This window comes from Oxyura jamaicensis, chromosome 5 (assembly GCF_011077185.1).
Source record: "Oxyura jamaicensis isolate SHBP4307 breed ruddy duck chromosome 5, BPBGC_Ojam_1.0, whole genome shotgun sequence".
Lineage (NCBI taxonomy): Eukaryota > Metazoa > Chordata > Aves > Anseriformes > Anatidae > Oxyura > Oxyura jamaicensis.
In genome coordinates, this window is record NC_048897.1 from 22112541 (window position 1) to 22184629 (window position 72089).

At 41.8% G+C, this 72089-nt stretch overlaps 2 protein-coding genes and 1 long non-coding RNA gene across 3 annotated transcripts; all 3 read right to left on the reverse strand.

Moving 5' to 3' along the window:
* Positions 1-455: 455 nt before the first annotated feature.
* Positions 456-37929, reverse strand: ITPKA (inositol-trisphosphate 3-kinase A). The gene is made up of 7 exons (XM_035327387.1): positions 37105-37929; positions 13495-13591; positions 11390-11603; positions 9469-9673; positions 4837-4938; positions 3719-3790; positions 456-3050 (listed from the first exon to the last, which is right to left on the reverse strand). The coding sequence occupies exons 1-7, from the start codon at positions 37606-37608 to the stop codon at positions 2847-2849; spliced, it is 1398 nt and encodes a 465-aa protein (XP_035183278.1). The 5' UTR covers positions 37609-37929; the 3' UTR covers positions 456-2846.
* An 11783-nt stretch (positions 37930-49712) lies between these two features.
* Positions 49713-57010, reverse strand: LOC118168275 (carbohydrate sulfotransferase 9-like). Its single transcript, XM_035328551.1, has 3 exons — positions 56897-57010; positions 54426-54573; positions 49713-53996 (listed from the first exon to the last, which is right to left on the reverse strand). The coding sequence occupies exons 2-3, from the start codon at positions 54517-54519 to the stop codon at positions 53146-53148; spliced, it is 945 nt and encodes a 314-aa protein (XP_035184442.1). The 5' UTR covers positions 54520-54573; positions 56897-57010; the 3' UTR covers positions 49713-53145.
* A 2646-nt stretch (positions 57011-59656) lies between these two features.
* Positions 59657-65173, reverse strand: LOC118168276. The gene is made up of 3 exons (XR_004751460.1): positions 64532-65173; positions 59958-60052; positions 59657-59728 (listed from the first exon to the last, which is right to left on the reverse strand). It is a non-coding gene; the product is annotated as an uncharacterized LOC118168276 (long non-coding RNA).
* Between the last annotated feature and the right edge of the window lie 6916 nt (positions 65174-72089).

The following is a 72089-nucleotide window of genomic DNA, read 5'->3' on the forward strand; positions in this document are numbered from 1 at the left end:
CTATTTAGCATCTAGAACAGGTTTCCAGAGCAGGGACTGCTATAGTAGAGGTTTTCTGTTTTCCTGACCTCTCCAATTACTGCACAGCAATAAAGCACTTCCCATGTTTTCCCCTAAGACTATATACTGCAAACCATCCTTTGAGGTGCTAACAGCAATCAGGTTTTTTTGGAGCTACTGGTACCACATTGCTTCTACTTCTCCTTTAAAACAGGACATTAATTTTATAAGTGTGTGTCAAAGTCTCAAGTAACATTTGAGCATCAACTAACTTTTACCTTCTACATCCTCCTCCCACACCCCACCCCCAAAAATAAGTTGCACTGGTACAAAAGGTTCATATACGTGATAACAAAAAAAAGAAAGAATTCAACTCCAAAGGGTAATTAGGCAGAACACTAATGAATTGTATCACCTTAACAGTCTCACGTCTAACATCTCTAGTTTATTTTTTCCCCCTCTCTGAAATTGCAGTCTTATAGACAAGGTCTCGTTATTAAAGTCCTCTCCTGTAAGACCCGTCCGTTTACCTCCTTTTCCCTTTAAGCACTGCTAACTGATGGTTTGTTTACCTGTTGGCTGCAGGAAAGGAGGAAGAATATTTTATTTTTTTAAATTAAGTGTATGAAAGTCATCACAGAGTGATTTGTGATCTCATAGCAATTTCAAAATAGGAGGCATCTGGAATGCTAATACGTGTGCTTGCTATAGAAGACTCACCACAACTTCAAAAAAAAATGCATAAACTCTTTGAAACAGCTAATAAAACTTGAAAAAGTGAAAAATTCATTAGCATACTATTGTGAAAATAAACTCGATAAGGGCTCTGGGAGGCCACAGAAGAAACCTGTATTTGCAATGAACTGCAAAAATTATCTGTTTCAAACAATTTCTGTTTAAGGATGCAACATCTCCATGCCTCGCTATTTCCTACAATATACCCACTTTATGCCCTCTAACTTTCAGGCCACAATCAAGATCGAGTTTTAATACTGCTGTTTTGTTTAGAGGTGATCAAAAAGCTATTAGAGCTCATCTCTTAGTACAGTAGTGTGTTCTCTCTCTTTTTTTTTTTTTTTTTTTTAGAAATTCTTTTAGGCCCTTCAATTTTAATTACAAATGTTATAGCTGCATTTCATTCCAGAGCTGGACTGTACAGGTGGTTTTTGTTGTGTTTTTTTTTTTTTTTTTTTTTATGCTCACAGTCATGGTTACTTGAAATAGCAGTTTCCCAAAGCATGGAGTTACCTTCATATATCCTAAAGTTCTTGGAATCGCATCTGAGCACAGGACACTGGCAAGAGCGAGCAATTTCTGATCACCAAACATTACCAGCTTAAGATGTTAAAAGGGAATTAATCAAATACTAATATAAGTCTTGTCCTTATTTTGGAAACTCCATTATTATATATTTATATTAAAACCTGGAATGTGAGTGAACAGGTGAATACTGATAGTATTTATACTGCTAGTATTTAAAAAACTGTTCAAGTGGCTAGAGGCAACCAACAGCAATGGTAGGTGAAGCCATTAAAAGAAAATGCATCATTTCAGTCTTTCTTGATTTTAATCTAAACACTGAGGTTGTGCCTGGGCCACAGTGAAATAAAAACTAAGCACAAGTGGCCCTGTGATTCCAGACAGGGATTAGGGGATGTGACGCATTGACATTCCTCCCCCCAAACTGCCCTGAGTTAACAGCTGATACCTGGGAGAAAGGATGCCTAGGAATTGTCATTAGTGTAATGCTGTGAATGCAGAAACATTACCTTCCCGATTGCTGCTCCAGTCTATACACTTACATGACAGCATCATACTTGGGAACAGGAACATGGCCAAGAAGTCACCTCTTTCATGTGCATTAGAAGACAGTCAAACAGCGATCTGAAGAGATCACAGTGGTTGCTGGCTACTAGTGCGTGCAGGTGTGTGCACATGTATTGGGGCTTTACCTTAAAAATAAACAAGCCTTGAAAAAAACCCTTAGTCCCCCGGTCTGTGTGCCAGAGTGTTATTACCGATTTTTCAGAACTGCAGTTCAGCCACAAAAGGCCAAACTTGCCAAGCTAGGCACTTTTCCAGCAGCCCACCCAGTCTGAAAGTCAAATGTTTTTGGAGACAACAGTCTGCTATTCTCTCCCTAGAGAATCTGTAATCTCCTGAGAGGCTACATAAAAAGCAAGGCTGTTCTTGGACAGAAGTGAATTGAGGCTAGGGTGGGGAGAGGACTAATCAACAGCAGTTACCACATCCAGCCACTACAAACTGTTGTCTCCCTTTGCTCCAGGTTTCTTCTGATTATCACCAATCTCCACCTTGTGCACACCTATAACACAATGCAGCAGCTGTTGTTGGTCCAACCTATAGTATACACAAGAGCAAGGAGACTTGGAATTAGGGAAAAAAACACTCCTGCTGGTTTCAAAATTATGCAGTTCCCTGAAAAAATGTTATTCCTGCCCTGAAACCCCAATCACTTGCTCTTGTTCACTAAGATGTAATCTGAAGTCCCATCTGTTTGCCAGAAATCAGAATCGTTCTGGTTTACCATACAGACCTCTTGTCTCATGCTGGTGTGATTCCTGAGTATGGAGACCTTGATTCTCTGAAGACCAGCCTGAAGTTAGGCTGGTGCAATACAGACCAATCTGGAGTTAGTTACTTAGGTTCACAGAGGGCTGATGCAAATGTCATTTTGATAACTAACTGCTGGGTTCTGGAAGCAGTTCCCTCTGCACTGTGATGACCTCAGGAGTTTGGAGGGAGTTAAAGAGGTTTCCTTCTGAGTTATTCCAGTAGAGCAGAAAGTTACAAAGCAGCCCTGTAAGTTTTGTGCCACTCTCAACTCATCTTTCAGTGATGCTCTCCAAGATGCGAATCAAATTGTCCAATCCCAACAAGTACCCATCCTCCCTGTTGCCTTCTTGCCAGGGGATCCTGTGATCCAGTGTCTGCCCATCAGGGAGAAGGGTGGTCTTTCCAAAATCAATCAGCCACACATTGGCATTCCCACTGCCATCATGTACAAAAAGTAGTGAGCTTCCAACGACCTGGAAGGCAGATGGAGATGACATGATTAAAAACACATCTTTACGTCCCCCTTGTCACTTATGCTTCCAAGAAGACAACCTCCTCAGGTGACCTTCTCACCCGGGACCCATCAGACTTTGGGGCTGCACTGCTTGTACATTGACAATTTGCATGCCCCATTTGCATAACAGAATTGATCAGTAACATAAACAGGTACCTGGGTGGCAAAAGGGACCCAGAAGACAGAGGGGAGAAAAGCAGCTTGCCAGCTCACTTGGCAGCAGATCTCAATTTGAGCGATTCAGCAAAAGCCAGTAACTACTTTCAACAAAGACCATGACCTATGATTAACAAAATTGCCTCCAATGACAAGTGGAAATCAACAAGGAAAAATAAAGCATTCCCACTGGAACACACTGAAATTAGAGAAACCACAGGAAACTGGCACTAATAAACCATTCCCGACAGTGGCCTAGAGCTCTAAGTGCTCTAAGATTTATTATTCCTCAACGGGTTTAGTCTTCTATATCGTTGTGATGGAGGCTTTGACGTATCTACTGTTAACACACATTAGTTTTCTTCTCCTACAAACTCCTTTCTACTAATGCAGGGGGCTATTCTGAAGTACATCTGAATGGTAAAATGAAGCAGCAATGCACATTCACACAGTATTACACTCACTGCGCACCTCATGTCGCTTGAAGAAGTCCGAGGATTCAAGAATGATATGAATTTCCTGCAGACGCTTGAGGTATTTTTTCTGGAAGAAGAGGAGAGAAAAATACATAAACAGTTAGGGAGAGAATGAATGAGGATACCCTGCTTATGAGAAACAATATAATGAAGAGATCACACTAATTTTAAGCTAGAAGTCCTTTAAAACAGAGCCATCATTTCAAAGTTGATCTGAAAATACACTTCAACAGGCTTCCATAATGGAAGATCAGAATAGAGTTCCTCTGCTGCATGCATTACACCAACTGTACTTATCTGTCTTGCTTTGGACACAGCAATATATCAGCTGGATGCAGAACAGACTTCTTTTTTTTTTTTAAAAAAAAAAGAAAGTTTCAAGCAATGAAAAATTTTCATTCTAGCATAGTAAGAAGAGAGACAAGGAGCTCCAAACATATTAGGGGGAAAAAAAATTCAATGCATAAAGCTCTAGCAAACATGTTTAATAGTGCCCTGTATTACCAAGCGTGCTGCTCCTGGAGAGCTAATCTTCCATCATAATGACATCTACATCACACCAAAACACTATGACAACCCTTGAATTTCTGAAGACAGGAGACACGTCATGCCATCTACAACATGCCTGCTGTGCTTCCCTTGAAAAAACATGAATTCCTGAATACATGAATTGCTCTTTGAGGCAAGCCTCACACATTGGAGCACTGCCAGCCACCAGTCTCACTTCCTGTCCCCATGCTCTGTTTTATCTCTTCTAAACTGAATTCCCAAGTCACAAGTTCTTCTAACTTGTTCTAACACCCCGATACTTGCTTGGAAAGCATTGTCCTTCTGATATATTTTACACTCAGGGTGGAGACTGGTGGCGAGCCACAAGCTAGCCTTTCCGACTTTTTGCTAGCATGAGGAACCCGAGGTTGGCATGGCAAGAGCTGCCAGAATGGGTCTCAGCCAACCACATCTCCATGTCCAGTCCATCTGCTCAGAGGGACTGAAAGTCCAACCATTTTCCTCTTTGGTAGTTTAATCCATCTTGCTTGTATCAAAGGAAGCATGGCCCTCAAGCAAGTTGAACTGATCAAAGATTAGTCCATCTGAAGAGTTCAGACTCACCAGAATAGTTGTGTTGCCCTCAATGAATTCCACAAAAACTTGGAGAACTTGCTCCTGTGTCTTTGTAGTTTTGAAGTTTGTGTTACATGTTCCATCTGCCTTCTGCACAAAAACACACAGACAATTTGTACTATACATATCACTCCTCTCATCAGTCAATCCTCTTGAACCATCAGCAGCAAAGCTCTCACTAACCAGATGAAAGTAAGTAGTCAAACAGGAAGAGAGAAGATAAAGCAAGCAAGAGGTGGAAGAGAAAAGACACAAAAGCTGATTGGATAAAATTAAATGGCACTTCATTTCCTGTTGAGTGCAGTTTAAAAAAAAAAAAAAAGGCAAAACCAAACAAGTCATGATATTACCAGCCTGCAGGAGGGTTTTCCTCACATCTCAGCAGTAGTAGTGCAAAGTTCAATGGGGCAAACCACAGTGACCTCTTTAGTTGTCTGCTCATCTAGATATCTAGCTTGGTGTAGCCAAACCCTGGCTGGGAGGTGTATGGGGACATTTTCAAACCCCGTTTTACTCATTTTTTTTTCCTCCTCCATTTAGTTGGTTTTTTGTTGTTGTTTTTGTTTTTCAGTGTAGAAACCAAAGAACGGTGGTTAAGACTTGGTTCCTTTGCACATTAATATGACCTAGAAGTCACAAAAATTGAAAGCTAGCTCCAGACAAGAACAACTCAAGATTCGCAATGGAAGCTGTGACACCAATGCTAGAAGTGATGAGGCAGGTGTGTGAATTTTGGCAAAGAACAGTGTGTGAGCATGCCTGTACCTGGCTGGGTCCTGGAGAAATTCAGAGTATTTTTATGCTAACAGTACAGCTCAATACAGAAGCATCCTGCTCCTGAAAAAAGAACCAAGTCTTTTTGTGTGCTGGCAGCAGCCAGTTTGTGCTTATGAGGCTACAAGTACCTACGAGCAGCACATGAATCAGAGACATCTGTCAACACAGACTATACGAGTATGCACTTCTCCAAGAACATGCCTTGTGTCAAAAGACACTAATACAAGCTCTAGGACACGCATGTAAAATACTATAATTATTGCAACTGGTAGCCCCTACCCACAAAAAGCCTGCAAAATTATCAAATTATATTCTTCTCTGTTGTATCAGTCCAATGAAATCCCTGGTAATTCCGTAATCACTCATAATCCCTCATAGTTTCCATAATACCATTATAGGAGTAAATTAATAGGTCATCAAAATATGTTCCTTTCTACATGTTAAGAGTTGCTGCACCAAAACTAGTTAAATTCAGCTGTGGTCTCAGCAGGTGAAATGCTACTTATTCCACAGCAGAACTGGGACCTCTAATACATACATTAAAAAAAATCCAATAGTACTAAATTTCCAGATTTATCATGCAAAGAATGAACTGACTGAATGGCAAAGCCATGCAGAACATCCTCCCACCTACCAGACATTTTAGCAGGAGAATAAACAGAATTTTATTCCAAGGCTGTGGGCCAGATACAAGTGTGGCATGTCAGCCTGATGAGATGTATAAGTTATGCAAGAGAAGTTCAGCAGGTAGGCAGTACAAGTTAGGAGCCATCTGATCTGATGTACAGTAATACTCAACAGAACATGGAAATTTGGAGGTTAGTCTGATGTCTCGTAGCTCTTCTCTGGAGTAAGGTTATTTTAAAAATAATCTCTCCGCATGCCCTAAATCCTAGAGCAAATTCTGGAAGAGCTGCTGTGTTTTCCCTTCTATTCCTGTGTTCTTTTTTTTTTTTTTAACTGGATATACTAGTTGCTTCTTTCCTTGTTTAGAAATATTTTTATGATTTTGTTGCTTTGAGTGGTTGGCAGGAAACATAATTGCAGCCTGTCTTTTCCTGCAGTAAACATAAATCCTGGCTTTGAACTGCACCATCCCTCATATTCTGTATGAGGTCCTTGCAACAGCTCTGGGTGTACACGACCCCCAGGAGGTGCTTGCTCAACTTGCTCCTTTGTCAGCTCCCGCACGTACATCCCTGCACGGCAGAGCATGGTGCTGCACAGTCCAGCTAGAGGCTGCTTGCAGCTCTTCTCCCCAGATGTGAGCGTGACAAGGCTGGCAGGACAGCAGGTCTGGCTGTGCAGATATCGCTACCTATTTTAGCCTGTGCGGTAATGCTCAGATTACTCTGCAGTCTTCCCTTAAAGGGCGCTGGGTTGAAGTTGTGACCTAAATAGATTTATCAAAGATTAATTAATCAAATCTGATGTCCTTCTGGGAAAATGGCTATCCTGGCTGACATCTAAAGGAATGATACCAAAGGGAGAAGTAATTTCCAAAACTGCACAGAGATTCACTGACAGAATGGGAAGCAAGCACTCCTGATTCCCAGCCCCATGCATCTCTGCTCCTCTCAAAGTTTACTGTTGTAGAGACAGTGTTAGCAATACCAAGCCTTCAGGCAGTCCATTTGAGAGGAAACCTGCATTCTGAACCTCATTTACAGGGAGCCACTTCACATACGGGCTTCTATACTTTTACCTTCTTTGATTCCGCTTCCTACCCCAGCAGCCACAACGCAGGAATATTCTTGAACAACCACACAACGTATCTACTGACCTAACTCCAGGAATTATCAGTGTACTCAGGGAGAACAAGCCCTTTTTCCCATGAACCAGTCAGCGGCAATACGGATCCTTACACACTTTCCTCTCGAAATGGGGACCTCCGCAGCAGAGCTTTGCTGCTCTGCAAATATACAGAACGGGATGTACAGTTCAGCTCCCGTGAAACAGTGCTGGGAGTAGTGACTAGCTGTGTTGCTTTAACAACTTCTGTTGCCACTTCTCCACATACAAAAATAGGAGAATGATGCCTACATCTCTCATGACAGCATAGAAAGACAGACGAAAAGGTAATGCACTGGAGTACTCCAAAGCACTTCTTGTGCTTAAAACAAGATTAAGTATTTGTGCCCTGTTTTACGCAGTTCCAGCATTGTCTTTACAGAGGGAAATACCATGCAGTCTGCGTGCCAAGTGCTCCTCCCCACCTCTGACAGACAGCCAAATCACAAAGAACAAGACAGGAGGTTTTACTGGAGCTCCCTTATACTCCCTTAGCTCAGTCACTCTTCAGAACTCAACATAAATCTCTAAATCTTCTACTCTGGTCAAAGATCTTCTGAACATATGTAAAAGGTCCTGAGATATCTGGGTTTCTGATTCCATTACAAGAGCATCGAAGGGCATAAGTGGTACAGGATTAAAATAGGTACCATGATACATCATTAGATGGCTGAAGGGTAAGACAGAAAGAATGTTGGCTGAACTAGAGCCAGATCATCTCCACCCAGACAGTTCCCGCATGAGAATGCCTGTGTCTAACAGTCAGGAGTGGGTGGCACAGTGTACAGGGGGCCAGCACAGCATGAGCTGGAAGCACTAGTTCCTGTATCACAGCAGGAGAACCTGTGAATGAGGAAGGGAGAAGACAACACAGGGAAGCAGAGAAGAAAGGGGTGGTTAAAGAGCCTCTGCTCTGCTCACAAGCCTCACCCTCTTCTATCCCTTTCTTTTTCCTATTTGCTTGAACAATGAAACAGAAGCAAAACTAATTCAAATTATCACTTACGACATCCAAACATACCTAAGTTAAACATACATGCTGACAATGTGCACAGCTGTGCTCTGATGACCGTCCTGAAATCACACAGGGTAACCCATGCTAACATCTTCACAGCCATTGGCATGGGCCTCAGCTAGCAAGCAGTCATCCAGGGTTGAGGCGGGCTGGGGCAGCCCTTGCCACGCTCCGTGCTGCTACAGGTATCCCACTATCAGAACCCAAGCACACTAGTTTCAGGCTAGCTGTGACAGACCTATGTAAGCAGAAGATACTTCTGTTACATCCAAGTAACTTCATGAGGTTGCTGATATTCTAAGTGTAGGTCCTAAGGGCTTCTGGACAGTTACCTGATATTGCCATGGGATACAACAAATACAAAGAATTAATGGGTCGGAAAGAAAATTGCTAAGGTTCTTCTGTGTCTGTAAGGTAGTACCCTAGGAATGGTCTAAGGACACATTTTCATCAATTAAAATAGCAGATGGATTTTGTTGACGGACAAATTTTATCTCTGGGTTGTTTTTTTTTGGCTTTATTTCAGCCTATCTATACTGGATATTGTCATGTACTTAAAAGTAAAAGGGGTTTCCTCTATCCTAAGAATATCTGGCTGATGTTTTAACATGCCTTGCAAATAAGCATAACTGGAACAAAGCCTCTTTACTGTGATTCACTTGGAATAAGTATGATAGTTTCTAGTCTAAAGAAAATATTACATGAGGAGAGGCAGTTACTTAATTAGTTCTGAATTCTTCCTTACAAGTTTGATTGTCGTTGTATATACATTGTGTACCTGAGTGGCTTTTTCTCACAACATCTCCGTGGTTGAGCCAAGCATGGCTGATACACACTTGATGCTCAACTTGCTTGACACTACACTGTTATAATTACAATTAATGCTTTAAAGCCACAAAACATTGAACTCTATGGATTCAATTAATGCATTTTTATGTAATCCTTTGGAAAACCCAGCTACTGATGCACACTCGTGTTTTAACTAATCAACATACCAAAGTTCAGTCACCAAGAACAGGGAAAAGGATAATTATTACCTTAATCCCTTCAATTCTGAAGCCCAAGTTGGCACTAGAGCTGATTGTTTCCCTCCACTGCATGTATCGGGGCTTGGTGACAGCATGCTGGGCATTCTCCTCAGCTGTGGGAGCAAGAGGATCCACTTCAATCATTTTCTTGTACATGTCCTTACGCAGCTTTGGTTTCTCACGGGCTTTAGTCAGCTCCTCTTCCAGGTATGTCCTGCAAAAACATCACATCCCAACAAAGCTGCAATGACTTTGAAGCCTTTCTTTTTATAGCTTATAATAAACTAGCCTCAGGAGAGGTCAGCCAGAAAAGTATTCTCATTATCCTAGTTTTGCCTGTAAGGAAACTAAAAAGCATGGGCTCACGACTGCACAGGCTTGTTTAGGGAAACTGTAGAGGGCATCCGGATTTCTGTCACTCACTTCTGTTCTAACTTTACCTTTACTTACTGTTACGTGCTGTTGTTATGTCCTGCTTACAGAATGGGAGAAAGCTGAAGCCTATTCTGCCATGACATACAACTGTATTTTCAGAGGACAGTTAAGAGAGATGACTTGCAATGAAATCAAAAGCAAAGAGGCCTGCTGAAGTCTTACTGTCTTCTCTCTCCTTGAGAAAAACTTTAGTTATGTTATTTTTTCATTAGGCCTCAGAAAGCAATTAAGGTTTTGCATAATGTATCAGACAGAAGGACAGAATCACTCTTCATATAGTAAAAAGTAAAGAATAAAGAAGATTATCTGAGGAACTGTAGCTCCAAACACAAAGAAGCAACTAAGGAAAGGAAGGCAAAGGGTGACAAAATTTCCACATTTTGCTGTTATCACTCAACCCCATTAACCTGGCAGCCATTACAAAGGCACTATCCATGTTCTCAGCGTTCAACGGACTCCTAAAGCTTGCCTCTCTCCACAAAGCTTGCACTTATGAAGTGCCTGGAGTGTACTTTCTTCACTATGGTGTAAAATAAACAGGGGTAGTGTTTAGGAGTTGCTGTCACCCATTATCTGAGTGTCAACTACTTTGAATACAATAATGTACTGCTGAGAAATCTTTCTCCTCTTTCTTCTGGATATACCAGCACTACACATTTCTACTCTAATTTAGTAGACAGCTCCCTTAAGGTTCTACATCTATTTGAAAAAGCTCGTCTGCACTCCTGTAAGTTTTTTGTTTATCTTAGTAACTGAGCATCTAACTTGGCACCCAAAAGATTACTATGTGACAGTTTCTACCACTCTATACTGTTACTTCAGGCTCTCAACAGATTCCTTCTCTATTTGTTATGCTTAGATAACATTTTTGAGGTTTTCTTCTCAATCATACATAAGGAAAAAAGAAAAGCTAAAGAAAGTGAGAATCTGGAGAACAAGATGATAACATCACGCAGATGTGAGAGCAAGGAACAACAGAGTCAGTACTGGGCAAATGATCAACACTTCTCTACCAAGAAGATCAGCATGACTGAAGACTCACTTAAGCTTTGGAAATGGACTCTCTCACTGGTATTCAGCCATTCACATTTGCAGACAGGAATTACTCTTGGTGTTTTTTTTTTGAATCACTGCATACACAAAGATTAAATGAACTGGCAGTGAGCAAATCATGTCATTTTTCACCATGTATTTTCAGCCCATTTTAGAGAAACCTCATCCCAAATCCCTATTGAAAATATCTTAATGTGAGTCATTTTTGAGTCTATAGATCACTCGGTTGCCAGCATCCAGGTACAATCAGGCACCATTGGGACATTACTCTCCTCAGGTTGTCCAAGACAATTGCCAAACCAACAGCAGGTTGTCTGGACTGAATCCCAGTGCTCCAAAAAAGTTACTAAACTTTTCCAGACAAAGCACAACCACATGCCCCCTTCCTTTACTTCCTTCAAATGCATTCAAGTTAGAAAGCAAATTCTCTTTCATGTCTCACCTGATCCCCATCTTACAGTCCATCACACACGGCCCTTCAAAATCAGTAAGCAGGTCATCCAACTGAATGTAGCTCTCTCCATCTCTCTCCACCACACCATGGAAGCAAGGGACGCATGAGCGTAGCGGGTCTTTCATCAGTCGCTCAAAACACTCCTTTTCATTCTCTGAGAAGCGTTTGAGAATCTTCCCACTGTCAGCTGCCTTGAAACTTCCTAAAAAGAAAATCAAACACATACTGAAAAGCCTGGCCTGCAAAAGGGAAAAACACCTTCCCCCACTACTCCAGCCTAATCTACCTCAGCAGCACGACACCAGATAAAGGTTTTACCTGAACAAAAAAGATAACATGCTTCTTGAAAAATAAAACACTGAGGACAAACACAGCCATTGGCAGTGAACGTCTGTTTGTATACATTCCCATATCAGAATTTATAGCTTTAAGGAATGCAGCTGCTCCTAGCCATTTTTTTTTTCTTTTCCTTTTTTTTCCTTCTCCATGCTAAACTCTTTGTTGGGATATCAAACACTGCTATACTCATTAAAACGCACAGGAAGAAGCCACAGGCCAGACTTCATTAATGCTCTGACAGGCTATTTTAAAGCTGCCTAACACTGACAGGGTAGGCTTTGTCCTTAATCCTTGCATATGATACACCTGCTGAGTGTGTACGTACAAAAGCGGTGTGGTCAGCAATCATTAAATAGCCTCCAACATGCCAGAAGCCAAGCAGTGCCCTTTCTACACACACGCTGTGACTGCACATGCGTGTACCCTCAGGCACTGCCTCTGCTCTGGGGAGCCCTACTAATCTGCAGGTAGAGCCTGCAGCGCAATTGTTTTTACAGCCCTGGGTCCGAATGGCATCCAGTACAAAGGACAGAGTCTGCATAGGCCGAGATTGGCAGTCATCACACTGCAGCTGCAGAAGGTGCTCTCCTGTCCTGCAGCCTGCCAATAACATCTGAGGAAAGTACACATTTCATTCGGAGGTACCTTTTATCTATACAACATAAAATAGGCCCCAAAGCAGGGGCCTCATTAAACCTGAGGCTAGCAACGCACTTTTATCACAGCAGGATCCTTCAGCCATTGCAAATTGGTTCCTTGCCATCAAATCCTAGAACTGGCACTGCCTCTGCGCAAGTGCTAGAGTGGTTATGGCCCACGTTTTACTTTAGAAAGAACTTGTCATATCAGAGAACAGCTGCAAAAACGATGGACTAAATGCAACCACAGAAAACTAACTAAAGCAAACTGGAGTGCTCTCTCTCCTAATCAGATTCTGGTAACTCCTCAACCCTCTTCTTCCACCCTACACAAGCCCCCAGATGGGTTATGATTACGTCCCCGTGTGCCATTCTACAGAGACCAAGCCAACCCCGTACACACCAACAGAAACTGCAATAAAGCTGGGTCATCTTGGCACTGTGTGATACAGGTTAGTCCCACCCACACCACTGTGCACGTGCAGCTACTCCATTTCTAGGACTAAATAAATCTCTCTGCACGGCGTTGAAATGCACCATATTAGTGCATTAGCATATAAAGAGGTGGTTCAGGTACTGCATTAAAGCACGATGCAGCGTAGGTGCCTGCCCACATGTGTACTAATAAACCCCGCACTAGCACTTTAGGAATAAGGGCTGCATAGGAATTAAATGAAGCATGAGAGACGCAAGCCTAATGACTTCTCTTTGGTTTCTTGTTTTTTTCTTTGTGTGTGTGTGTTTTTTTTTTTAAATCTTAACAATGAAACTAATCTTACATGAGGAATGCACTCATTAACTTCCACTGACGCAAAATTAGACTTGGCTGATTGAGCTGCTCTTTGCACACATACAACGAATAAGGACAAGACTCACTAGGCAAACACCTGGCCATCAAATCAGTTGTCACCATATTTGTTCTTCTCCCAAGGCCTTACATTCACATGGAAGGTTTGGGGTTGGTATTAGAATCCCTGTCCTTGTCAGGGCCGAGGCACATAAAGGCAAATACTGTAACCCTTCCTGCTAGGGAGCTAACATAGTGGGTACTTGTCAATAAAAATGATCCCATACCACATTACAGAGTCAAAACCAGTGAAGTTATATTCACCTCACCTGTATGCCCAGCCAGCTGTACCCATGAGTAGCGTTTCTTGAAGGGGCTGATCACTGGTAAGTTCACCATGGTTTTAATGGTATTCCATGCCTTTTTCTGGAATGCAAAAGAAAGAAATGTTAAATTGGGCAAAATCTGAAATCCTGACGTACCGTAAACCTACCACCTAGCTTCAAGCACACTGAATTGTTCCTCCATAATTTGTTAAGTGCTCAAAAGTGGAACCACAAAACAAACACTATGATCATCACTGGAAAAATATGCTCATAAAACCAGGAACAGACACGTAGTTAAATGTTACGTCCTACCATCCACAAGAAAGCTACTTGGAAGAAAAGGAAAAAAAATCACACCATGCTGCACGTCACACTCCTGTTCTGAGCCACACCTGACCCTCTCCATGTCTGAGTCATGCCGAGACCAGACGTTGAACCCACACTTACGCATGTTTAAGTTGCCATGAGACACGAACACGAGCAGTTTGCTGCTGTCAGCAATACTTCCTTTCCCAGAGGCCTTCAGCAACCCCTCACGACTAATGGCTTTCACCAAGGCAGTGAGTCTCACTGCGTTGGATCCATAGTAAACACATCTCCAATCAGGCTTGGAGCTCACTCAGTTCCCTTGTAGCACTCACTGCCAGCGAGCTGTAGAATCTATTCCAGGTCATAGATTTTGCTGCTCCCTCCCCTCTTTCCCAACCCTGTTACTTTTTAACGAAGCCGGGCATAGCTCTGGCCACCTTGGCTGTCCCACAGTGCAGCTGTCTGGCTAGCTCTCCAGGCAGACAGGGAAACAGAACAGCTGCTCACAAACAGCAGCTGAGTGCTCCATCACAATGGCAGAAAAGTGAAAATAGTAAAATTAGAAAGTGAAGAAGTCTCATGCTTGGGAAATGAAACTTGGGCAAGTATGAACCACAGCCCACTAGCATGTACATTACATGCTGAGGGACCCCAGAGCATGTTACAAACAACAAAGGCAGGCTCATCTCTGCTGGTGCTAGGACACAGTATTCCATGCAGTTGTAACGGTGTGCAGTAGTTGTGCAAAACAGTTTAGTGCTGATTTTTTTTGCGCTGAGATCAAGCAGAGCTGGCGGTTAGGCTGGATTTACAGAAGTGCTTATCAATGGCCTAAGCAGGCATTATCAAAACCAATGGGAGGCATTGATTTCACTAAAACCAAGTTTAGGTCACTGCTGAGCACCTGAAAAAAAAAAATCATCTACAAAACAAGTATGTCTTCTCTAGTAGGAATATCAATGTTATTCTTCAAGTACCTTATTTTTACTGTATTTTACACTGTATTTCTACAGCAGTGAAAGATGTGAAGTGAAATTGCAGGTAAAGAGAAACAGGCAAAATGTAGCTCTCCAGATCACATTTCAATTTGGTCACCCTTCCCCAAATTTGATCAATTACACCAGGTTTCTTATATGCTTCTGTCTAGCAGTGGTGGTCACCATGTGAGGGCAAAACCCTGTGAGGCCTTGAACACACCAAGAGGATATGTGAACTCACAGATGCAACTGATCTTTCTTTTAGGGATTTATTTTCATGTGAAAGTTTTAAGTTATTCTGCAATTTGACTTGACATAATAACGTAATCTCCATATGGGCATGTTTATTCTGAAATAAGATCCTGTTTAACTTAGCTTGGTTTTGAAAGCAGTTCAAGCTGAAATCACTGCTGGTCTGATACAAGTGTCCCGTGCAGCAGTAATGCTTTTCTAGACATACCGTGATAGTGAGAAAAACAAAAGAAAGTCCTGGATGCTTAAGAATCATGAATCACAGAAGACTTGGTTGCACTTACTGCAACTCCCCAGACAGCACTAGGGCTAGCTAAACTCTAGTTTAATACATCCCTTCTGCAATTTTTAATGACCCTGCAGGGGATTTCATATTCTGTATTATTTGCCTCAAGCCATTCCAAATTGCTACTGTGCACTGCTAACCAGCAGCTTAGCTCTATCACAGGGCTAACTGCTACACAGTGAGGATGAAAGCAGCTCTTGCACACCACTTGTGTCTCTAGCCTCTTTCTGGAAGAAAGAGCAATGTCCATACTGTTGTTCAAGTAGAAAAGATTAAAAATGACTTTTGTATAGTCTATTCACCAGATTTAGCTGATAGAAGCAGCCCTTCAGTCTACTCTGCTCAGTTTCTGCTCCAGACAGACAGGGCCCAAAGTTATTTACAGAACAACTGAAAGTGAACATCATTTGGAGTTGAAGTGATCCCTTTGAGTGTAAGTTCTGCCACAATTTAAGTTTTTAGAGACTTTAAGTTTTTAGAGACTCCAGTCCAAGTCCAATTTTCAGGATTGCATTGCTGTCTCCTCACGCCAGGATCAACAGCATTCTATATCCCTCCCGTAAAGATCCTATACTCATGACAATGTCCCACTCCTAACATACTCTGTCGTGTCTCCCAATGATTTGTCATGCTGCTCTACCCAGAAGTGATGAGAAGCACAGGTTTTCAAGGAATGCATGTCAGCTGTCAATGCACCACCACACTCTAGTGGCTTTCCCACCTCCTCCCTCCCACCTAGCCCTCAGAAGCTGCAGCTTTTATTTGCACTGTGGGTGTGAAGGAGAGACAATGGGCCAAATTCAACCCCAGCTCAAGTGGAATTTGACTGCTTAGGTTACAGCTGCCTTTGATGAATATGTTTAAGCCACTCACCCAATAAAAAATAAAGGAAAAAAATTGTCAGTGTTTGTTTTATTTACTTTTTTTTTTTTGAAATCTCTTCACAAACATTTTCCCCCTAAGACAGGGAAAGCACGAGGCTCAAGCTAGGAGGGAAAGAATCACATCCAGACCCACCTGGTGGAGCACACTGCCATGGACAGGGGTTCAGCAGACGCACTCTGCCCTGCTGCATCTTTCAGTCCCCAACCTCAAGCAGCTCAGGATGCAAATTGCTAGGATGCAAACAGGGCTGCATGCTGTTGGAGCACTGGCGTGAGTGGGAAGATGAAAACTTTGTGCGCCTGCTGTGGGAGGAATCTTTCTCACATCTATTTCTAAAGCAAGATATTTTCCTCTTTGTTAGCAATGGTATTATGTGCTTTTCAAATCACTCCTTCACGCTGCAATGGCAAATAGGACTAATTCCATTGCCCGTAATTATTTGCAGTCCAGATCTCCCTCAGGCCCCCTTTCTTTCTCCTAGATTCTTGCTCAGTCTTCCTCATGTTTTGTTCTGGCTGGATTTCTCTAAGCACTTTCTTCCAAATTCCCATTCAGTGTTTTATGCTATCTATATATACACAGGGAAAGTTCAGATATCTCTGTATCACAATTGCCAGAATCAGACACCCCTGACATCGCTGATCCTGTTTTATATGCCTCTTAAGGTCAATATACTCAAGAATTTTCCAACAGGAAAAAGAAAACCATTCCAAAGGGCGAACCCGAGAACTGTTAACATTGGTAGATTAAGCGCATAAATTACTCAATGTGAACTGTAGCTGACACATTACGTGTATCTATCTCCCTGAGCACTAGGAGGTGTGGGATGCTGAAGATGACAAAAGCTAGCTTTCTGCCAAGGGGTGTGTGACAGGCTGAGTTGCTAGAACAGTGTCTAGGCAGCGAAAGAGTAAAAACCCAGTGGAAGAGAATGGACGTTCCTGCAACAGAGCCACAAGGCATTCAAAGGATTGTGGCTTGGAATCTGCCACTGCTTTGTTATCAGAATTACTCTTTTGAATTTGAAGCAGAGCACTGAAGAAAACCACATTTCCATGCAGCAGGTGTGGTAGACGCTGTGTTAGCACTGCTGTGCGTGAACAAGATGCTGGGCAGATGAGGTATCTCCAGCCTATTCAACCCTCAATACAGGTAGCAGTTGCCATGATGGTTATCCTATTAAGGATCAGGAAAAATGAGCAGCAACTGAGAGCCACTGGTTCCTGGATGTGCAGCTTCCTCCAGGTCTGTTCTCATGATGAGAGCACAACTTCCTGTGCTACTGGTGTGCAGAAGCACAGCCATCATGATCCTGCCTCAATGCACCAGTAGGACACGGCTGAGCAAAACCCACTGCACTCACTGGGAGCACTTTCTTCTGCTCTTGGGGGGTTTGGCTCAGCCCTTACTGTGCACAAGAATTAATCTTTCCTGAAACCCTCCCAGTATTTCAGGACAAGGGCTATAACATCCTAACAGCCAAGCACGTTGAATAGGTATTCGGAGACCACTGAGAGTATTGTTTTGTTGTTGCTGTTTTAAGGGCTGCATAGAACAACTGACATCTTTCACTGAGTATATTCTACATCCCCCAGGGAGAAGAGATCTACTCTCATGCCTAAGGGTAACAGGGGACAGGACCTGAACCTTCTGTTGTTTGAGAGAAAAATAAAATTTCTCCCTTAACCTAAAGGAAAACCAGAAACAAAGATCTCAGCTCTGTGAGCAAATAATACATAACTACCCTCATGCAAGCACTGACAAGCAGGTAACGTAATTTAGGAATCTGCAGAACAGAGTCCAAATTAAGCAACTAGAATTATTACAAATGCCAAGTACATCTAAACTAGTTGGGGGGAGGGCAGGGAGAGAGGATAAGAAAACCTTTTTCTTAAGGGGGAAAAAGAATAATCAGTCCTAATAATCGTAGCACGTTATTTGAAACTATAGTGAGTTAAGACAAAAGTATACTTAAATAGCAAGTTAATAATGCCCTAAAAAGTTCATTTCTCCCTTATCAGCAGGGTGGAAGAGTAGTTTCTTTCCTGCACTGTTATATTCTCATGGGAATTCTGCTATACCATAATTAACAGTGACCCCTGGATCCTTTTTCCAGGACAATTTCAGTAGTTTCTTTATCCAAGATCCTGTTGTCTTTCTTCTCTGTGCTAGTACAAAGCCTACGCAAGACTACAAAGAGCTATTATGACAGGAAGAAACAAAAGGATAGTGAGAAATTTGTAATATTTTTTTTCCTTAAAAGGCTTTAAAGAAAGAGTACTTAATTGTCAGTCATCATAATCTACTGTTCTCTTAAAGTCTTTGCATCATTTAGGCTAAATTCTGCAGCTCTGGGACATGGGGGCTGAAATTTGATCTGTATTGCTGGTTGCCACTGCCTACTCAGTGTCTCACCAACTCCTAGAAGGAACAAAGTTCCTCCACAGGGACTACAAGGAGTATAAAAAACTATAGCTATCAGAAAGTTACTACACGTGTTTCTAAGTATTTCTGTAAGCAAGCAGGTGAGAAGATGGTGGGTGTTGGCCTCTTACAGGATAGAGTAACCCTAACAGTAGTGACTGGAAAATTAATACCTGAGAACACATCAGTAGTAGCTGAAACTACCTTCTAGAGCGGGCCCCAGGCTAAAGGAAGTGCTGCTATGTGGGGTGCCAGTTCCGTGTTATCCATGTACCATACTATTCGCTCCTCTGTGGCTCACCTTTTTTCTGTGATTTTCTTCATCTCTTACTTCTTCCATCCTCAGTCACACAGTAACATCCCCATTTTTTTTTTTTTAGTGATACAATAAACCCTCACAAAATTCATAAGATTACACAGAGTTCTCAAAGGCAGTGTCAACATGTGGTAGAGTTTAATCCTGCAAACTCCTCTGTTAATATTTGTTCCCTCTAAACTCTGGGTATGTTTTACAGTTTATGACTTTCAGTTCTACATTTTATAGTATGTACATTTACTTAAAAACTCAGTAAAATGTTCTGAAGTTTTTAAAACCCTGAGTTAATTATCCACAAAATCCTTAACTGTTTTACTTCCCTTAGTTTATTAAAACTGAAAAAAATCAGCTTGAAAGCTAGTTTGTTTTCTTAATTCTTTATGCTGTTTCACTCAATTATTTCACTCAATTTGGAAAATGAAATTAATATATTCAAATTTGTTCTCCATTTTCAGTATTGTTTGTCACTACTTGGATCAACTTTGACCTGACATACTGGACCCACATACAAATAACTTGAAATAGGTCCAAAGCTACTAACCCTGTTACATTGCTAAACTAAAGCTAGCCTGAACAGAACTTTGCTTTCATCCATCTCACTGCAGCTGCCATAAAATGCTTCCGTAAGAAATTCTGAGTGGACCACAACCAAGACAATTACTAGCCTATTACCCTTACTAGCTCAATTACCCTTCAATTAGATATGATTCCCTGTGGGAATGGAATCACTAACTACAGTACTATAACAACAACCTATAAAAGATCACACTTCAACAATGAATCACATTATACTACCAATACAAGTCAGTATCAGCATAATTCCCCGCAAACCGATGGGTCTTCCATGGGTGCTGCTTCACAGCCACCAGCTTCAAAGGTTATGAGGGGCTTCACTGTTTCAGGAGCATGAGGCTCTGGGACAGCCAACCATATAGTTTCATTTCATGGAGAGATTTGGTGATTTGAGTCATTTAATATATATTAAAAAAAATAAAATAAATAGTGAGAGTTGCTGAGCAACATGGTATCATTCCAGTTACAGCCACAGAACTTGCCTGCTGAGGGACTCCGGTTTTGAGTTCTTTCATGTGAAGGCTTACCATAGTTCTTTGCAGACCTGAAAGAGGCAGGCAGCTGACTTGATTAGATTCAGATCCTGGAGCAATGCATACTTTTATGCCTAATATAATGAACTAATAATTATCCTTGCTCTTTTAATATTATGTACAGGCGTATATATACACCTACGTGCGTGCTTTAAAACATCTAAAGCATTTACTAAAAGCTTTTCATTGCAGTCTATCAAAATTCTATTACTTTGTTGTTGTTGTCCAAACCATAAGAACTCCTAAGCTTAGGATTATTTGACACTTGATGAAAAACATCAACCTAACAAGACATCATACTGTAATGGTGAAATTTAGAATTGATTAATTTTCCCTTACTTGTTGGAAGAAACACAACTTCAGTATCCATACAGGCTCTCTGTGGGGATGCAAGGTGAAGGATTTGTCCATAACAACTAAAACACAAGCATCACAAATGACAAACCTGGTTCCATCACATAAGCCATTTGCGTTGTTTTCAGCAGCCAGTTTCTGTGCTTTTGCCCCTCATTAAAGGTTTCTGGAATCCTTAAACTAAGGAGTTCCTCACTGCCAAGTGTACTACTCACTTGGCTGAATCAGCCATGAATCACGAATTGAGTTCTCAATGGGTGGGAGGCGAAAGAGCAAGTCAACAAGAAGAATCTCCCCAAGCAAGCCCAGACAGGAGCACATTAAGCAAACACACAACCCATTATAGCTAAGTTTGAGTGCAACACTTGATTTAGCTCCCAAGACAGGGTGAGGTTCTTACAGCGAATGACTTAGCCCCTTTATTACCACATTTCATCTTCTCCTGTCACTGGGCAGCGAACAGGTTCCCGATGCACACAGTAAGCACTGCTCCACACAGCACTCCCTGATGCAATCGTTCATTGCCAGACAAAAGGGTATTTAGGCCTGGAAACAAAATGTTGCTCCACCATGATGTGCACCACCAGATAGCTCGGCACAGAGATACAAGTATCTGCTTTGAGAAGTCTGTGCCCAAGCTGATGTGCAACAGCATCACTCATTCTTCAGACTGAGAGAGGCGCTGTGCCAACCAACATCAACTGATAATTTGTCCAAATCACTGCAACTGGCCTTCTGCCAGGGCAGCTGTGTGACTTCAAACACTGTCAGCTGCCACTCAAGGAACACAAACAGCCTAACTCTGCCCTCGATCAAGGAAATCACCGAGCAACCTCTACATGCCAGGCTCCTTGGGAGCCTTGACCACCCTCATATCTGCTTCAGTCACCGGAGACCCCAAGGAAGTAACAGGCACTGCTTTCTCACACCGCTGATCTTCCTGCGGCAGGGTGCCAGCTGGACCTGGAGGACTGATGATCAACAGCAAGGCAGAACGCACGCTCCTCTAGAGGAACGGCAGTTCGCACGCTATGTGAGCAACTTCCTGATCAGTGCCTCTTATCAGACTGCCAGGCACGCTGTGACTACACCTTCATCTCTCCTTCTGTCTCTTCCACCATCCAGCCCCCAGAGCTCTGCGAAGAAACAGTGCTCAGCCCATGCCTAGCCCTCAACGCTTCCGGCTCTGCGCTCAGCCATGGGTGAGGGCCACAGCTGCTCAGCCACCCTTTGGCAGGTGTATCCTCTGACTGCAAGGTTTTCATTTCCTGTTTGTACCGCAGGCAAGTCGGGCTGGGCTAATCCTTCACTCATGAGAAACACTTAATGCAATAAGCAGAAACAAAGCTGCAAGACAGAAGCCTTAGGTTCCTGTATTTTCTCCTCTGTCATGCCTTGCCGTGCTTTATGCAGTGAGACACAAAGGTTCTTTGGCTTGCTGCCCTTAAGGATACCTGTTAAGTTTGATATTTGCTATCTCTGGGCTGAGGAAGAAGTTAAGGAAAGAGAAACCACTGGTTACTATCAGACTGCTGAAATGCTGGTGGCACAAGATCCCACTTCACAGCTGTGTTCTGGAGCCCCTCTCCAAAGCAGAGGGCAAACAAAATGCGACGAAGTGAAAGCATTACTTGCCATTCTGGCAACAGCACCAAGAGCCTGCTGACATCTCTATAGGAATCAACACCAACATTTTGCTTCTCAGCATTAAGTAGTACAATATTTACCATCTCTGTGTCATTCTCAGTCCAAAAGGCAAAACAGTCAAAGAATTAGATGGCTTTGGAGTAGCACTGTCACAAAAGTTTCACTCACTTTTCTCATGGGGATTTGTAAGGGACAGTACCGTTATAACTGAAAGTCAGGTTTTATCTTAGTTAAGTCAACACAAGGTGTTTTGAGGGATACTCAAGCATCCACTGTTGACAGCAGGCATTAAGAGGCCCATCATCTCCACCTGCACAGTCTGTGCCTTGCTCAGAAAGACTCTGGTTCCCTGATAGGACGGCATTCTGCCACCCAGTCCTGCTGAGCTCAGGGAAACTGAACCAGAGACACTCTGCCTGACACCGCTCTCAATGGAAACTTAAGTGTTATTATCCAGAAAGTGCATGGAAAGTTCCTCACTATAGGAAAACTGATGTACTTTCAAAGCACAGACATTTGAAAATTATCTAGGCTGTCCATCACCCAGAACCATTTTGTGGTAAATCAAGCATCACTTTAGCAGATGGCATAGCAGAAGGAAAATCTTTCTTAACCTCCAAAACAACTGCAGCTTAAGTCCTCAGAAATTTTCTATGCCAGTTTGGCAATTTAGAGATCTTTGCCCATCCTCTGTTAATTCCCTGCTTGTTGTGGGTCACTGATTGACATCAGCAGTCATGAGACAGACATCTAGAAAGACCACACTCTTTAAATGAAAGAAAATGAGCGTAACATCCTCCTAGGGAGGACACAATTACCAGTTCCCAAACATTCATCCTGTTTAGGATACTTAAAACACAAACACATTCACACTTCTCCATACATAGGCCAAAAAGGATGTCCAGCCTAAGACACGAGCACAATTTGTCAAGGCACAGAAGTGTCATTTCTGAACTGCATATGACCTCAAATCCCAATGTACTACGAGTAGTCCCAACCCCTTTCAATCAGGTGTGGTTTCTGCGTAACATCAAGTAAGACTACGTTCTGGCAACACGCCAGGAAATAACTTCAAGGAGCTAATCTCCCGAGTGAGCTCCAGGCACTGGGGAAGGAAGCTGAGCATGCACTTCATCTTATTTGCTATGGTGGTGCAGACTGTAACCTAGACACACAGCTCTAGCCTGCCAACCTAAGCTTACTACCAGTTTATCACCCCAGTGATTCAGTGGCCACAGAAGAATCTCTAGTCTGAACAGATAAAAAGACATCCTTTATTACACTTCCCCATTTGCCACTAACACATTGGTCACAAACCACTGCTATCAGACAGAAATTGCAAAACTGTCTGTTAACTGGTCAAAGACCCCCCCTCTTCCTATTCCTAGCAACTTGGGTTAGTGAACACTTCTTGAGAGGTTACCATACCATCGTATATCCTCATGTATGGGACACAGAAGATCCCACATACCTTTGAGATTCTGCCTTAAAGGTATGAGTGATACTTACAGGTTCTAACCCTAAAAATGCAAGACTATGGTGCCATAATTAATTTTTTTCCTGTCGGAAAGAAAAGAAAGCACAAGGACAGTCAATTATTCTCCTTATCTGCTGGAAAGGATGCAGATGGCTTTAATTTGCAACAAAAGTAAGACATTCCAGTGACATATCAGAAGAGGGCTATCAGTGAGTTTCCCTTGCTGAAGGCTGTTCTCAAACTTGACAAATACCTGTAACTCACAGGTGTCACCTGCCACCAAGATAGAACTGGGCTGATCCCAGTGTCGGTGAGCTGCAGTACTTTGAAAGGAGTTCTTAGTCACAGGCACCAAGAAAGGTCATCATTAATGGTCACAAGATATTTTTATTCTACAGAGCTGTGAATAAAGCCACCTGATCACTTTCTGTGCTTTACATCCATGTCCTAAGAAGTACTGAAGCATTCACTACAAAAACATTACACCTCTCACATCAAGACCTGTCTACAAAGCAAGTTTCTGAAATTGTACGCATGCACATACACAGAGGGATGTTACTGACAGGTATTTATTTATTAAGGTGTACTTAAATACTAAATACAACTTTTTGCTTTCCTACCATGATAATTCAGCTTCTAGTATCCTGAAGTTTCAGGCACCCGTTTGCAAAAGAACTGAGGAAACTCCACTGTTTCAGCATGGGATCTTGGTGCAGACACAAGCCCTTTCCCTGCTCCAGCTCCTGCAACTGCAAGCACCAACAGCTATATTTCAGAACACTGCTGAACAATTTAAGTAATTAATGCTTGTAAATTACATTATAGGCACTCAAGTAAGACATGAAAGTACTCAAGAAGCTGTACAGTGTTAAGTGAAAAGCATTATTAGAGTCTAAAAATACGTCATGTAAAAACAGATCAGACGCACTGGTAACAGTTTACCATCTGCTCTTCTAATCTATCACAAGACAAAGTCCAGTACTGTCTTTCCTCCTTTGTCGCCTCCAAACCCACACTTCCATTTTCCTCTAAAGCAGCATAAACAGCTACGGCTTCGCCTATCACATACTCCACTGTTCAAATAAGGCCCACCCTTTGGAATGGAATGCAAGTGTCAACAGGCGATAGGGCACTGTTATTTAGCAGGGTGTGGTATTCACCTAGGGGAAAGCCACATCCTTCAGCAGCCACTTTAATAACTCTGAGCTTTAACATTGTAACCGTGAGATTATTCCAAGCCATTGTGTTGAAGGGATTTTATTTTATTTTTTTTTAAGCAAACAAACAAACAAAAAAAAACACACATGCTTCTATTAGGGTGTGCATGAGAACACAAGTGAGGCCAGTGTCCCTGACGATATGGGAGCCCACGAGCAGAACATTGCAATGATGCAGAAACACAGAATTGGATTAAAATGGGGAGCCTCCACCTTCCCCAGAGGAGCAAGAGGGCCTTCTGTGTCACAGGATAGTTGTTTGTTTTCGGAGCAAACCTTAGATTAGCAAAACTCTTACTGCCTCGAGTCACTGGGAGCTATGTAAGGAATCTGGGGAAGAGGATGACTTCACCCCGAGCAAAGCTACAGGATCAAAAAAGAATTTCTGGTAAAGGAATAGCACAAGGCAAGTTGAATTCCTCCTCCATATCAGAAGCAGGTAGTCCCAGCAGACAAGGGATTATTTAAAATTTTGATTTCCATAACGTAGCCTTAAGTAAGAGAGTCAAATTCAGCCCTTACATAAGCAGGAGTGACTCAACTAAGACTGAAATAAGGCATCTGCCATCCTGAAGAGTTGTGGGTGTCTGAACAATAGTCAGTGTGTTGTACAGTGTGTTTCCTCTGCCCTGAAGGTAAACAAACGCATTTACAATCAAGATCCTGGAGATCCCACCTTCTTTAGAAGCACAAACATCAATTGCCAATTATTAAGAAGCTAACCCAACTAAAAATAAACAGGGTGTATCTTATGCATAGACCATTTATCTACCAAAACTTTTACCTTACAGTAAAAGAGACAAAAACCAACCCATGAGCTTAAGATTTTCATGCTCTTAGATCCTAGCAACAGAACCGCAAGCCATACTCCTCCATCTTGCACAACCACCTACACCAGCCTCCCGAAATATGGAAGCAGCAGCAGCTTCTGTGCCAGATTGGACACAGGCAGCAGAACCCCAAAGCAACCAACATCAGTACACCAGGGCTCAGCAGACAACAAGATGGACAACGTTTGAAATGTCATTTGCCTGTGCTTTATTGCTTGCAGTGCACACAGGGACAGACCATGTAGAAAAAGTTACTTCACAAGCAGCCTGATTTTTTTGCCTTGTCTGCTGTTTTTCTTGAGGAATGCAACATAAAAAGAATTGGCGATTGTGCTATGTTCATTCCACTGCCATCCCTCATCTCTGACAGGACTGCCATCTATACAGTCAGAGGACTGAGATCAAGACAGAGTTATGGCACTGGGAGTAGACACATTTCTGGAGATAATGTAGAAAATCCCCATGGATGAACAGGAGTGGAAAAAACATCATTAATTTTACTGTCATTCCAGTTTTACATTTGGAATGAGAGACCACGGTCAGGACATCAGCCATTCCTACTGCTGGAAAAGCATTTGTAGACTGTTGGCATACTGACGAACAAGCACAGTGCTGTTAGATGATAGCACAGGACTTCCTCCCCCTTGATCTCATTGCTGAAGCAAGTCAGTCACATGTTCTCTCTGGTCTTGCTCTGAACTTTGGGAAAACAAGCTATGAAACTGTTAGAGGGGCCTGATGAATGCTGAAATCCATGCAGATCATTACAGCAAAGAGCTCCAGAGAAAGTGCTTCCTAATGTATTTAAAATACGGCTTAATAAGTTTTCCTACTGAATGTCTCTGAGAGTCAAGGTGGCATCACAAGCAAGTCATTGGCAAAAGCACCTAGAATTCAGGAATCCCCGCCTTAATCCCCTCTCACAGGACCTTCATCAGAATGGTACAATCTGGCCTGAAACAAGGACAAGGAAAGCAATGAGGTTCCTTATCTGAATTCCCCAGAGCAAGACAACAGACCATATTCAATTATCAGCCCCAAATTCCGACACTCAGCATTTTGCAGTATGAGAAGTGAAAGCTGGAGCGTAGGAAGGTTTCCAGTTTCCTCAGATTACGTTCTCCTCTCTGAACAAAGCTGACCCTTTCTAGAGACGGTGTTGCTGTTCCTGCAGAACACGCATGGGTGAGAAAGGCTGAGGAAGGAGCCCACAGCAAGCAGAGCTTATCGTGATTAGAACATTCAGGTCAAGTGCACTTAGCCAACAACCCACTCAAACCCCACAGAGAGATAATAAACAGCCAATCTGCATGCACGAGCGCTATTCACACAGATTTTATCCTGTCACTGCATCATGCATGTAAGCATACAGTGATGGAGAAACAGAGACCACCTTTTAACTCTTGCTCTAGCTCTGCCTCTTTCAGAAGATCAGGGTCTCAAACCCAAGATTTCCTGTACAGCTACTAAAGCAGCAATGCACAAGTAGTTTCTCTGCTTCTGCATGTCTCATTCTGCTGAGAATTGCTCTAAGTAATTCACATCAAAGAAGGACAACATTTTTTTTTTTTTGCTTCAGACTGAACATTTCCAACAAAGAGTTCAACTGTTTCCAAGGCTAGAAAATGATACTTTTTAAAATCACACTAAAAAATCTCTGATGAATCCTCTGAAAATCCTTTTATCCTTTAATTTTGAGGAAGGAGCCTGAAGTCTGGCAAGAAGAAAGCATTCAAGGCACGAGCAAGCCATGGGAAAAGCCAAAGTCAACCTGAATCTGTGGAACTATAAGAACCTCAGCTTCATTTGCAGTAGACATGCAACTTTACAAGTTACGTTCTGAGAAGGTTGTGGGCACAGCACACACAAAGGGATTGATGGAGCTCAGCTGTGAAGAGTGCAGTCAGCACCCCACTCTTCAGACACAGTGGAGCTTGAGCGTGCTCAGCTGTGCATGCAGCAGTTGTATCCAAGGCTTGCCCAATACCAGAGGGCCATCTCACAGAGCACAAAGATCCTCTCCAAGCACAGCCCTCCTGCGAGAGCCCTCTTTAGCACAAGCACATGAAACGCAGCAGTCATCTCTAGTGCTCTGAGTACGTAGTACGAGGAGTCATCCTCTCATGCCTTCAAGTGATCTAGCTTATGGGCAGACACCATGGCAGGTAGCTGCAGGATTCAAGCGTGGGCTAGTTGAGAGCAAAACTTTGAAAATGAGGGAGGTAAGCAGTTATGGTAGCTACAGGACAGGAACAGGTATATGAAATAAAAGAATTAAAGTGACTGCAGTCTGGGCATAACAACATCCTGCAGTCTTTAGTTACAAGCAGGCAGAATTCTTGATGCATGCAATGCATGACTCTTAACTAATAAGCAGCTATTTTATATTTCAGCAAGACTCAAAGGACAAGCTACAGTTGCACAGTGAAGGCACGTGTTGCAGGATCTCAGTTTCTTCACAGATAGGTATGCAACAAGTCAGGCAGAAGATCACAGGCCAGAAAGACTAACTTCCTGATTTAACATAGCTGAATGCTTATCGGGAACTGCTCGCTTTAGTGTCCCTGTAAGAGACTAGAAAAGTTATTTATGCAGACTTTCTCCATAATCACTAAATGTATTTCTCTATTGCCCAACTTGAGAATATAGGACTTGTTAGCAGAAAAACTGGGTATTTGTGCCTGCAACAGAAGTTAATGAGAGCTCCTCTACAACACTGTTCAGCATTGTGAAACAGCATTGTATGATGCTAGGTATTAGCAAAGAAAAACAACTGAAACTGGGCTTTCAAAATTAGTGGACACTTCACATTAACAATATTTTCTCCAGTGTTTTCCCTCAAAGATATGACTAAGGTGGCTTGCATAACAGATTGTGAAAATAAATTCATTAAAATTTCAAAAGCACTCTGTTACTGCAGCGATGGAGTAATGTGGTAAAGTACCACACTAACTCATTAACTGCTTTTCCAGTAGATTTCCAATAAATTAGGTAAAAATGGCAACTTTTGTTTACAATGAAGACAAAGGTTTAAAAAAATGCTTTTTGCAGAGTTGGGAATCATGTATTTACACTGAATGAATGGTAACTACTGTGTGTTGTTATGTAAAGACTGTATCATATGTTGTACGTTGATGGATAAGAGTTGACATGAAGATGATAAATTCCTTAAAAAAAATAACTTTTGAGTATTTAATTTTGCATTTAAAAGACATTAAGGTTCCAGTGCAAATGTAATCCTGCATCTGAATGTGTTTGAGTAGTGGAAGGCACTGGCACGTGACAGCAGTGTTTCATCCTCACTTCCTTTCCAAAATGTGTGCTGCACAGAGCACTAGAGATGACTACTGCGTTTCATGTGCTTGTGCTAAAGAGGGCTCTCGCAGGAGGGCTGTGCTTGGAGAGGATCTTTGTGCTCTGTGAGATGGCCCTCTGGTATTGGGCAAGCCTTGGATACAACTGCTGCATGCACAGCTGAGCACGCTCAAGCTCCACTGTGTCTGAAGAGTGGGGTGCTGACTGCACTCTTCACAGCTGAGCTCCATCAATCCCTATTGTGCCCCGCATACAGACTTTGAGGTGCTCCAGCACCTCAATGAGGGGAACTAGAAACACATATTTGATTCAGCGCTGCACTACTGGAAGCAAGCATAAATTAGAGCACAGGTATGACATGTAGTCCACGCTGAACATGACTGAGGAACCACTGCAGTGTTCTCAGCTATATGGAGCTGCTCGAAAAAGAGCTAAGACAGAAAGCTGTGTTATCTGCTGTAGCTCAGATTAACAAAGGCAGCTATAGCTAAGGCTGGGTCATCTTAAGCCAGGACGTGGCAGAGACCAGAGGACAGAAGCAGCTATACTAACGATGAATGGTGTTTTCTTACCATCACTGGGAGGAGAAAAAAAAAAAAACATTTTCTTTCTATGAACATTCAATATAATTTAGCAGGAGGTACCAGTTATGATATGAAAGACATATCAGCACTACAATAGTTTGCATTCTCCTTTGACACATCACTCAGCACAAGTGAGCTAAGACTTTCTTACACAGTTCTGCTACATCCCTGCTTCCTGTCCAACAGGTAAATCATCAGGTGGACTGATGATTCACACAGACTGCAGTGCCGGTTACACACAGACATACCACGCATCTATCCCCAGTCTTTATCACCACTGACCACACCTCTGTTATCACAGTGGTTCAAGTATGGATGATGAAGACCAATGAAGCAGATTAAAGCTGAACGTGAGTGAAATAAAGGTAGTATCAGCGGGTTTGGGTAAACAGCTTAAAGAGTTTGCATTCACTGTGCCACCTTACTTGGGTATTTCATCCTGTAGATAAGGAGTGTTCCTGGATTCTGGGTTAAAGCCAAGCTCCCACAAAACAGCATCTGTGTCGTGCTTCCTACAGTCACCAACTGGCGTGGAGATTCTGTCCCAGGCTCTGAATCTGGATTGTGCCAGGTCTGTGACACTGCTTCAAATGAGCTGCCAATTGGTCTGGCTAACATCGTCCCAAATTTGCAAGGGAATGGAAAGTTTGGCAACAGGCAACTGTAGCCAGGCAAGATGGGTTCAGGGTGGGTTTCCCTACTCTCGGTCTTATTGCTTCACGTTTCAGAAAGGAAAAATTCATTCCTTGGGGGAAATTCAGTTTATAGATGTAAAAACAACCAAACACTTAAGTGCTATCCCCCAAAGCATTCTCCGTTACTGACAGAAACGAATCAGTTAAGCACTGGAAACAATACACTACTGTGTTTGCTAGTCTGACGCCAGATGAACAGGTCACCTCTCCCCCTTCCCAGTGCTTTCCCTCCTGTTTTTAGTCTGCATCACTGAATTCTGTACAAACTTCTGCTTTTTTATGCCGTCTTCCCCCAGGTGAGCTACACTATGGACAGACAATGCCGTCATGCCTAACTCATGAGATTTTTAGAAGAAGCTCTGTTAGTAGAAAAGGCTAAGAGAAGCACTCTATAAAAACCTAAATCTACGCCATGCAAGATCCAAATTAACATGGACTGACAAGCCAATTCTTTCTGCTTTAGCCTCAGCTTTCTCTGCAAAAACTACACTGACAGAGGAAGTAGAAGAGAGACAGTGATTCTACTGGTGCTGCACGTAAGATCACTTTTTGCTTGTGAGAATAGTATTACCTTTTGTTATCACAATTTATAGAGAATCACCACAAAATGAAGTGTCTGATGAACCTCAGTTCTTCTCGCAATACTCCTAAACAATCTACTACACATAAATATAATGTGCATTCTTAGCTTCCAGATATATTAGCTGTATTAAACTGCACCACACCATGACAATTTAATAAAACTGATTCACTTTAATGCATTCTATTTATAATAAACATTAGATGTGAGTTGAGAGGTTATTTTTTGTCTATGATACCTGATCCATTTATCACCTGTTCAATAAATGAAGAGTTCAGCCTTATCAAACTATTCTAATAGGTTAAGAATGACAGAATCCAAAATATACGTAGACATGCTAAATTCCCAAACTATTGCCCCAGCTCCTACCCTTATCCCTTTTCAGGTTGGCATGGGTTTTCACAAATAAATCTTCAACTCTGCTGAGCTGACGATGGCCTGGGAAAAATCTGCTTAAGTGTGCCCTCTTTAAATACAAGCACATCACCTGATGATGAGGAGTCATTACTTCCTTTCCTGCTTTCCACGTGTAGTAAGCACTGCAAGGAAGTTTGAACAGTAGAAGTGCACATACAGAGAAAGAGAAACTTCTATAATATACTTAATCCAACAGGTCCATAACAACAACAAAAATCTAATAGAGCTCTTCCGATTTTAAACTGTACACACCCAAGCAACATGTCACTTAAGATATGAAAAATGAAAACTATCGGGGGACTTTATTCAAAAGAGAATAATCTTGTAACCTGTAAGTCATTATTTCAGATGTATCGAGGGTGAGAAAGTCTTATCTGATAAGACATTTAGTTAATTGCCTCTCTCACAACTGACCTGACTAAGACCTAGCTCATTTCCTTCTAGATGAGAGTCCACATTACTAATAAACAGTCACTGCTAAAAGTGACACTGCTGATGTTTGTATACACTCCACCAGTTGAGTGTGCAATGGTGAACAAGCCGTCCTCAAACTGGGAGAACACTCCCAGGAGTTGTGACCCACTAACTGAGCGACACGGAAACACCTACTGCTGCTCACCTTCTATTTGCTCAGTGTATAACAGGAACATTTCAGTATGCAGGACTATCATTCTAAGTCAGCTTTAAAGAAAAAAAGACACAGAAAAAGATATTCAATTAAAAGCAGTTGATCCACAAGCAGCAACCACAAGTCCTGGTTTGTGCTGAACTTGTATCCTACAGTCCTGCACACTTCTCAAATTAACTACCAGTTGTCACTGTCCCTTCCTTATAGGCTTGTGCCAGGAACCTTCCCGTATCTCCCCACAATTCCCTTACCCTTTGATCCTGATCCTTCAGCTGCCCTAGTGTTTTCTACATTCCCTAACCTCACCAGCCCACAGCCTGGTGTAGGCCCTCCCATACTTCCCCCTGATTACCCTCAGGACAAGAGGCACTAATTACCTGCTGCAGCCTGTAAGCACCAATCACCTGGCTAGCATGCACAGGTCAATTCACTGGTTAACAAGTGAAACAGAAGACCCCTGCTGAATTCATGCTTCACCTTCTCCCCCAAGAAGAAAAGGTGTGAACTTGCCTGGGACTTCATCTCCCCCTCCTGGAGGCTGATTTTTGTGGAATTTTAAAGACCTCTTAAAGAAAACTTTGGGATGCCTATCCCACTGTCAAATTTGGATGAAACCTACTGAAATTGTTAAAATTAAATTGATAGAGTGATTACACAAGCTTTCTTTCCTTTGAATGTAGGCTAAAAACCCATTAACAGTCTTACTTATGTCATCCCTTCATTCCCATTCTTCATTTAAAAATAACAATCCTATTCCACTGCATTAGCTTACATAACCCACCCCTGAGCTGAAATACTTGAAACTTTCAGGCCATATTTGTTACTCAAGTGTGTCTTTATGTTTGTCCATTTTAAGGTGCTTGGTATTATGAAGAATAATAGCAAGAAGTTAGGTGAAAGGAAATAAGCATTCCTAATGGCTATCCCTCAAAGTTTCTGGACTGGTATCATTGTGTGCAAGAACTGAACTGCTTTTTCTCTAGCGAGCTGTCAGCCGTTCTCATGGTTACTGATCTAGGAATTTGCAACGACGGGTCACAGTTAGGAGAATGAGTATGTTATTTACCAGATAGAAACATGCCAAATAAATATTCTCCAAATCAAGGGGACAAGAGGCTGCTGTACATTATCATGCTGTTTATTCTCTGTGAAAACCACTTTTAAAGTCTCTCTGTCCCAACAAAGAAGGCGCTAACCAGACTTGCATAGTTCTTAAAATTGCTCGCTCACATAATGAAGACAAAAATACATCTCTTGCACTCTCTCCATTACTATAAATGGACCAAGGGGGCTTTCACTGACAGATTCAACTGCATATATACACTTTCCAGATGGTGTGAAGCAGCGGCAGAAAAAGCACACTTCCCATCTAAATGCAAGAAAAGGCAGGAATGTCAACTGTTGTCATAGGGTAAAATCTATCCCGTTGATTTGTTAGTTAAAAAAAAAAATGATACTTTTTAAGTTAACTACCAGGATGTGTGAAGCTACAGATATGATGTTACACAAATTACATGTACACCAACACAAGCAACTCTTTTCCACAGGGCAGCAGCAGAACAGGCTTCCCTCACACTTCTAACTGTTGGTTGTCAGAGCAGCCTTCCTCCGGGAGAGCCAGGTCAGTTCAGTTTCCAAAGCTGCTATGAATTACCATGAAGTGTGGAATTTGTGATGAGGAACTGAAATGCTTACCTACCAACTTTCTCTCAGCCGTGGGCCTGCCTAAATATGAACAGTGCTTCATCCTTGCAACACCAGTCTGGAGCTATACCGTAATTGTCAGCCACCAGCCCCACGGCATTTGCTACCTCAACAAAAGCCCCAGCACTCCAGGGACATATCCACGTACCGCGCTCAGCAACAAAACACAATTTAATGCTGTCACGATGTGCCAACTCGTCCACGCCAGAAGGCTCTGTGAATCATTTAACTGAACAACCGCCTGCCGGCCCAGTGCGCTGCCAGGCAGAGCAGTTTTCCAAGGCGCACAGCGGGGACAGCACCACGAGCCTTACTGCTGCAGTATTTAGGGCCTGGTGGCTCCTGGGCAGCAAGCCCTGTACGCAGTGACAGCTCCACAGTCTTCTGTGTTTCACTCGGGCCCTCAGAGGAAGTGCACACTTTTGAAGACCCAACTGGGTTTTGACTTCCAGGTCAACAAGAGAGAGGCCTCTAGCTGAATAGCCTAGGAGGGCCTTCCTCAGCTTAGGTCTCAAGTTCCTGCGTCTGCAGATGGCAGCCTTGAAGCCCTGATAACATGAACACTATCAGAACTTCTGCTCCCACAGTGGAAGACCTGGGCAAGTTTCCAAGGTTCCTGCTAGGCGCTAGGGAGCCTGGTAGGCTTGACAGTCCAGCAGTCCTGTGAGCCCTGGTCTGAGCTTAGTTGTAAGGTGCCAGGCTCCATAATCCTAACGTTTCCAAAGAAAAGTCTGAGGAAATTCTAATACAAGAGAAGCTTCAAAATGTAACAATTTCCCATGAATTAGGGAGCACCAAGTTCATTCCACTTCTGATTTCAATTTCATGAAGAAAATCTCTAACCCGTGTTCCGCTCTGAAAATGAACCTTCGTTTCCTAAAATACACACGCTAAACCCATAAATATGAATTAAACATGCATGTTTACCTCTAAATACTATCTTCAAAATACAAAAATATTCCTCAAGCTATACTAAAATTTCTAGTTAATTTCATATGTACAATGCCTGCCTTGAGCCTAAAGCCTTCCATTCACACCACAGGGACCTACTCATCCTGCCTCAAGATTAATTAGTAGTTTCTACTAATACATCCTGTAAAGTTGAACCCACAGAGGTTCAAGGCTCATACTTCTTGGCATGCTATGTTTCAGGAAAGAAACAGCATCTGTAAAGAGTGCACAACTGAACATGGGGCTGGCTAGTATCAGAGCATTGCCCAGTACCAAAAGACAGCAGGCAAGAACAATCCTGTCGTGGTCACCTCTGGGTACCAACAAGCCCAGGGGGCAGCCACTTGAGATGGAGAGCAGCATGCATTGCCAAAGGGAAAAGTGCAGATTCCCAGGATCCAAGCTCTCTGTGGGTAATGCAGCAAGGAAAGAAGGGATGAACTACACGAGCACGCACTGAGCAGATGAAAGATCTGGCCCATTTTATTTATTAGGCAGTCATAAGTTGTTGATGCTTAGTGCTGCCATTTTAGCATCCTAGATACAAGCCCCAACTCTGGCTTGCCACCTTGCTGCACAAGTGGTAATGAGACAACTAACAGCCAGCAGAATGCAGGTACCTGGTGGGCAGCTTATCCCAACCACCCACAGGTGTGAGAAGTTAACTCGACTGCTGAAAACATTCTACCAGGTGAGTGAATACCTACTTAATTAACAAAACATTCAAGAATACTGAAGCTGCACAGGATTTGGGAAACCTGCAAAAAGTTTTATAGAAGACAGAACTCTCATAATACTATTGAAGTTTTCAATGCCCAAAGTTCTCCCCTTGCACGTAAATGAACAGGACATTCAGAGTTGAAAACATTCATAATGTGACTATTCTTATTTGTGTATAAATTATTTATAAAGCCTTGTTTTTTTAATTTATTTTTCTTGTCATTAAAAGGTGAACAGAACCTTTATCGATTTTGCACAGTGCCTAGAAACTTCTTAAAATGTAAAAGAAAGTGATGTTTTTCACGTCCACTTATGCATGTCAGACTACAGGGAAAGAAACAGTTCTAATAAATAACTTAGGATTCAATATTGCATACAATACTAATGTACTCTAAGGTGCAAAAGCAAAACATGGAAGGCAGCGTGCTTTCTCACCTGAATAATAGTTTTTGCTTTAATTTGTGTTCACAGACAAGTTAGCAGGAGCTACAATGCCATGCCAAAGTTCTCTGCATTGCTAATGCTATCAGTAAATTCTTGCTCCCTACTTACCACGCATACGCCTCACAGTTTTACCTCCACAGAGTTCATTATCCCACCCACTCACCCACTGCAACAGCAGGGATGTTGAGTCAAAGGATCCAACAGCCCTTTTCCATCTTTAATTTCTATTCTTCTGCTACTTTCACAAAATCCCCACTTGCACAACACATAGTTCAGAAAAGAAAGGAAAGTTGTGATAGGCTAGTGATTGCTTCCCTCTGTACACCAGTTTCTATCTCAGGATAGAAAGTACAAATTAAGTAGTATGATTACAGATTTCTTGGAATGCAGTATGACAAAGTACAAAACTTTTTATTCCCCAAACCAGGCCACAAGTTGATGCAAACAAAGCCAATATTGCACACAGCATTTTAGCTTCTGTACTGTGTCCTCTAAAGTAGTAAACCCACAATTACCATGAGAAAAGTCCAGCTGGAGGTATCACCTACAACTAGCGTTACTTCTTGCTTATATATATTTCTTTCAAAACATATGTTCTGCTTGAAAACAATTTAGTGCCAATGAGTTGGCAGCAGAACAACAATTTAAGTTATGTTCTCGATAAATGTAGGAGGGGGAATTTGCTAAAGCAATGTATTTCATTTACAAAACCCCAAGGAACACATTATATAGGGAGTCAGGCAAATATATGTTAATGATCGCAAAAAAAAAGAAAAACAGCTAAGTAGATGCCTTTAAAAGCTCACTTCATGGATGAAAGCTGCCAAATTACAGAGGGGATTTACTGAGAAGAATGTGTTACTGCCAGAATGGACAAAAGCATGCTTTCTACCCATTCCAAGCTCCTCCCCGTCTCCTGTCATGCTCACAGCAAGAAGCAGCTCAAAAACTGACAGCCACAGGCTCCAGGATTGGAAGAGACAAAAAAGAAATACCTGCTGGTAAATACTTGGAAAAATGTTATTTTGAAGATCTAACAAAATAGACTAGGAAAAAAAAAAAAAAAAAAACTACCCACGAGCAAAACAACGCCCCCAAAAATTCTTGGGACAGCAAGCACAGTTTCACAGGAAATACAGCACACCTGAGGGGGTTTTAGAAGGGCCAACGCACAGAAGCATTTTAAAAATAAGAGCAGCAACCTGCACGGTGTGGTGCACTGCCACCAGCCCAGGACAGAAGTTTCCCGCAGTTTGTGTGGACGAGCAAACAGCAGTTCTACCCCAGCTGAGGCACAAGCCTCAACGGGGGACTGCTTGACGACCCCCAGGCACCCGACACTCGTGGGCGAGCCCCGCATGCCGAGCGCGGTTCAGAAGCCTCTTTTTTTTTCTTTTTTCTTTTTTTTTATTTTCTATCTTTCTTTTTTTCCGGTGTGTGCTGTCGTAGCCGTTGTTCCCAGCTACACAGCCCCCCAGCGGGTTGGCGTCCCTACCTGGTTGGGCTCCTCGCCGTGCTCTAGGTGCACGATGCCCTGGCTCCTGCCCTCCGTGTCGCTCAGCACGTCGTCCTCGGAGTCCTCGAGGAGGGACGAGGAGCCCGTGGAGGACAGCGAGGAGGTGGAAAGGCGGCGGGACTGCAGGTGCAGCGAGTTGTCCGTCCTCAGCCAGCCGCTTTCCGGGTGTGACGGCGGCGCCCTGGGGCTGCCCTGCGCCTCCTCGCCCTCCTCGGGGGTGACGGTGAGCCGGGGGATGACGGGCGGCAGCACCCCGTTGGGGGGCCGGCAGCCCCTCTTGGCCGGGTCGGGCAGCTGCCGGGCGGCGGCGGCGGCCACGGCGGCGCAGCGAGCCTCGAAGAGGGAGCGCAGCTCCCCGACGCTCAGCCGCGGGGCCAGGCTCAGCTCCGGGCTGCCGTGCAGCCCCGCTCGGGGCTCCATGGCCCGCTCGGCGCCGGCCGCCGGCCGGGCAGCGCCCCAGGGCGGGCGGCCGGGGGCGTGCATGAGGGAGCGCCGCGCCGCCGCCGCCGGAGAAACTTCTTTGTTGCTCGCTCAGTCCCCGGCCGCCGCTCGGAGCCCGGCGGCGAGGCTCATGTCCAGCCTGCCCTCCCTGGGCAGCTCTGAGTCAGCCGCAGCCCGGCTACCGCGCCCGCTGCCCCGCCGCCAGGGCCATGGGGGCGCGCTGAGCCGCCGCCCCGCTCCGCCTCGGCGCCGAGGGGAGGAGCGAGCCGAGCCCCGCCGAGCCGAGCCCCGCGGCGGGGAGCCCCCGCCCGCCCCTTCCCGTCCCCTCCTTGCCTTCCCTCGCCTCCGCCCTTTTGCTTTCGCTTTCCCTCAGGCGCCCGCCGCTCCCCGAGGGCCGCCCCGGGGTGGCGCCGCCTCAGGGCGGCCCCACAGGGCGCCCACCCCCGGCCCGCCGTTACCTCAGCCCTCGCCGCGCGCTCCAACGGCTCCCCGGGCACGGCGGCTGCGCGGCGCGCGCGAGCCCCGGCCCGAGCTCCCCTCGCGGCGGGCGGCTTCTGTCGCCCTCTCCGGGATCTCTGCCCCCCGCCGGCCGGGGGGCGTCGTGTCCGGGGCTGAGCGGGCGGGAAGAGGCGACTGAGCTGTGCTTAACCGGGCTCTGCCGAGCCCCGGGCTGCTGACATACCCCCGCTCCCCCCCGCCTTCCCTGACTGGATTTCTTCAAATAACCACACACACCCCTCGTCTCTTTACTTCTTGCCCGCCTAACTCCCACTCTACCTAAAATGTAACCGTGCTGGGTTGCGACATGTGTTGTAATTGTAGGTATTAAGGCCTTTGGAAGAGGAGCGGCGTCCTGCTGCAGGGTTACATCAGCTGAGATGATTAGTAAAATTAATAATTTTGGAACTGACTGCTAAAGTCTTCAACTTAGTTTTTGCTCATTTATCTCATTGTTTCCCTGCTCTCTCCCATCTGTCTCTCCCATCTGTTGTCTCTTGCCTGGTGCTCAGGCTGGGAGCTCCTCGGGAAGGGGCTGCGCTCGCTCCACACGTAACACGGTATGGCCACGGCTGGGCTCCTGGGCCCTGCCGTGCTGCAGATAAGCTTTTGATGTCCTGTCTTGCTGCATTTGGGTTACTCGGTTGCAGCTGAGTATTTCATAGCTCAATCTCAAAGAGTGTGTTCCCGTGAGGTGGCTCCTGAGCTGCTCTCATGCACAGAGCTTGCAAGTGCCCTGGAGCAGACCCAAAGGCAGTGGGGCAACTCCATGAGCAAAAATTCAGGTGTCTAGAGACTTTTCTAGAAGCAGGTGCTGCCAAGGGGTATGCGGTGGGTGAGGCAAGGGTGACAGCTACCCCAAAATTATGTACAAACACTTACCAGTAAAGTTTGGCAGTGCAGTATTTCACTGACAGAGGGACAAAACCAGCACAACTGTAGGCAGTTGTTCCTTCAAGGTAGACAGGAATAGTTTTGAGTTCTTTCTGAAAGAAGATAGAGTCACCGCTTTTATTATGAACTGCATAAGTCATTTCAAATTTTATAGTGCAGAAAGTCTTAAAGTATGACTAGGCCTCAGGCATACTCAGAGTCACAATTTAATTGAAAGCATGAATTGATGGCTTTCTAAGAATACTCTCAGTGAAAAATTTACAGTTACAGCAGAAAACGCAGTATCCAGTTTAAAATGGTTGTGGAAGATTACACATGCACAAGCTGGGCCCACTTAACTCATTTCTGTACCTGTGACAGCAGCTGTCTGTAGACGAGCAAGATAGAAAAAGAGTTTATGCAGAGGACAGAGGTAGGTGCAGGTTTCCACAGGCCAAGCAGGTGGAAGGACAGCTCAGCTTCCACTGAGCTGCGGCTCACTGCTGATTCTGCAACTGCAGGATTATGCTGGGTCTATGATTAGGAAACCGGCCAGTTAAATGGTTTCCCTATTTAGGAAACCTTAGCTCTCGCAACCATTCTGAGACCACCAACACACTCTATGTAGTTCATTCTACAATTACAAAATATAATTTAAAGGCTTTAATTTCAACTCATAAAGATAGATACAAAATATATGAAACACAATTTTAATCAATTGGTACATGTATAAAATAGAAAAACAGCATTTTATTGATTAGTGGCAATTGGTTGGATCAGATTAGATGATAGCTGCTTTTCTAATGCATCAGCTTTGGAGAGATACTGATCTCTGAAATTTGTGTAAGATTTAACTTGAAGTCTTTCAACACTAGCAGGAGGATGAAGAAATTCTTCAGTCAGACAGGTATCGCTGTATTAACTCATCGATGTACAGCTGTTTTAAGAAAAGCAGTGGTGACTGTGACCTGATGGTGAAGTGGAGATGACTTGTATTTTCCACTTGTGAAATGCTGCATTCCCGAGAGCCAAGGACTGTCAGCACTCATTAATGATGCTTGGCAAGAGCTAAATCTGATAAGATACAAATATGTGTCCCTATTTTACAGATGGGTAAACTGATATGCAGACAGCAAATGAGCTGACTGCAGGCATATAGTGAGTCAGTGGCAGAAAAGGGCACTTCAGATTTGCTGCCTACTCTAACCACCAGATCACGTTCCCACCTCCAGGGGTAATAAGTTTGTCTATCACAGCCATTCTGATTCATATTGGTATTACCCTTACTGCTGTGGTTTCAAATTTCACACAGTCCTGATTAAAAAATAAAATAAAATAAATAAAAAAAGACTCTTTCATTCCCATAAAATCCTTCTAAATGTTGTTATTAACACATTGCTTATTTTTACTTCCTATTAGTTTGCATTCTGAAAGGGTGTCTAAGCCTTGACAATACAAAAGCAATAAAGATGTTACGGATGCTTCTAGCAGACTTGAGAGATTTCATGTAGAAAAGAGTTTAAACATGATCCAGAGGGGAGCCTTGGGTTTAGTTTAGCCTGCGTAGCACACTGCCCACATGAGCTAAAAACATGACAGCTGAGAAACACCCCATCTTTCAGTTCAATTTCAACCTGAGCATAGCCTACAAAGACCTCAAAAGCAGACCAAAGTTGTGATTCACATGTCACTTTTGGATGTAACAAACAGAAGCAAGATAATGTTCATAAGTTATGATATCTCTTTCAGGACCAAGCAATACAACTGGGAAAAAATAAATGAAATGAAATGAAATGAAATGAAATGAAATGAAATGAAATGAAATAAAATAAAATAGGTTCAGCTTCCGTACACGAAGGCCCTTTTTAAGGACTAGAAGAGAGGTACCCGAGCCGGTCCTATCGGAAGGAGGATGCTGCCTTGCTCACAGGCTCTTCGTGATGAGGCCTGAGGTTCCCCCCAGTGGCGGAAACTGCGAGCACAGCTCCCCGGAGAAGAGAAGCGACGAGTGGTTGCTGCTCCTGTGTTCCCCAGCCCTGCTGTCAGCTCAGCTCTCAGTGCCGCCTAGTACTGCTCCTGGGCAACACGCAAGCTGTGAAAAGCTGGTGGTCTGAAAGAAGAACCCCAAGCAGCTGGGGAAACACAGGGAAGATGCTGTTGGGTTTAAGAGCTGGAATAAAGTTCTTTTGGATGCGGGTTCCAAGGATATGAGAGATGACTTGGCAGGGGATACTTGGATTGGAGCAGATCCTCAGCTACAAGGGGGCTGTAGGGTTTGGTGGAAGTGTGCATGGTTATGTCGATCTCAGCGTAAGGTTTAGAAGAACTTACACTATGATAACCTACAGGACAGCAGCAGTAAACTGTGGAGGTCCCCTCGTGGCTGAAATTAAAATTACATTTCCAAATAGTTTTCCTGAACAAAAGTACCAGAACTAATCAGCTGCCTCTCACACTCGGTTGTAAGGCGGGGAGCTGGTGGGGAAGACAAAATACCTCAAGTGCAGCCAGGTGCTGGTGGCACCCGGGAAAAGGGGCTGCAAGTGCCTGAGATCATCAGGTGAGAGCCACAGTGGTGAGAAAAGGTACAAGGATAAGTCCAGGGAGAAGGAAGGAGTGCGCGCTGCACCAAAATGACTCTCAGCGGTCTGCTGCTAGCCTCGGGGCTGGCATTCAGGCACCAGAACACGACGGGAGGAGAAGAGGCCCCAGGTGTGTGTTGAGAGGTGCAGCCAGGGGAGTAAGTTGCTGCAACAGTGCTCCTTTGTTGGCTTGAAAAGTGCATTGTGTGCTCCCTCCTCAGAGGGCTGCACGTTGATGGAGGAGGATCCGAGATGCTCATGTGTTTTCTGCTTTTGTTCTTCCTGTTCTCAGCTTAAATAAAAGATTCTGCTTCCATGGCTGTCATTTTATCACAAAATCCACATTAAATTGTAATGACAAAGCAAGAGGAAGTTTAGCTATTGTATGTTTGAGATGATTAGAGGAAGACTTCACCGTAACAACCACGTTCTCCATAGTTCTCTGTCAACTGGCTCTAAGAAGTGCAGTATGAAGCCTTGATTTAAAGATAATTCCTCCAGCAAAATCACTAATGAGCTTTATTCTTTAAGTAAGCACAGCTGCTATTTTTGGCTAGCCATTTATAAACTCCTCAGAACATAGGGACTTTTTGCCTATGCTTACAGTAATGATTACATTAAATTCTGGGGGTTTACTCCTGATTTTTAATAGCATAAAAAAGAGTGGGATATGCCTCATTCAACAGACACACATGCTGTTTCAAGAAGTTTAATTTCACATGTTCACCTTGCAGCCCGGAGCAGTATTTAAAGAACAAATCACACCACTTCCCTAATAGATGAAATTAAAAGACATCTCAGCTATGGGCTATCACAGTTTTAACACGCTGAAAAGTATAAAATATAAAACATTTCAGATTACAGAGAAAACTGAGTCTGAAATAGCATCACTAGTTTAGATTTAAACAAAGATTAAAGCAGAATCTGATGTTTTCCATAGAAAGCATCCCTAGCAGTACTTATCCAACAAGGAATCTGGCATGGTAACTGAATTAAAATGGTCTTTTTAATGATGGATGTTATAACACAGATGTGTTCAGAAGTTTACATCGCAGCAGTCACAGGATTTTATTTCCCTTTAATGGGTGGAAATTACTGGAGAACTCTTAAAACTTCTCACTGAATCAATTGAATAGCTATGTGAGTAAAGACTTATGTGTCCACACAGTTTGCTTTGGCAGTTTGTTTGACAAGAAAAAAAATCAAGTGCACCCTGTAAGGTCATAGCCACACTCTAAGATATCAATGATGCCATATGAGTGTATTTTAAGGAAAATTCAAGCAGAAATAATTACTAAGCAAAGAGCAAGCAGTTCTGTTTAATGTGAAAGTCTGTTTTGTGCTCATGCAAAATTGCTCAGAGTGGATTTTATTTGTCTAGGATGCAGAGGTGCTCGTTAGCACGACCTAATTGCACACGAGTGCCGACCAGCCTACAACATCCACTTTTGCTCCCAGCAAGCCTGTTGTCCCACGGCCATTCCCAGCTGTGCAGACTGGATCACGGGAGGACCAAGAGCCGGGCAGCGACCCCTGCTCGCCGCGCTCGGCTCTTTGCCCCTGCCACCACCGGGGAGCTTCAGCACCGCGGACAGCGCCGCAGCGCCCGGCCCCACACCGCCCCCGGGGATGCTCGGAGCACCACCGCACGCTGTACGCGCCCTGGGTGACATTGGCCACACCTTTCCCCCTAGCAGGTGTCCCGTATTCTGTTGTCACCTACAAGCCCCCCAAACTGCCGGCTGTGTCTCTGAGAAGCATGTGATAGGACCCTTCCAACAGCTGAGCGACGATTACATGGTAACCTTGATGCTGCATTACCACTGGTGCTGTGTGACCGACTGCAGACAGCCTAATGCTCTAAATATTGCAAGAGTAAATCAGTGTGAAAGGTAGGTAAAAGAACATCAAAAAGTATGCTTAAGAGCTGGTTCTCCAAGCTTTTTCCTCTCGTAAGGCGTATGATGTTTTAATTACATCATCACCATCATCATTATGAAAGTAAAGCAGGTAGTAGCTGAAAGGAATATAATTTCTGATTTCTGCACTAAAGAAATGTTAACTCTCAATTTCTGTTGAAGTAAATCAATAATGGGGACCATTAGAAGTTCTGCTTTCCCTAGGGCAAGGACCAGCCAGTCTTTTTTTTTTTTTTTTTTTTTTTTTTACAATCAGAGTTTAGATTTCTTTTATTCTCCTTCAGCCTGCTGGATAAATTCTGCGATTTCATACACCATTGCTCTGGTAGGTTTCTTCAGTCCTGTACATGACAATAAACTACCCAGGACCCTAAAGCAAACATTAGTGCTGCCATACCTGTGTGCTCAGTTTAGATCAGGCTCTTCTCTTTGGTGTTTAGACGGTTGCTAAAGCATGGAGTTCTCTTCAGTAACTGGGATCAGGTTGGGTTTCCAACTCTCTGTATCTTTCCAAGGCAGCAAATTGCTGGAAAAAGACACAGAAAGCAAGAGAGGATTAAACCATCTATTTTTCTTCATAAGAAATTACATTAATATATTATAACCCAGGAGTGGACAATCTTTCAATGCATTCTCCTGATTCCTCTGATGGAATAGGCATCTCAGCAATCAGGCATACCTGCAGCCTCCCACACCCTTGGTGCTTTCCACTGTTTTATCCCCAGGCTTATTTTTGAAGGGACTAATTGCACAAATTGTCCTAATAAACAGTAATAACCAAACAGTCCCACAGAAGTACTAGGAAAACAAACAAACAAACAAACTTACTTTTACTGACATTAAAAAACTGTTAACTTGATGGAAAAAATATATCAAAACAAACAAAAAATGTCTAGGATAATTTCCCCTGTATCCAGTATATTACTTGCCATTTTGCAAAGCTGCATGATGACCAGAAAGGAAGCAAGGAAAAACACATCCTTTTTGGAATTGCAAGGAGAAGAGCTTTGCTTGCTTCCCCAGTGAGACTGTTATCAACCTGAAGAGCACTCTTTAGTTTTAGCTTGATTTATTATTATTATTATTATTATTATTAGTTGGGGAGGGAGACTATTAATTAGTTACCATGTTTACTAACTAGAACCTAATTATTTTTTTTCTGTACATCAGTTGGAAGAATAATGAATCTAATTTCACTTAAATGTTATTCAAGTACTCACCAAAGGGTTTGAGTAATTCCTTCATGAGTACACAAGCACTTTCAGAAATGGAAATACCAGACTGAGAAGATAAAGGAAGACTGAAATGAAGTGTCTGGGGGGTTGTTTTCAGGTATTGACTTTCATTTTGGGAACTGCATTTCCCTCATAGGCAGGTTTTCATCATTTTCATGAAAACCTTCTCCCTTTGATACATACACAGAAGGATTCCTGGAAAGCAATGTTAAAGCACTTTACTCAGAAAATGCCTAATGGCAGGTTGTATCTTCATACATGACTGTATAAAATTCCTTATTTTCCAGATAATCACATAAAGAAAAGTCATAAAGAGATATTCAAAGAGGATGAATGGATAAATGTCTTCCTGAAACAATAGTAGAGACAAATCAAAGCACACAAAACAAAATGCCTTTTCAAATGTGTGCAATTGAAAAATATTGAATCATGTTGTCGTTAGCATTTAATCAGCTCCTTAGCTGATAAGTCTAACTCAAAATGCCACATTTTCCTGCCCACTTGCAGGGAGAGAGAGAGAGAGAGAGATGGCTTGCACTCTGGAAGAAGCTACGTGCTGCACAGAAACAAGATCTTGCTGGAGTGGGACAAGCTAATTTCCAGTGTCACAAGTTGGGCAGCCTTACATTTGTTAGGGAGAAAGGTTTGCGGCAATTGATGAACAAAGTACTGGGACAAGAAATCCACTTGTAACCAAGATGGAACTGAATTCTTGTTCCAAAGAAAGAGGGAGAGAATCAGAAGGAGAGGAGGAGAGAAGTAGAACAGGCATGAGAATCTTGAGATACAAGACTTCAGGTTAAAAAAAAAAAAAAAAAAAAAAAAAAAAAAAAGGATTGAAACACACGAGACAGCATGTACTTCTTCGGATATTTCACTCTTGCCTAGCCCACACGTCACCGCCAGATGGCCCCATATGAACTTGGATGAATAATTTGGTTACTAGCTTCAAAGACCTATGGGTGTTTGAATCTGTGTAATTTCCAAGGCTACTAGGTGACAAAACAAACAAACAAAAACAACTCTAAAAGTCCAGCTACACGAAGCTGAAGAGTTTGAACAGCTCCAGGTTCAAAAGCTTGGATTAGAATACAGGTTTCAAGTACTGGGTTCTTTGGATGCAGGACATGGTTCAGTCTTATGAACGCAAGAGGTGATGCAATAGTGTAGTGATAACAATAAATTCACAGTCCAAATGGGAATATAATATTGGACATACCTGATTTCATTCTTTCAATCTATGCGGCACTTGTAAGGTCATAGGATTGCAATCAGCTTTTGGTATCATGCTTCAGGAGGTGGAGAACACCTGGAACTAGAGAGAATTCAAATGAGAACAGCAAAGATGAACAAAAGCTCTGTGAAACACATCCAAGGTGCAAAGCCTGAGAAAACTGGCTTGCTAAGCTGTTGAAAAACAGCTTTGTTGGCCAGCTGTAGGAAGTGACTGGTATTGGTGGCAGGACCCTGAATTAAAAACACGAACTTTAACAGGAGGCTAGGACACAGGTGCCATAAAACAGCAAATGATATCTAACAAATCCTGGCAAGGTGGACTCCTGAGGTCAGCTTCAGGCTCACTTTCTACAACTTCTAGGAGTTTCCTTTGCAGAAAGATCCAGGGGAGCTAACGATTACACATATCAGTGGAAAAGCACTGAATGCTGATTTCAACGCCTGCAGAAATCTCAACAAAAATCTTTCTAGAAACAGGTAATGTGCAGTGTATCTGGCATCCAAGGCCTTTTGACATCTGTCATTTGACAGATGAATACAAACTTAATTATAGGACAGAATTTAAGAGACAAGGAGACCTTGACAAGCCAGGCTTTGCTGAAATCAGCCCCACCTCAAGGTGACCCATAGCACAGTGCCAGGGTGCAGTCCCCAGCTTTCTGGTTCCAAATGCTTCATTTCTGGTCCTCACTGGTGTCCAAAGATTCTTGCACACTTCAGTAAGAGGACTGATTCTACTCAGACTTCTCAGTGCTGCTCCAAAAGACAGAAGGATCTTTTAAACTCATAAAAGCCAACACATTAGAATATAAATTAGGAAACAAAATAAAGCAAAGCAAAGAGGAATTGCAATACAGTCTTTACTAAGACATCAAGACTTCATATAAAGAATTTATAGACCAGCTCACATACAAAATAAGTAGTTAACAAAGCTATTTCATAGAAAGTTATTTATTTATAATATTATAATTTTAGAAATAGTAACTGTTCTCATCAACTCCTAAACCTGTGGTCTGCAGAATGTGGAGGCAAAACCTGTTTCAGATAGACACAAACAACACAGAAAAAGCTGAGTGGAATGAAAAGCTTTGGCAGAGGCTGTACTAGCTGCCTAACACGTAGCACACAGTCAGCTGCCGGCAGGGAGACGGGGCACTCCTGAGAGTCACGTGGTGTGTAAACAAGAGCAACGGGAACTTATGGAGCAAATCCAAATTCTGACAGGGTGTACAGCTCAATGGGTGTCTGGCTGTGAAAGCAATGAAGAATATCACTGCCTGTAAAAGCATCATTATGACCCTTTGTTTAAGAACAGAAAACCTGTAGGGGTCCACCTGTAGCAACAGTTGCTATGCAGCAATGCAAAAACAAACAAACAAAGAAGCCAAAACCATAACCTCAGTTGTCCAGATAAGAATCTAATGGACAAACTCAAAAAATGGCCTTCAGCAGTGTATATGTTTCAGTTACTAAGCCATACCAAAAATCTTCAGGACAATAACGTGGTTACATTCATTACATTGATTTTTTCCCTTGTTTTTCTTACACACGCTGTTTTCCTAGAACAAGATGGACCCAGAATCATTTTTTTAATGGCCAGCTGTCAGGTGAATTCTCTCCCTGCTTTACTACTTTGCTTTTCCATGCCTAACAATAGCTAGATGTGGCTCCTCAAGGGGCATCTTTACCATGTAGGGACAAATGGTGACAAGTCTTAACAGATCTCTGGGGGTAAATTAAATTTAACCTGCAAGAGAACGACGGCTCCTAATAAAGGAGTTTCCTGTCTCTCTTGGTTTATAATTAACAGAGGCCTCTGAGACTTGATGATGTCAATGAGCCTCAAATAAGCTTTCTCTCTAAGCCACTAAACCTATCTGAGTGGAAGATTAGTCTAATTTCAGGGAAAAATTTTTTTTAAAAAAAAAAAAAAGTCTTCAAAACTTCTTTTGCTTTATATTTACATCTCACCTTATATTAATATCTCACTTGTGGAGCAGGTGCTTGACCAACTCTCTACACAAAAAGCCTTCTCACAATAGTTGCAATACCTCCAGCTACCTGCACCTGGCAACGAGCCGTGCCTAAGCCAGCATCTGCAGCACCTGCTTGGTGGCCCCCAACTGCGGGAACTCAGCAGGAGTCCACACATGCAAGTCAGGTGAATACTGAAGGAGGAGTCTGGGAAAAAGGGGGGACAATGCAATCGAGTGAGGTGGGAGTAGGGATGTTAGTCATAGGTTTGTAACTATAAAAGCTTTCCCCATACTTCTGCTAACTCATGGAAGTATCAAGTGGAGTATGTCTACCTGGCTTCAGGTACTCTTGCTAAATTCTGCTCTGAACTCCAGCGACTGCTGAACTGTTGTACCTTTGGTGGGACACCACACACAATGTCTAAACTTGTTAACAATATGCCTAAAAAGTGAGATAGCAGAAATTTTTGAGAAAGCCCTTTCATCTCATTAAGCGGTGGTACAGAGAAGCTACAGAAGGATCCTGGGGACGTAATGCTACACAAAGAAGTCAGAAGTCATGGACAGAAGTCATGGACAAAGGTGACACACGCACAGGTAGTGCTGACACTGTGGTAAGCTCTGGTAAGGTTTCTTTTTGTTGACCTGATCCACCCATTTTGGATCTGATGATTCACTGTAATTGTAATCAGTGTACTGACTGCGATTTATGAACATTTGACCTTTTCCTTTAAAAGCAATTCTTACTAGAAGCAGCATTGTAACTGTACACCTGTGTACATTCAATACCCAGGTAAAACTTCCAAGAGAACTTCCTGCAATTTCTGGCACTTCCATCCAGGTAAATTCTCTACCTGTTTTGATTTAGTTTGGCTTACATTAATTTATGTAAACTATATTATATGTCTATATAATAATACAACATGATCTAGAATGTAATTCTGGGAGGGAGATGAGCGCTATGACAGAACAAGCCAAGAAAACTGCAGATTGTAGGCCTTATGGCTTGTGATGTATTAACAGTCTGAACACAAGTAGAATCACCTCCTAGACGTAAGCTCTGTCACCCAAGCAATGACTTGTACAGGTCAAATTTCCTGGTCCTCTCCTTGGTCAGAAGACATTTCTGTGTCAGCAGCAACCACTTGAAGTTTCATTGCTCGTCTGTTCTTCTCTAACCACCTTTTATTCTGTTGACAGCAGTCCTGCTTTGGGAAATTCTCTAAACAAGAAACCACTAATCAAGGGTTGCCTGTTGTTTTAAGACACATACAGAACCGTATGAAAATTTAAGACTATTAAGGGCAGAATCATCACTTTTTGTTTATTTTTTTTAAGTGGAGGAAATGTCTGTTTGATGGAACAACTGGTGAAATGATCTTCCTTACTGAAATACATTGATCAACTCTTGGATCTGTTATACTTTCACAAAGAAGGTATGATGTCAGGTTTGTGAATATTTGACCTGAGAGGGCATATGTGTGGATATCTATGAGAAGGGGGAAGTTCTCTCATATTTCCTCACCGTGAACAGGAAGACTTGTAGGACAGCAGCAAGTTTAACTTCGCAAGATTTTTTGCTTCTTCTTCTTTCCCAGCTTAGCTTCATTTTTATCCAAGCTGGAACATTCATTAATCCTTGCTAATTCTTTCAACTCTTTAAAATTCCTGTGAGACAGCTTTATATTAATGTACTGAAGCAGAGCCAAGTGACTTTGTGTTTATTGTTGTCTAATAGCTCGTGGCCTACTTTAAGATTTGATGGAACAGTCCTAAGCATTTATTTTAAACAGATGTTACTGAGAAGGACGAACAAATACATTAATGTGTTAACTCACTACAGTTTATTATAGCAATTAGAAATAAAACATAGCAATGCTTATAATATTGACAAATATAATAATAAATCAGAAGACAAATTATGACATCCCCCACCCTTTCTAGTCCACCCTGGGGCCTGAGCCCCTCTCTTTGCCATGCCACCCCCATCCCTGCTCCCAGCTGCGAACACCCACCTTCCTGCAGGAAAATATCACCCAGTGTTAGCCCCCAAATGAAAGAAGCTTCCCAAAGGTTCTTCTCCAGGAGGGAGGCCAGCTCAGCTCAGAGCCTCTATTCTGGATAATGTACTTGTAGGGAGGAGAATACAGAAAATGTCTCTCCCAGGTTATCAGGAGGTAATTGTCTTCTCACTTCCACCACAAAGTTTAGAAGTGTCTTGTAGTTCTTGCAGGCTAATTTTAGCATAAGGTCCAAAGCCTTTGTCAGCTTTTATCATGCTGCAATATTAAGGGTGAAATAATGGTAAGTTCTTTCATTGGCGGACTTACAAAGCTGTTTAGTGAAACGAGCTCTGTGGTTCATTTGGGGACTAGACAAGGTGGCATAGTCTCCACTGATAGCATATAACAAGTCACCACAGTTTTTGTTAATTCTGGAACATTGCAGAGCTCTTTTGTATTCTGCACTGCAGCTCTTAGGGTGGGAGGATGTTGTGGATTATCAAGCTCACAGAACTGGTTTGAACATGAAAAGATGCTTGCAGGGGAATGTTATAAGAGTCTTTATAAGGTGATAACCAAGCTTTTTTCTCTATTTTTCAATAGATAAACTAGTATTCCAATTTTGTTAGCATTGGTAATACACAATCTATACTTCTTGTATGCTACTATCTCTAAAACATCTGATGTTGCATGCGTATGTCCTTCACATTTTTTTCCTTTGCTGTTGAGAATCACACCAGCTAAACAGCATTACAACAGCCAGGGGTTCATGGAAGTGTGCTGTGTACAGTATAAGTAAATGCGAAGTCTGAAAGTCTGCCATGAATAACTACAGAGGTTTTTCCTGTATCAACAGATGGCCTTCTGTTAATGACAGAATATCAGTGTTTGTGATGAATGAATTACCCATCAATTTTCTGTCACCACTGCAGGAAGAATATGTGATCCTGTGTGAAAAAGAAAATAAGAATAGAAAGCCACTCACACAACAGCAAAAAACTGGTGGGGAATGTTAATGCCAGAGTACTGACAAGTAAAGAAACATGTCAAACTTGGTCAGTATCACTTCTTCAGACCTTTCCTAGTCTGGCTGATGGTGCCAGAAAATTAAAGAACCTTTGTTGAAGCTTACAGCTCCAGAGGGATCTATTATACAGAAGCAAGTTATCAAGCAAATCTTATTCTCCCTCTTCTTCCTCTGTATGATCTGGCAAAAGATTGAAGAAGCACATAGCTGCAGATGGCACCGATTCTAATTCAGGAAAGAGTTAGAGACAACATTCCTCTGCATAGTCTTCATTTTGATGGGAATCATTTCCAGCTTCCTTTGCCTCAGCTCAAGTTTTTTAAAAAAAATCCATGTGGAGCACAGGGTTTCCAGGGAGGCATGAGCAATCCAGTGTTGGTGGATAGAAGAACTGTGGGGACACCAAATACAGTGATCCAGAATTATGAGTCACTCTGAAGAAAATCACAAGCTATTTAAAAAAATAATAAAAAAATAATAATAATTTTCTGTGTTTGCTTGGTCTTTTCACTTTGGATCCCTTCCTGTCTCATTTATGGAATACTCATCTACACAAGAGTTCCCAGATGTACTGAAAGGTAAACCTGGCTTCCTGTACCATTTGCCATCGAGGAGGGAAGCACGCAGCTTCTTCCAGCTCCAGCTGTCACCATGGTCTCACTCTTTCCAGCTGATGGTGATGTATCACTTCTTCCCTCTGGGGTAGATCATCCCTAAATCCTACTAGGTACACAGGGAGCTTTCCCTGCAATCCTCTGACTCAAATTCCATTTCATCCAATTTCCCCAATCTCTTTTTCCCTGTTCTTTGACCATGCTGCTGGCAGGAATGGCTATACAGGTAGTTGGCTGCAGTACAATTAAATTATTTTTGTCCTCACCCCTTTCGTATGTAATGAGTAGCTGTGAGCCAACTCTGGATCCAGGACTAGCCTGCCAGCCGTTGTCCTTTGCAAGTTCAGCTGATAGGAGTTGGCTGCATTTGACAGTGGGATTTGAGAAACAGCAAGTTAGCTCCTGAGAGACTGACATCCCCTAAAGGTGGTGTTAATACTAATAGATAATTTCTAAAAACTGCTACAATTAAAATGGTAGTAAATACTTTTCAATGGCACCAGGCAATATATTATTTTTTAAAAAGGGGGGCAAAACTACTTAACATTGTAGCAATTATAGACTCCTCTAGGATCTAAAACAAAGCCACCTAAGAATAGAAGAGAGGGATTATGGTTTGAATGGCTTCTCCCACATGCTTCATTGTTCTCCTCACCATAATTTTGCAATTAATTTGCATTCATCCTCCTGTGAGGTGAGAAAACAACAGGTAGAACAGATTTATTTATTAGTTACTCACTTCCACCTAAGTACCACACTCAGGTAAGTCCCCAAGGCTCCTGGCCATTAGCAGGCACAAATGGGAAAAGCCCAAGCCAGTCAGTCAGCTGTAAGTGCTTTTGGAGAACAGGTAAGAGACACATTTCCAATATGATTTTAGAACCTGCACCATACCCATTGTACAGTCTAGAAGATACCTCTAATTACTTCTCTAAGAAAGGTATTTTTTGAGAACTTCCCTTTTTGATCAGACCACAATGCTTACTAAGGTGGTAAAAAGAATCAGAAAATTTGGGAGAGACCTAAGGGAAACCCTGGCTGCACTGCTGCTAACTATGGTTGCTTGAGGGAAGAGGCTGGTGAGCTGTGATGAGAGAACTGCCAGAGAGGAATGTGATCAGGGCATTAAGTTCTGTGTAATGCAGCTCCAAACATTTGAAGTTATTTGCTTCTTTCCTACAGGATTCATGTTTGAGGCTTTTATAGACAAAGAGTGGTTTGATGATAAATCAGATTATATATAGCTTTATATGTCTTTTTCTAATAAAAATTTTAAATCATGTATATAAAAATGATGTAAATTTCTCATTGTGAAAAATAACTTTCTTCATTCTTCTCCTTTCTCTTACCAACAGACCAAAGTCTATCATTTATAAACAGTCTCATGAAGCAAACATATCCCAATAATGCTCAACAGAAAGAAAATCTCTTCATATAGGTGAATCACAGTACTATGGATCATGGCAGGGATTTGTTACAAGAGTGCTTAGCACGAATAAAACCATGTTTTCAAATGCTAGTAAAATCTTGGCAGCAGTAAACCTATCTATCAAGTACCCATGAGTACAAGCTCAGCCCATCTTGTACAAATGAAAATGTTCTTTGTTTAACCTATATTAGCTTTTCAGCGAAAAATAATCCTCATATTTCATAGTATAGTTAAACAAGAGAAAATCCATTTCATACAATTTTTTGATCTTCTCAATTTGTTCTGAGCTCAACTGTCTGAGGTATTCCAAGGTGATATCACCATTAGTTCGTTTCTCTGAGCCATACCTCTTCAGGCTGGGGTACTGTAGGCTCTCTGGTGCACCAATTGCCTTCAGAACATGCTCAGAATCCAACCCAAGAGTTTCATACTTGCCCAGAATATCATAGTGAACGTTGCAAGGATCACAGAGAAGAAACATTGGTTTCCAGTGAATGTCAAGAGTATTCATTGGTTTTGCTATAATGAAGCTGACAAACTCCTGGAAACTCACTTTTTCGGAAGAATTTTTGTTTTTCCTGAACATTGCCCTAATCTCATTAGCAACAGTGGTACTATAGTATGGCTCAGAGTGCAGAAGCTTGTCTCTGTAAGCTGAAACCAGCCGTTCCAAGGGATGTCTGGTGAACATCACTTTGGTGTAATTGTTCAGAAATTCGTCTTGTACAGGGGGAGGGTAAGCAGCCAGCCTTTTGATCAGTGAGGTCTGGTGGATGTGGTCATGCTCAATTTCAGAAGCTTCCAATTCCAAGCCTGCTTGCAGAATGAAAATGATTCTCTTCCAGTTGGAGCAGCCTACCTTGGGCACCTCACAGTAGGTAAGTTTATGTTTGTGCTCCACAAAGAGCTGGCTTGCTACATGAGAATCCAATTTGCTTCTTAGTTTAAGAAGGTTGTTCTTCTGGCAGACAGAAGCCAGTGTGTTTTTACGATCATTTTGAATTGCCAGCCAATCTTCAGTGGGAACATGAAAAGAATCTGCAACCAAGGAAGAAATTTAAACTGTTTGTGTGAAATAGACTTAGATAATTCTCTTTCTCTTTGAAGACCAAAGAACTCAAACTTTCTCCCTGCATGCCAAAACAAATAAGTATTTCTTGTTTCCCATCTCTTGACTACTGCAGCAAAAATGCAACAAACTGTCCTGCTTGGTGAAAAGTTCTTTAAAATGAAAACTGTCAACATTAGTAATATTACTCTGAGATTGATGGATGTTCAGACACTTGTAATATCAAATGTTTTTGTAGTACTCTTCTCCCAGTACATTACTAAGACAGCCACCACAGTGACAAAGCCTTTGATATTTTAACAGTTTTTCTTACCTGGGCATCACAGCTACTTTCTAACACATTTAAGAAGGATGGAACTGGTTCTAGAAATGGTTAAGTTCATAAATTCTTTACTCACCCATTAGATTTTTTTGTCTCATAGAGAAAAATCCAAAAATAATTATCCCAAAAATAAAATTTGGGAGAAGGAAAACTAATGCCTTCTGGTTCATATTCTTTTCAGACGAAGGAGGGAGATGTAATCTCTAAACTGGATATCTGCCTTTCTGTCAACAAAGAAATAAAATACATACTTTGTATGACATATAAAAAAGATGATGTGATATTTTCTTACAGAATTTAAGACAGCAGAAGGACCTTTATGCACTACTAAAGCATGCTTTGCTAACATGTAAACATTCTCTAAAGAAAAAGACTCACATTTACACAGTTAAACCTCATAAACAAATAGTATGACCATTTAAAAGTATTAAAAAGAGTTCCAACTTTCTCAGAACAATGGACTGTGCATGAGCAAGTACTCCTCACTTCTCATGATTTAAAGCTGGTATTCCCATTAAGTAAACTCATCTACCCCTTCACACTGTGCAAAAGTAATAAAATCATTTAGAATTAGAAATGTTATTTAAAAAAAAATAATCTTGCTTGTTAGAGTCTGGGAGTACAGTTTTCTGGAACCTGAAACAGGCCTAACTGCAAATCTAAGGATGAGAGTCTTCCCCTCCTCTTCACTGAAGCTTCCAATTCATAAAAATAAATCAATATTTAGTGCAGCAGAAACTCTTCTACATTCCAGCAGATAATTCTAACTACTAACAATTGATTAATTCTCTCATTCTCTCTCTCCTAAAGAGACTGCAGAGTATGCATGTGCTGCTGTTGCTGCTGCAGCAGAAGTCCCCCAAAATGGTGCATGGTGACAGGAAGTATGTAGAAGGAGGGAAGGCCAATGCAGTGCAACAGTCAAGGTATTCCCTCTACTCTACTCATTTGTTATGTCCCCATGTACTTCCCAGAGATAGAGCTCTCTAAATTTCTCCATGCAGTCTTACTGTGTTGCTCCCTTAGGAATCTCTTCATCAGCATACTTTTAATTACTTTTTATTTGAAATACCAACAAATAAGTGCAAAGCCGTAACTGCTTGAAGACTTGACTTTTTATTTCTGTCCCATAAAGAGTGTATCATAAAAAAGTCAAATAACATTGTCTTTTTGGTTTTTTTTGGACTTCTGATTATTATTATTTTTACCCTGAAGCTGCTGGCAATAAAAACAATCCTCACCTGATTTCTTGAGGCTACAACTTCATTTTTTTTGTTTTACAGAGATGCAACAGGACCACTCGGGAAGTTATTTGGGGTCCCCCCTGCAGTGCTGATGTACATAAATCCCAGCTGCCAAAATGGAAATGGGTTTCCTGTATGCTCCAAGACAGCAGTAGGCTCATCTACTAGTGGTATAATAGTAGATTATTATAGCACTGAAAATGCACTTGCACACAGAGATTCTTTCAGGGCTGAGGGGTGATTATTGTATCACACATCAATATCAGGATTATCTTCAGACGCATACAGTTAGCAGCATTACTAATCAGTAATTCTCTCTTAATGTAAGCACAACCCTAGAAATGAAGAAGGATAACTGTTCACTATCTCTAACGTCTATACATCAACATGAACAAATCTGCAGTTGCATATTTTAACCATATACTTGTGACTACATTAAACTGTTACAATATTCATTCAAATGAACACAGTATTTTTATGCACTATGGCATTTAGCCAATATTTTTGCATTTTCTTATCTGCAAAAGACCATTGTGAAGACTACAAGAAAATGTAGGTGTTGATCTTTGACCTTTAACCTTTTCTTCACTGTATGTCAATTCTCCCTTTACCATGTGATCTACTGATTTCTTATGCATCAAGCACTGTTTTCAAAGCCTTTCAAGGTCAGTCAGATTGGTCATTGATCTTACCAGCTCCAAGACAGTAATCTTTTTCTTTTTTTTTTCTTCCCAGAAGTGATTTAAAGACCACATCTACAATGTCACACCATGTAGCAACTAAAACAAATTAGACTAAATAATTCTGTACAAGGAATCCTTCTTAGAGTATGCTTAGGAGAAGAAGGTTGGGCTTTAGTTACCTGATATACTGTCACCTCAGGGTAGTTGTTATCATACCTGTCTCAGGAATCAGAAAGTTTACCATATTTAGATATTTTTATCATGTATAGATGTTAAACAACTGTTATAGAATATAGGATCTGCCAGAAGGCACATTTTGTGTTGAAACATGTCAGTGAGTTACCAGAGGCAAATGGGAGAGAGTGACCTCCTTGAGGCAAGAAGCTCATCAAACACAGTAGACAACTCCTCTAAGACATTTAAGCATATTTGTGGAAGCAAGGGAATGCTTATTCAGGAGAATGGCCAGACAATAAGGATGAACAGAATGAGCTCCGAAGTGACAGACTATATCTGTCTGCACCACTTGGAAATCTTCAAAATGCAGACTGGCTGTAATAGCTATCATGCTCCATCAGGAAGTGAGTGAGGTCAATGTGACAATTCAAAGAAGCTGCTACCTGAAGGTGAAGACCAAAGTCTACTTCTCAAAGTGTTTTCTGATGGAAGATCCCAGTATGGTGTTCTGTGTAACACGAGGTCTTCAATGATGTAAAACACCTAAGGACAACATGAGGTATAACAAGGAAAGAAAATTCTGAGAACCATTTTGTCAGAAGAGGGGAAAATAACCTAAAAATAAAAAGGGGGGAAAAAATAAAACCATTGTTACGCTTTTCACAGTCTGATGAACTTTTTCTCCTATTACTTCACTTAACATCTTTTACAAGTATTTGTAGTTGTGTTGTCTGTTTTAGAGGCAATTAATTCTTTTGTTTGCATTTTACCTCATCCTGCCTTGAATTAAGTGTAAATGGGTAATTACAAGGCATTCCTCAGCCAAGGTGTGGTGAATATATCAACACAATATCTCTAGTTTTGCTGTACCCAAAGGGTAGCCGGATGGGCCACCAAACGCAAGGTAGAAAGACAGTACCATAGGACTCGAAAAAAGGTAGAAATGCCTTCGAACTGAATATTAACAACAAGAAGTCAGAGATCTAAATGCCTCTTTGGTGCTAACATCCCAGACAAGATGAGAGTATACTTAAAACTAAATACAGGGCATTAACCTGGTTTGTCCTTGTTACATGTTGTAGTTTTTTTTTTTTTTTTTTTTTTTTAAATTGTTTTTAATGAAAAGCATAACATTTTATATATAGATAATAGATAGAAATTAGGTAACAGCCCTATACTGCACAGTTGGTTTTTGCTTGTTCTTCAGATCACATCATTATAAGTCACCATACATAGCTAGCTACTGCTTACTGTTTTCAGCTCTGCATGTCTTACTGGAATCTGCAGATTTCATCAGAATTTTAATTTATTTTTTTCTTGGACATTAATAAACTGTAAACTAGGTAGTAAGAGGAATGACCCTCAGAACCTTTTCTTGTAAAACCCTTTCAGAAGCATTTCTTTCAGATTATGAGATTGAGGCCTGTCAGTTAACCAGCGTTTAATTCCTTCCACACGCGCCCAGCTAACTTATCACTTTGTAGCTTAGCCAAAACATGCTGCCAGGTCAAATGCTTTATACAATTCTAAGTCTACTCTATCAATTTCATCACCTTAAACAACCAAACTAAACAAAAATAATAAGTCAGTTTGCACAACACAAAGTCTTTATGAGAGCACAACCGGAGCAACTGCTCAAGCCAAGAGTGGTAGCATATGGGGAACAATTACTGTAGAAAGCAGTGTTAATCATGTCATGTGCATGTAGGACAAAAAAAAGGCCTGAGGCCCTCAAATATATATATATATATGTTTATTGACTTCCAGCCTTCTTTGCATTGCTGATAATTCTACCATCTCTCCATACTAAACCACTGTTAAGATTCCTTTCTTTGTGATACATACACAACATATAACTGAACCAAAAAATTGCATCAAGTTGTTCATAACTTCGTTTTTAATTCTGCCAGTCAAAAAAAGGTTCTTTCCATCCTTTTTTTCCTTCATGAAATTTATGAGAATTTTCTACATGCAATTTACACTGATTGCTTTCAACATTCCCCTTTTCTATATGATATACTGAGTATGGAGGAGGGGGCTGGCAACCTACTTGCACATCTGCTGTCTGCCAGGCTACTTCATTTGACCCAGTAGAGCTCTGTCTCAGTGACAGGGCTGTACTTTTGCAGGGTTTTCAAAACCATTGTAAATATGTCCAAGTTGCCAAATATATTTTTCTATTAAATTCCTTTCTCTTGGCTCATTTATCTCATACTTGCTTTCTATTTTTTGATACTAGACCTTCTGCAATCATCTCATATACCTGGTAGGGATCTGTCCTTTAACTGTTCATACCATATGTGGCTACATGATAACTACTGGCACCTATCCAACTTTGTAGAACCAACTTTGGTTCTGCTACAAGTTCTTTTTTTTTTCCCTGACCAACATGAGGTATGATGTAGAATCATTAGCACTCTTTCAGATGGCAAATACTTAGAAAGTCCAAAGATCACTTAGTGCTATCATCATATGTGTACTTGACATAGCATATCACACACAGATAGAAGTTCTTCCTCCTGCCTCGCAAGCTTATTCCTAGGCACAGGTACTGAAGGAGGAGATTGTTGCCTGTAACAGGTATCAGTGGAATCCCTATCTTGTCCTTGTACTGTTAAAACAGTGATTCATAATAACATTCCCTAATTCTTCTCCTGGAACTGTGGAACCATTTAAATTGAAAAATCTATAGTTTTGAAAATTGAAGGGTTTTTTAAGTCTTAAAAAAAAAAAAAAAAAGTCTGAAAAACAACACTGTGCTATTTTTACAAACAATTAGAAGTCCTATAATTGGAAATACTGCATAACATTAAGTCAATATGTATGGCACCAATTACCCAAGTATAGAAATACACCCATGCAAATATTTGTGTGTGTGTATATTTTTAAACTATATGTATGTTTATAGATATTTTATATTTTATGTTTATATTTATATGTGTATGCACACACATATACATATAGCTCAGGAACCCATTAATCAGTTACACTGGTATATTATTTGCTCCAAGTAAACCAACTAAGTAGGTTGATAAGTCTCCTGGTGATAAACTTACAAAGGTGTGTCTCAAGACACCTTTTTGGCAAAGGCAGACCTTGGTCACAGCTGAGCATATGTGTGAGTATCTGCACTCTACCCAATGCAATGATAAGTTGGACTTTACAGAGTAAAAGAATGAAATGGCAACAATACTTACGTGTGTTCCTGATACATTTGAAGCCAGAGGTGAAAATAGGTACTGGTAAGGCAGCACCGTGGAAGGCAGGGAAAATCTCTGTAAACAGACAACGTTCTCAGTAGTTGGGCCACATTCTCTACTTAAACCCTGTTAATCCCTTCAAAAAGGCAACTGTAAATACACGCATACCAATACGTATGTGGGTACATAGCAGGTGAGGAGGGGATGACGTGTGGAAACCCCCTGAACAGCCAGTAGAAAAAATGAACAGGAAAAACAAGTTCTGAGCATACTGTTTTAACATGGTGAAGTACAACTTGCTTACCCAAATTCACAGCCTCTCCGTTCCCATTGAACTCATTATGGATGGACAGGAAGGAAGGAGAGGCCAGCAACTGGAGTCTCAGCAAGTAGGCTTCCCTGATCCATGAAGAGGAAAATAATTAGCAGATTAGAAACTTTCAGCAAGCTGCAGATAGCCAAGGGCTCATTGCATGAAGATCAACATGATCTGGGTCATTTTGCTGACAAGAGTCAGGGTCTGGCATCATCTCACTTGCAGCAGCAAGGGCTAAAAGGTGTTACAATCCTAGAATATCCCAAATTGGAATGGGCACTACAAAGGAGCACCAAGTCCAATTCCTGGCTCCATACAGGACCACCCTCAAATCAAAACATTTATGAAAGTGTTGCACAAACAATTCTTAAACTCCAGCAGGCTCACTGCCATGACCACATCCCTTGGGGAGCCTGTTCCAGTGCCCAACCACCCTCTTGGTGAGTAACTTTTTCGTAACAACCAGCCTGACCCTCCATGCCGTTCCTTCGGGTCCTGTCACTGTCATCAGAGAGCAGAGCTCAGCACCTGCCCCTCGTGAGGGAGCTGCAGGCCGCCATAAGGCCTCCCCTCAGCCTCCTCTTCTCTGGGCTGAACAAACCATCTTCCTCTCTACACCCTTTGCCATCTTTATTGCTCTCCTTTGGACAATCTCTAATAGCTTTAGGTCTTTCTTATTGTGGCAGCCAAAACTTTACACAGTACTCAAGTTGAGGCTCTACCAGCACACAGCAGAGTGGGACGATTCCTTCCCCTGACCAGCTAGCAATGTTGCATGCTCTTGCTGCACCCCAGGATACTGTTGGCCCTTTTAGCAGCCAGGGCACACTTCTGACTGATATTCAACTTGCCACTGACCAGAAACCCCAGATCCCTTTCCATTGGGCTGCTTTCTAGCCTCTTGTCCCCCAGTCTGTAAGCATATCCAAGAATTGCACCATCTCAGGGGCAGAAGCCAGCACTTGTTTGTGTTATGTGAGAACAGGTACAAGCTCAGTGTGGGGAGCAACATAGGACCTGGACTGGGGACTACTAAGAAAGAGTCTGACAGGGAAATCCTACAGAGAAGCACATTTCACTGAAGTAAGGCATTTAATTCACCACTGTGGTCATCTCAGACTTCCATTACCACACCAGACTTCTTTCTGGCCTCAGGAACTGTAGTGTTACCTTCCTCACAGCCAGCATTAAATTGTTCATTATTCTCCTTACGTCACCATTTTATGTCTAGCTTCTAGCTTCTCCATTTCATCCCATGAAATCTGCCTGTCATCTGCCCGTCTTGCCTTCCAAGGCTTTTCTTTACTTCTAATTTCTCATGCAGTATTAAAAGTTCAACTTTAACTTCTAATCAGTCATAGTGCTAGCCCCTGCTAAATATCAAATAACTTCTGCTATTTCCCCTTCAACCTTCCCTCTTTAGAAGGAGTTTCTGAAGCACCTACAAATCTACTGTATTTTTCACCTGAAATCACTCCTTAAAATTCTGCTTTTCTGAGATGCCAACACCAGTCAGGCTGCCAGTGTGCTAAGACTATTACCAACTGGCACACAAAAGAGCAAGTGAAAAGAAGCACCATTTGGGGGATGAAAAGAACCAAAACAAGGAGAGAAAAAGAGGACATGGAAAAAGGCAGCACAGTCTGACAGAAAAACTGCCAGAGAGGCAGGGAACTGTAACCTGAGGACGAGCAGAGGAGCTGGGGCCATGGGAAATAGAAACAGAGTGTAACCTGCTCATATGATGCTGTGGGAAAGGAAGGCTGAGAAAAGGAGTGGACGAGACAAAAAGATTCACTTTCAGTGAAGATTCAGAATAAATACAAGGAAATGAGCACATAAAAGAATATGCAAAACAATCCAATAAATTACCATCGACTTTTAAAGAGGAATGAGTTTAAATGCATTGTGGCCATGAACACAGACCTTACTGTAAACCTGAATTGTCTCTTGTTTACTTCCTGTAGTTGTATCCTGAAAGGTCACGGGGTTTTGATTTATTTATTTTTATTTATTTATTTAAGTATGGCCACTTCCCATAGGTATTTCCAGTGAAGGAACAGTGAAGAATGGCTTTTTCTGTAGGATGGGCAGCTGGGAGCCAGGTGTAGTAACAAGATGGCCAGCGTGACAGGGCCTCACTGGCCTGAACATATCCCCACCGCCCTTGAACAGCAAAGGCCTGGAGATGGTGGCCAGTTCAGCCAGGAGACCAGATCATCAAGGGCAGGCCACGGTGACATGGGCCTGCAGGTGGGCCTAGGCTGGGCAGGGTGGTGGGGAGCTGGAGCCCGGCCCTGCTGCGGCCTTGCTGGGGCAGCAGCTGACAGCTCTGGGGGGCTGACATGGGGTCCTGGGCAGAGTGAGGGGAGCCCCGGTGCGTGGGCAGGGTCATTCAGAGCCCTGTTTGTGCTCTCAGGCCCTGCTTGTGTTCTCTTTATGAGAACAAAATCTGCCCCTTCTGTGTGGTTATGCTGGCAATGGCTGCAGGGTCTTCTTATCTAAACTGTTAATTCAAAATCCTAAACACGTATCAACTGCCAGTTAAACCACTGCAATACCAGTCATGGGAGAGCAACCTCCATCACTCTTTCTCCTAGGGAATTGAGATGCACCTAAGAAATTTGCTAAGGATGAAGAAAGGGAGAAAAGAGTACATAGGAAAAGCTTAGAACATGGTGCACTCTTGTTTCATGGGACACTGGGCCTCAGAATCCCTCTGCCTTTCTTATTATATCATTAACTAGGTTTCTGGCTTCTTGTACATCTTGCAGTTCCCTCTCATATTTATTTTCTCAATTACTGCCATTGATAGCAATGCCTTCCTTGTCATTCAGGTCTACCCACCTCTCTCCCTGCTTTTCACATCCCTGTGTAAACTTGATTCACTCTTTCCTGCTGTTTCACATGGAATAGCATAGCTAAAAGTTTATTCGTAAATTCCTGTTGCTTAACACACAACCCACAGGAAACCTCCTGGTTGCTGTTCATCTAGTTACATCCCACTTGTATTCCCTCCACTAGTATCCCTGTGCCATAACTGATGAGAGTGATGATCTCTCATCCTTTTTTCTACTCTTCCATTCATACAAAGTGTTCCTGCTATAATTCTTTTTCTTTTTTTTTTTTTGGCTCCAAACTCTTCCAGCTATGCCTGTCATTCAAGTGTAGAATCCTCACTTTCAGGTTCCAACACCATTTTGACCAAAGCCATACCTCTAATCTCATGTCCTCCAACTTGCTTTTTTGTTCTTCCTCCAAGACTCCTGTACAGGAATCATGTTCAAATCCATACATTGATGTTTTTGTGCCTATACTTTAACAAAAGTTCTTCTCCTGGAATAGCCTGACAAAACTGTGTAGATGCATTTATCTCTTTCTACACGAACCTAGGCCTATTTTTCCTTTCATTTTGGGTCTCTTCTGTGTTGCAGGATAAGCTGTTTGGCAGAAAGATTGTTTTAGTCTGTTTTCATGAAACATGTTCTTACATCATACACTATGGCACATGAAGCATCAAGTATTAAGAAGTTAGGAAATAGTAGTGTTGAAGTAGCGTGCGAGCTGAATCACAGCATAGATATCTGCTGACTTTAAGCATCACAATCTTGAAACTAAAGAACTTACATTTCAGAGTATTTAACATTACAGTACACTCTAAGTTCAAAATAGTCTTTCTGATCCAGTTACAGGTATGAATGCTTAGATGATATGCAAATCTGTTTCTGAAGCCTGCTTCGGTAGTGAGAAAATTGAGAAAAGTCAATGAAAAGATAGTTGCCCCACACCATGTGGGAATATTCTGGCAGATTAACTCTCATCATAAAACCTCTTGCCTGATTCATTGCACAACTTCCTTTTTTGCTGCAGATAGCAATGATCCTACCGCACAGCCCTAGAGCACCTCAAGAGCACAGCCATCTCCTGTGAACTGGGTGTGTCAAATTGTGTAATTTGTAATTAACAAATTACTGTAATTAACAAATAACTGTAAACAGTAATATCCTGTTTCTTTGAAAAAAATAAGGCATTGAAAAACTAATGAAAAATGTCTTAATGCAGCATCATAACAACATGCACAAAAATCATTATCAGTAGTGAATCATTTAGCTCCCTTGACCAGTCTTGTAATACTCATTCTGATGGAATAACCAATATAGTGGCAGCAGGTTATTTTCTGAACTAACCTGGTGTTGGCAAGGGTGAGACCCAAGCTCATCAGAATTGTCTGCTGACAGCAACAAAATGGCAAGACTCAGGGGCATTGGATGCCACTGCTGGCACTGGTGCAGAGTGGTCCCTCGCACAGCTTGACCCTGCTTCCCTTGCCCTTGCCATCAGCGTGGCCTGTCTGGAGTCTTCCCCTCCCAGGACCCCCAGTGCCACGTCCTTGCACCCCACTCCCCAGCAGCCCTCCAACACTGCATTCCCTTCCTACTAGACATGTATTGGTGTGGGCACCAGTGCTTCTCCCTCAGCCCCCACCCCAGGTGGGCCCCCTTCTTTCCCAGTCCTTGTTTCCAGTCCTCAAGCTTTTAACCCAGTCTCCAGCAAATCCTCACCTCCAAAAGGCATCCTCTTATCGTTCCCTGTCAGTTTGCCCAGCAAATCCTGTTTTCCAGCTTCCCAGATACCCGTTAGATCTCACCCTGATGCCGGTGTTCAGTCTTCCCCATGCGCGAGGCAGGTCTTTGCTGGCTCCCCCTGCCAAACCCCTCCCTTAATCTCCTCAGTCAGTCTCACAGCCCCCCACACCAACCGCAATTCTGAGCCCTGCTCATCAGATCTCTCTCTCCTTCTTCTTCCAAGCCTCCCACACAGCCCCGCTGCTGCTCCTGTATTTAGCTCATTCCAGGCTCTGCTCTCCAGCTCCTCTAGCAATTTTAGTACCTCTCAAGCTACATTGACACATTTTCCTTTCCATTCCTTCCCACATCAATTTTCACACTGCTCATCAAGACAGTTTCTTTCCACTGATTTCATTCTTTCATTCTATTTTGCCAGTGATTCCCAACACTTTCCTAAAACATCTTGCTCATGCTTGCCTTGTTATTTAAATTGGGTGGCTTACTTCTCAGTTTACTTCTCTGTGCCACCTCAGTTAAGCAGAGGTTTCACTGAGAATATACAATATCCCCTTAACCTCATTTTCAAATATTTTTTCCAAGGCCTACAAAGCACTTGGAATTCTCAGGGGAAAGGTCACAAGAACCATTTAATGTGACAAAAAAAATAAAAATAAAATAAAATAAAAATAATAAAAATCACAGTTTCCAAAACAGCCTGTTTAAAAATCTATAAAATATTTTTGCTGAAAGGCTTTTAAAAAATAATATCCTGAGGCAGATATCCAGCATGGAAATTTTCTGTTTAAATACTTGAAATTTGACAGAATCCTATGCAGCCGTAAACTGTATTGAAATGAGATGAATCAAGATGTATATTGACCATAGCAAAGCCAGAAAATGAATGAGAGCCTTTCTCTCTGTTTCAGACACCAGAACCCTTGTAGCATTAACTTCTAGCTGCGTGTTCAATACTCCTGTTCTTTGGAGAGCTTAAGGAATGAAAAATAGCCTGCCAAAATGCCTCTGTAGATTCATTTTATCATGGTATGATTCCAAAAGCTAAATAATAATATCCCGATTTATTTCTTGAGATTCAATGGCAATTTTTACATACACCATTAAAAAAAAAAAAAAAGAAAAAGAAACACCAGCAGCCAAAAAAAAAAAAAAAAACCACCACAGATCAAAGAAATCTTCCGTTTTGAAGATTTAGCTACACTATGAAAATGAAGGCAACGTGAAAAGCTACTAACAATGCAATTTTACCAATCAGACAACCTCAGGGGAGACTACCACCACTCAGAGGAATGAAAAAACAAAAACAAAAACAAAACAACAGAAAATAAAGATTCAGAGAAAGAAAGAGCAGGCCAAAAAGATATGTTAATTCCTTTTACGGCTGGGTCTGCAAAGGAAAGGCAGAAAGGTTTTATCCTCTCCTTACCTGAACTTCAAGTCTGGGCAAAGTGTTTCTGCATCCCCACAGTTGCCTTCCCAGGGGAGCATCTGAAACACTGCATATGTAGGATTTGTCGTCTTTTTGATTGAACACCCGGCAAAAAGATGCAAGTGCTTCCCTGCAAATATTTAGGTGGGCATCTCCAGTTGCACATCACAAAGCAATGTGCCGTGTGTGTCTCTGGGTGTAATAGCAGCATTTAACCACTCCCTGTGTATGGTCTACAGGAGCTGTTGGAGCCTGCCAAGTGCTTCAACAGCAGCCTGCCAAGAGGCTGCCTGCTAAGCAACCAAGAGGGAGGATTGTCGGGAATATGAGGGTAAAGGTAATTTGGTTGAGAGTGACTGTGATGTGATAACGTGTATTTCTTTGGATGAAGAACAAGAGGAAACAGCAATTCACACCCAATGGACTCTCTGCAAGTAGACTCCAGTAAACCCTGGGAAATGGCAGGTAAGTTCTCATGGGAAACATGGCTAAGGCAGAAGGGATTCAGTAGAGTTGGCAGTTCCTTAAAGAAATGATGTTTAGGGTACAAGCACAAACAATCCCACACAGAAGGAGGATAGGAAGTATGGTCAGAGACCAACGTGGCTAAGCAACACGGTCTTCAATGACCTGAAACACAAGAAGGAAATGTACAGAAAGTGGAAACCAGGTCAAACTGCTAAGGACAGGTATGAAAGAATAGCACAAGATGCTGGAAAAAGTCAGAAAGGATAAAGCATAAATTTAACTGCAAAAAGCAATGGACATAAGGGATAGCAAGAAAATATATCTCTAAGGACGAGAAAAACCTAGTGATAAATCTCTTGCAGAAGGCTAAAGTGCATTTTGCATCACTTTTCAATAAAGGGTGACGTGTAATCAGATAACTAAACTCAGTTAAGATAGACTCCACCTAACACAGGAAAATAACAGGTCTGACAATAATTTAGAAAGATTGAAGATCACTTCACCCTCAGGTATGTCTCTACAGTACCTCTCCAGAAGACCCCTGTATTCATCATGAACTGTACCCACCATGTCTCCTTCAACTGATAGGAACCTAAACCCCAGCACAGATACAGAGGGCTATTTTATAGGTAGATAAAGTTAGGTGAAATTAATCCTATCCATAGCGAAGGCTATGCCTGAGTAAGCGCACGAGGATACCTTGAGAACACAGTGAAGCAAGTTCTGAGCTGTTAGCTTCCTGTATGAAAACTCACAGAAGTCACAAGAGAAAACAGAAGAGCTGAACACAGCACTCATCTTTTTTTTTTGTTGTTCTCAAGAAGAGAACAATTCTGGAAAAATACTGGAATAAGTTACAAAAGAAAATATGCATAAACTGGGTAAAGATCATTAAAAAAGCAAGTTGCCAACATGCCAAACATATAAAGCAGTGTCATTTCTATAACAGAGAGGAAGTCTCAAATACAGGAGAAGCAGGTCATATAATGTTTTAATTTTAATGCTACTGATATTGAAGGCTAACATCTTTGTAAGTAAATTATGAAAAAGTGAAATTACTTTAGATAGAGTGCAAAACTACCTAGAAAAATTATTAGTTTTTAATCATTTAGCATCAAACTTCAAAAATGTAATGTGACATTCCAGGTGGGCCTGTTCCAGACCAGGCACTTTTTCACTAATGACTTGGATAAAGGAACCTTGTAGATACTAAAAAGCCTAGACGAATAACACACATTGCATGATATGTTAAATTCATAATGCTCTTGACAAGAGAAAAAACCTATAGGAGAAAAAACAGTGCAATGCACTTGTTTTTAAAAGTGGGACGTTCTGAGTCAAAACAACAGTTTGTAAAGATGCAGGATTGCTAACCAGCAATTAGGCAGCCATTCTGCCAAAAAGGGATAAAGGAGGAGTAGTAAATACATTAATATGTAATGTTCCACTGCTACAAGAATGCAAACTGCATATTAGGAATATAAACTATTCCGTTGTAAGATACAGTAGGGATTCTTCCTATTATATTTATGGCTAGCAGAAAGTAAAGAAAATGGGCAGGTGTCTGAAGACAGGACAGGATGGAAGGAATGATGGAAGGACGCATGGGAGGACAGGAGGACAGAAGAAAGGATGTAAGGAAGGTTAGTTTAAAGAATTGAGGTTTCTTGGTCTAAAGAACAAAAGGCCAAGTGAACACATTAAAATGCTCATCTACATAAGTCACTCATACAGAGGCAGGGATAAAATTATTTTTATCTGTAGTGGATATGAAGTGATGGGCTTAAAAAACAGTGGCATGGAAGTTTACATTATGTATCAATAAAATCTTATTAACAATAAAGATAATGAAATACTTCCTTCATTTCCTAGGTAAAACTGATCCTGTCTTGGAGCTTCAGAATGCACAAGATAACCTCTTGAGGTCTTTTTCAGCCTCCTTTTCTGCAAGTCTGTGTGTGGTTGATACAGTCATATAATTTAGAAACCCTATCTTACCTCTGGAGACTAGATAAATTTCTCAAGTTTTCATGCTAAATTATAGCAAGACAGATTGTTGTTTTGACATAGGGACTCAGAATCAGCAACACTTCTTCCACAATTAGCATGATGCCACCTCTTTTTTTTTTTTTTTTGTACAGTACATCCTTTTAGCTCTCAGGAAATGCGGAGGGTTGTGGCAAAAAGACTGCTGTCTTCCAGAGGATAGTGCGTCTGAGATTCAGTGATTGTGCACGGCACAATTTGCCTCAGGGGACACTTACGATGATGAGACATGGAAGAGTGCTAAATCGAGTGAAGTGAGATGTGGGCAGAAAATATGGAGATATACTTTGTTAGAGGGCTGAAGAATCAGATCGCTGCTTCATCATCTCAAATTTTCCATGTGCTTGTTCTTTATATTAATCAAACTCCAAGTTCATATTAATTTAATAAAGTGTGTTCACTGGGCAGAATAGATTAAATCCTTTTGCCTGTCTTCTACCAAAGACCTAACTTTGTCAGTGTATAGATGTACTTGTCCAAATAACATCATATTGATGACCATCAGAAAGCAAATCTCAGGTGTTTGTTGTACTGATTCATTACAGGAGCTTCTAGGACCATGACTCCATTGCCAGTGAAATACCAGTGTTAGTCACTACCTGTTCTGTCTCTGTAATTCACTTATATAGACACATTCGAGTGATTTTATACAGAAAATTGTGGCCTCCTGAAGTGGTTTGACTAGAAAAGTTGTTTTTCACATTTTATAAAATATTTGAATCAGAAAAAATACATTTGATACTGTTTTCTGACTTTCTGATTTTCTTCTGAATACTGCATTTGTCTGAAATACACAGGATGATTTGGTTCTTTTAAAATCAGTGTAATGTACAACCTAGCATGAGGCTCAGGCTTACCTAATGTGTAATACTACCAGAGTCATACAATGGAAATATTGTTTTCACAAATTCACCATCCTACAATTTTTCACCAGGTGAACTTTTCAGACTTTTCTGAATGAAAGCTTTGGTCCATATTACACCTTGGCTATGGCTGAGAAGGAAGCTGTGCAAAGGAACAAATAAACTAAAGCATTCATTTATTCCATACAAATTTTAAAACTTTAAAAGACAGGGAATACCCTTAAATCTGAAGGCAGTCTGTCTGTGTTCCTGCTTCAGCACAGACCTTTCAACTAACCGCCTCCATCTAAACTCACCATGCGATATCAGCGTTTGAACCCCACAAGTGCCATTTTACCTGTGCTCCTGAGCCCATCTTCCAGTGAAATTAAGGTGTAATAAAATGTAAGTTTGATAAAAGAAACTTAAAAATTCCGAAGTCCAAGTTCCAGCATGCAAAACAATGACTACAGTGAGGGGAAAATCCTTGTTCTTTCGAGATAAATAATGCCCATGATATTTTCAGATAAGAGGGATTTTGTGACATTGTAAACTGTTTTATAATATCAGTATTCTTATAAGGATGCAAACATGAGAGGTGTTAATTTAAACCATTCTAATTAGTAGCAACATTATCTAAAACTAAGTAATAGTTAAGATAAATCACAGCTTCCCCACAACTTCTACTCCAAAAAGAAAAGAAGCAGTAGCAGTGTCTGAGTTTAAGATAACTAACATAGCCCTGGAAAAATATAACTACTTGAAGCCCTGCATTAATAATCTCTGGAAAGGTCAGCAAACCAAAAAAAAAGTAAAATGAAACATTTTTTTGAATGAAAACGAAACATTCATGAAACATAAATGAAACATTAGTCATTACTGAACAGTTATAACTTTATTAGTTTTGAAATTATTAACACTTCACTGATTTGTCCACAGACTCCAGTTCAGCCAAAATATGGCAATACGATGAAAATAGAGTCTTTAATGGGACTATTCATAGTTATTTTAAAAATGAGAAGTGATATTGTGTTGTACAGCAAGAATACGGGTTGTACAACTGCCACTAGGAACACAAAGGCCTGGGGCGCAGTTACCTTAGCAGACAGGTGAACGTCTGTACGAATGAGGGAGGAAAATGGCAGAAGCACTTTTCAGTCACAGTTAAACGGCACATTTAGAAGTGTCTTTTGCTGCACTGAAAGGGGAGGAATGCTTAAATGTATGAAGCATGCCTATGGTTTACATTTATGTGCTTACTCAGAGAACCTGTGAATGCAGTTGACTAAAATTTCTAGCCACTGAAGCACTCCTGGCACACATGTAGCCGGGGAGGAAGAAAAAAAAAATCCTTCAATTTGATTTTCTTTGTTTCATGTTTAGAACTATTGGTATTTTTCAAAATATAAAATTAAAATAATAATAATAAAGCAGCGAAAGAGAAAAACAAACTAGTAATTAATTTGTATTCTCAATAAGCCTTAACAGCCCCCTTTGAAATACTGCAAAACCTGACAAATTAAGGAGGCTTACTAATTCCAGAACATTGCATAGCACTCATACTACAGGTGAAATTGCTCAAAAGTTTAGAAGTTTATTATGAGAGGATTTTCAAAAGTTTCAGGTTTTGATACATAAGAATGTAAAAGGAGAGAGTATTCTGAAAAAAAATGCAATAATGAAATGACAGGGAAGGAATAAACTTTTTTGCATTTTTGTATTCTCTGTATGCTTTCACGAACAGAAGTCCCTGCACTAGTATAAAAATGATTTTTATGACAACCCACTGATAGCTAAGAATTTCAGAAGTTTGAAAGGGCAAAAATTCTTGTGCTTTAAGAGGATTTTTTAAAGGTTTTACAGCTACATATTTTTTTTTTTTTAAAAAAAAGGATAGCAAAGAAGAATCTGAAGACATTAGATAAGATTGTGTGTATTTATGATTTTCCTTTCATTGCAATTAAGGCAATGTAAAAAAATAACAAAATACTTACAATTGCAATACTATTTCTGCATCTGAGAAGATATTTTTGAAAGTCAGCTCCATTTGACTACATTAAACCTAAACTCAGTATCTTTTAAAACATAAATAAGAATACAAATGCTCTAATTGTCTTGCAAAACACCCAGAAGGGGTGGGGGTGGGGGAGTCGTACTAGTATTCTAAAGCAATATGGGGAAAAAGAAGACAAAGTACCTCTACATTTTCTGCCTCTGAAGCCTCCTGTCTGGATGCAGCTTTCACAGCTCTGGCTGAGTTTGCTTTCTGTTTACTTAATGCCTTAGCTCAAATAAAAAGAAGGTGTACCCTTGCATACTACATGTACAGCACAACCCCTTCAGCTCTAACAAAGATGTAAACAGAAAATGAGCCAGTCCTACAGATAGCATCCTGCAGACTGTGACTGCATCTTTGTTACAAGAAGGAAGGAAACTGTACAAGGCAAGCTGGACTTTCTGAGCCTGACTCAGTACCTGCTGACACTAATTCAGTCTCTCGCTGGGCTCACAAAAGCTCTAGGTGTGACTCGGACACAGAAGCTCCCTGTAATTCTGGAGCAGCAGCTCTGCCAATGCTTGTCTTTTCATTCCTTTCCACGTTTTACCTCAAAACTGAGATTCCTCAGCCAGCAATGAAGTTTGGTTCTTAGTTTGGGTTATGAAAACCAGGCTGTGTCACTAGACCTGACGGACAGCCCGAAGGAAGACCTGTATGGCTGATAAAGAAAAGGGCAACATCCCAAGAACA

Excerpts from the sequence above, each read along its gene's own strand:
- ITPKA (XM_035327387.1), bottom strand. The coding sequence starts at position 37,608 with ATGCACGCCCCCGGCCGCCCGCCCTGGGGCGCTGCCCGGCCGGCGGCC. Across the intron at positions 11,604-13,494 it reads ACAGCTGGCTGGGCATACAG|GAAGTTTCAAGGCAGCTGAC; the intron begins GTGAGGTGAATA and ends TTTTCTTTTTAG. Across the intron at positions 4,939-9,468 it reads TCAGAATTGAAGGGATTAAG|AAGGCAGATGGAACATGTAA; the intron begins GTAATAATTATC and ends GTTTTTGTGCAG.
- LOC118168275 (XM_035328551.1), bottom strand. The coding sequence starts at position 54,519 with ATGAACCAGAAGGCATTAGTTTTCCTTCTCCCAAATTTTATTTTTGGG. Across the intron at positions 53,997-54,425 it reads GAGACAAAAAAATCTAATGG|ATTCTTTTCATGTTCCCACT; the intron begins GTGAGTAAAGAA and ends CCTTGGTTGCAG.